Source organism: Sciurus carolinensis, chromosome 17, assembly GCF_902686445.1.
Source record: "Sciurus carolinensis chromosome 17, mSciCar1.2, whole genome shotgun sequence".
In the NCBI taxonomy this organism is placed as follows: Eukaryota; Metazoa; Chordata; class Mammalia; order Rodentia; family Sciuridae; genus Sciurus; species Sciurus carolinensis.
In genome coordinates, this window is record NC_062229.1 from 4173362 (window position 1) to 4244574 (window position 71213).

Consider the following 71213-nt stretch of genomic DNA (forward strand, 5'->3'; position numbering starts at 1 on the left):
GCTAAATTCTGAGACGTAACTACATCATATCAAACCATTCCTAGACCAAGTATTTGCTCCCCGAGTTTGTGAAATGGACCATGATTCTGTGATGGTGACAGATGCTGTACCAAGGCAAGGTGAAATGCCCAGAGTGGAGTTTGGAGAGGAAGGTCCTCAGCAGGGTCTCAGCAGATCATCAGCAGATCTTATCTGCTGGTTTCTGCATTTGTTATCTCTTTGTTTCTTTACTGGCTCATGAATCACTAATCTGAGTCTATATCTCTCTCGGTGGCCTTGCATTCAAATTCTCAAGACAGACAAGCTGAGCTGATCAGTCTGTTGGTACCAGTAGAGACCACTGTTCCAAGAAGGACTTCCCTGCTTTATTGGTTGACATTTGGACCAACTTATGGTGCCATAGCTGTGGTTGGGAGGTGATGTCCAATAGTACCATGGCCGACGAGGTAAGTATAAAGAACTCCTTCCAGTCCACCATGGGAAGTGAACCAGTTAGCTTGGGCTTTGTAACAAATCACCCTCCTGATTTTTACCTTATTTATTTTTTGTTCATGATTTTGTGGGTAGGGATAGACATTTGTTCTGAGGTGAACTGGCTCGGATGGCCTGTGATGGGCTTTCATGTGTCTGTGGCCATTCTGTGGGTTATGGAGTTGAAGGAATTACTTGACATGGCCTCACTCACACATCTGGGGGTTGGCAGACTGGCCACCCGAGGGAAGGGCAGCTGAGGAATGTGCATTGATTCTCTTCCTTGTGGCCTCCTGCAGGAAAGCACCTTTTGCATCCTGTCAGCTCTTGTTTCATTGGTCAGAGCCAATCATGTGGCCAAGCTTAGGTCACGGTGGTGATAACCGTGCTCAGTACAGAATCCAACCCTCTTCAGTAAAGAATCCAACCCGTGCCGTTCAAACGTGACACAGCAAACACTCTGAGAGTTGTATGGAAATGCTGATTGCCAACCGAGGGATTGTTTGAATGTTTTATTGCATCGACTCATTAATTTACATAAAGAAGTGGGAAACAGAGATGAAGATGTTACTGTCAGGAATAACAAGGCCATGTTTCCTTAATGTTCAGGACTAGGAGTAAATCACAAGGGGTGTCTGCCATATTTGTGCTGGAATTTACTAAAATATGAACAAGACCAAAGTTTCCCAACCCCACTCTACAGACTAGTGAAGAAATTTACCCGCCTAATCGATAGGTGTGATTATATTGGGTGGGTTACCTCAAAGACCAAGGACATGTACAAAGTACTGGGGTATTTCCTCAAAATGATAATTTGCAAAAGTGATCATGGGTGTCAGGTGATACAAAGATGCTCTGTCTCCCTCCCTGGCTCTGCCCTTCTATTCTCACATTAAGAATTAAACTAAAGGAACCTCTTCAAAGTTGGATCCATTTCCTTGGAATTGACGGGAACTCACCTCAGTCTAATATCTGGGTTTCCTCATTGAATACCATCACCATTTTCAAATTTATTTCTGAGGTCCTTTGAAATCCATCTGGGAAATGCATTACTTAAATTACTGTGAGGAAGAGAGAACTAATGAGTCTTGCATTATGTAAATGCCCCAGCAAACAACCCAGCCCTTTTACCCAACCACAGGATTCCTTGGGAAACTGCTCAAGATAAGTAGTGGTGTGCTTCCTCTTTTGCTAGCACTGAGAAGTTACCAGAGTGGGTGAGGAGCAAGGACCTTCTGTCTTTGAGGTAAGTAGATCCTGGTGCAGTGACTTCCCATGGAAAATAGATGATGTTCTGCTTGTGATCTTGGCTGGCTCTGGAAGTTTCAAGCAGAACTTCCAACCCATTGCATTAGCTCTTTGAAGTTTCTATGTGGGTGTCTGCCTCACCTTCTCTCTCCCTTCTGCTTGGTCAAGGAATGTGGGTGTTGTTATGCGGGAGTGTGGAGCTACCTGGCATGTTCAAGGTGGATCATGCACTAAGGGGCTTAAGGTGAGCTGAGATGACAGGGCTGCAGGGAGAAGAGTCTAAAGCAAACGTCATTTAGAGCCAAGCTGTTTAGGATTAAAAGCCTCAAGTCTACTGAGGTCAGGTGATGAACCCGCAGCTTTTCACGTACCTCACTCTGTATCAACATATTGATACTGCCGTTTACTGGTGACGAGTCCTGCTTCCCCAGGTGAAGTATAACGCCAGAGAAGCATGCCGAGACAAGCGTAGAGTAGAAAGTAAGCTTTATTAAGGACAAGTAAAAGCAGACTTCTCCCTGGTGGAAGAAGGGGACCCAAAGGCGGAATCCATCAGATGAGCAAATCTTGTTCTTTTTATAGGTTTTATTCTCGCATTCTTTCCCCCTTATCTCTTTCCTGCCTGCCTACGTGATTAGGCCCGGTTTTGCATAAAGTGAGAAGGGATGGGCAGAGGGAGGACCAAGGTGATTCAGGCAGGTAAGGGCCCAGGGGGCATCAATTAGCATCTCCTTGCCTGTAGTCCCTGACAAGGGCAGGTAAACTTGGTTATCAGTGGGCTCTGCAGGTCCTTGACATTCCACTCTCCCAGGGCAGTCTCCAGCTTCCAGAGGCAGATGGCCTTCATGGCCCCCATTTCCTCAATCTGACCCAATCCCCTATTTCTACACTGACCGCCCGTCCCCAATTCTGGCTTCAATATCAGGAAAATGAAATGCCAGGGTCACTTGGAAGGCAGTGCCCTTTATTCATGGACAGAGACATTTACAGGCTAAGGTCTTTCAACCAGCTGGTGAGGTCCCCCTGGAGGGGTGGTTGGGAAGTCAGCCTGGTGGGTCACAACCAGCCCTGCGACGAGTGGAAATAAAAGGATTGTAGTTATAAAGCGTCACAGGCTGCAGGCAGTGAGGCCCATTCTGCTAAACTTGGTTCAGTTCTCTCTGTCTCTATTGTGTAAATGAATCTTCTTTTTTTTGACTGTACGTGGCATTGATCCCAGGGCCTCACACACGCTGGGCTAGCACGCAACTACTGAGCTACGTGTCCAGCCCTGTGAAATGGAATTTTTGCCTGGGATCATGGCCCCAAATCTTTCCAAACTGGCATGGTGAAGGGCCTCAGCTGTTCTGACTTCTATTGTCAGAAAACACTCGCTTTAGTTAGTTAGATAGGTTTAGACGAGGGCTCAGGAAAGAAGTGTCTGCATCTGGACAAGGACCTTTTAGAACCCACAGCACATTTTAGAGTAGTTCTTTCTGAGGAGAAGAGAAGCATGAATCCCGAAGAGTCAAATGGTGAGGGGTGGGGAGGCCCGTGGTGTGCCCAGCCCAACTCTAGGGACAAGACGCAGTATCTGGGGTCCAGTCAGATGCTACTGTCCCATGCAGAGTGCCAGCTGGTGACTCCTGGGCTCTGTGTCGGGGAATAGTGAGTGTGGGTTCCTCCAGCCAGAGCATGGGGTCTAGGCTTCCCCTTGGTCAGCGTCTGGCCCTCAGGGACGCCGTCCTGCTTGAGTGCTGGAGCTCTAGCAGGCCTTGTCTGAGTCTTAGCTTGGGGTCTTCCTAGCAGTGTGACCTTGAAGCAAGGGATGTAGTTTCTTTGAACCTTGATTTCTTCACCTGGCGAGTGGTGAGATAAATTAAGATCTCCATCAGAAGACAGTTGTGAGATTTCAATGACAGAAAACTCGTCTTATTAAATACTTTGTAACTAAGCACTTAATAAGGTGCTTGGCCCACCCTGTGGAGCTCTGGAAATGATTTAAGGAGTGGTACTATAAAGGTTGAGAGAAGTATCTGTAGCAAAATTTGATTTACATGCAAGATTCTAACACAAGATGCTGTTGGCTTGAGCATCAAGAACCAGGGATTCCAGCTGGGCTTGGTGGCATGATCAGGAGACTGAGGTCAGAGGATGGCAAGTTTGAGGCCACCCTGGGCAACTTAGTGAGACTCTGTCTCAAAATAAAGAAATATGTAAGAAGAGGGATGGGGATGTGGCTCAGTGGTAGATAATTTGCTAGCATGCATGAGGTCCTTGGTTCCATCTCTGGTACTGCAAAATAAATAAAAAAGGGATTCTATGGGTGGACCTTCTCAGGCCACTACTTTGTTCTGTGTGGGTTTCATAGGACCCTTGTTAATTCTTAGTTCCACTAACAGTGATCAAGGGATCAGTCTTTAACATGAAAGTTGTGGCTGTAATTGGAGTCAGGGAAGGTGTACGAGAGCTCTACATGACCATCACCATCACCATCACCACCACCATCACCATAATCACCATCACCACCACCATTATCACCACTGTCACCATCACCATAATCACCACCATCACCATAATCACCATCACACCATCCTCATCACCATCACCATAATCACCATCACACCACCATAATCACCATCACCACCACCATGATCACCACTATCATCATAATTACCACCATGATCACCACCATTACCATAATCACCATCTCACCATCCTCATCACCATCACCATAATTACCATCACACCACCATAATCACCATCATACCACCATCACCACCACCATGATCACCACCATCACCATAATCACCACCATCACCACCACCATTACCACTATGATCACCACCATTACCACCACCACCACCATGACCCACTGTATCATATCTGTCACCACCATAGCCATCCTTCCCTCCTTCTCTACCATCATCATTATCACTAATCCCCACCGTTGCCATTAATGCCACATCCACCATCATCACTACTGTCATCATCAGGACCATCACCACCACGGTCTCCATCACCATCACCATTGCCTGTCCTCTTCAGCACTTGCTAGGCAGACAGGAATCGCATGCGATGGAAGGTCGGCTCACTGAATCAGCTGGATGCTATGAACTCCATGCTCTTTCTTAGCTCCATTTCACAGATGAGGAAGCAAAGGCTGGGAGGCTGTTTATTCAGCTTTGTATTGATGTGACCAAAATACCCAACAAGAATCATTTAGAGGAAAAGTTTATTTTGGCTCATGGTTTCAAAGTTTCTGCCCATGGTCCACCAACGTCATTGCTCTGGGCCCAAGGTGAGGCAGGACATCATGGCAGAAGGTGTGGTGGAGCACATGGCAGCCAAGAAGCAGAGAGCTCTGCTCCCCAGGGGCAAGATATCAAACCTCGTGACCTACCTCCTCAGCCACACCCTACCTGCCTACAGTTACTGTCCAGTTAACCCATAGCAGTGGATTAATCCACTGATCAGATCACACTTCTCAAAATCTAATCATCTCATTTCTGAAAACTCTTGCATTGTCTCACACCTGAGCCTTTGGGGCACTGGTCATATCTGAACCTAACGGAGGCAAAGTCACGACTTCAGGACTTCTCAGCTGCAGCTGCAGATTTCCCGTGCGCTGACGTTTGAGGCCATTGAACTGCCTGTGGCCAGCACCCAGTGGGTGATGCTCTGGGAGACAACTGCCCTATAAACAGGAGGGCTGAGATGGATCCGGAGAGTAAAGCAGAATGTACCCATCTGAACAGGAGCCGGAGGAGGAGAGCAGCCGAGGGAAGCCATTTCTAAAGTCATTTTGTCTCCCCCCCCCAAATTGTTATTATTATTTGCTTATTGCTAAGGCAATGCACAAAATTCAGAATTATAGTTAATAAAAGAAATTTGAAATCACTCATGCCATCTCCTGTTAGCAACTGTGGCGTAAGCGTGCTGCCGTTATCCTGCTCTATGCCCCGTGTCTGATCTCAGGTGCTCTCAGCCTGGTCCTGAGAATCTCCTATGGCACCGTTGGAAGGTAACCAGCTGTTTGCACGGACTCATTCAAGTGCTATCCTCTGCTTATGCTTCATCAGGCTGCTTCTTCCCCCTGCTTTGCAAGGCTGCTTTGCTAGGTCTCCGTCAGCGGCTCCATCTGCTTTCACTCGAGGGGATCATCAGGTGTGCGTAGCACTTTATCTTTGCTAATGTGCAAAATGTATCCGTTCACATTATCTCAGGAGGGTGCTTTTTAAATTTTAAAATGATATCCACGAGGCAAACCACAAGCCTTTCCCCACACTTGTTATTGGTGCTCTGCGGTTGTACATAATGGTGGCGTTTGTTGTTACATTTCTGCGCCTGCAACACAACATAACAATACAACCTGGCCAGTCTCCCTCCCCCGTCCTTCCCTCCCCACCCCCAGTCCCTTTCCTCTACTCTGCTGGTCTCCCTTAGATTTTCATGAGTTCTACCCGCAACCTTTCTTTTCCCTTTTCCTCTCCAGCTTCCACATATGAGAGAAAACATAGGGCCCTTGACTTCCTGAGTTTGGCTCATTTCATGTAGCGGATTGTGCTCAAGTTCCATCCATTTTCCTGCAAATGATGTAATTTCATTTTTCTTTATGGCTGAATAAAATGCCACACAATGCCTTTTAAAGTCTTTGAAAGACTCATTGACAGTGAGGTAGAGTGTTTCTGCTTTTCTATCCTTTGGAAGTGAACTTTTGAATATGAAAGATCTTCATTTGGTTCAAGATGCAAAACAAATGGTGAAATGTGTTTCCTAGATCTGCAGCTCTTTCTCAATGGCAATTGTTTTTGTGAATTCTTAGGTTTGTTTCAGGAGTATCTTATGCAAACACAGAAGCATAATATGCATATGCATTCAGTGCATTTGTGTGTATGTATGTGTGATGTTGCATAGTGCATACACGCACATAGACCTCACTGAATACAGAGCGCTAACATTTTTGCAAAATGAGGGAGATATTTTTCCTGTTACATAAATAAATTATTAATACATGTAAACCTATTTCTAATTGTTTACAGCATGCTAGCATTTTCTATATCATCTCTCCTATTTTTCACAAATGTTAGCATGTAAACTGCCTTTTGGTAAACATTTACTTACTTACTTAGCAGTGTATTTCCATGATCATCTCCCCTCCCCCACACTTTCTTGTTCTGGAACTTTCTGAACGTGTACAAATGTAGCAACAATAGCACAGTGAACCCCATGGACCTGTCCCCAGCCCCAGCAATGATCCGCTCCTGGCTGATCTTGTTTCCTCTTTATTCCCACTTGCTCCCCTAAACATTCATTCTACCCAATTAATTTTTAGGTAAATTCTGGTCATGTTTTTATTTCACCTGCAAACATTTCAGCAGATATCTCTGAAAGGTCAGGACTCTTTAAAAATAATCACTTAATCATGCTTACAGCTTCTTTGGAGCATCTGTAGGAATCAACAGATGAGGAAACTGGGGTGAATTACCCTATGAAAATGGACATTCTTTTTCTGAATCTTGTTCATGACTAGCATGTGGTAATGCCCATTAGTGGGTTCAGTGTGATATTTGCATGCATGCAGATGGTGTGCACTGATCAGATCCGGCTTCCTGTTACCTACCTCTCCCCATCTGCACCCCGCCTGACCTACCCCATGTTTGGGTCACCTTTTTCAGCTTCCACATGTGAGAGAACATATGTGGGACTGTCTTTCTGTGTCCGGCGTATTTCACTTAACGTAATATCTTCCCGTTGTGTCCATTTTACTGCAAATGACAGGATTCCACTCCTCGTTAGGGCTGAATGAGATTGTGTTGTGCACGTGGGCCACGCTTCTTTAATCATTCACCCACAGGCTCCATACCTTAGCTGTTGTGAGCAGAGACACAGCCAACCCGGGAGCCAACTGCCTTTTGGGTGTGCTGATGTCATTTCCTGTGGATACAGACTCCTGTGGATCACGTGGTAGATCTATTTTTAATTTTTCGGGGGGAACTGCCACACTGTTCTCCACATGGTTGTACTAATTACATTCCCACCAACAGTCTATGAATTCCTTTTTCTGTACACGCTCACCTGTCTTTCTTTCTTTATTTATTTACTCATTTATTTATAACAGTCATTCTAACTGGGGTGAACTGACAATTGTCATGATATATCCAGACTTAAAACCTTGAAAATCAAGTTTTTGGTTTGGGTTTATTAAAATACTACAACTCATGATTTGTTTCCAAGTCTCTTTAAATCTAGGACCCTTGTCTATCTTACTATTATTATTATTTTTTTTGAAGATGAGAGTGGACCCCACAGGGTGGAGCTGAATGGTCATTGCCACAGCTGGGACGGGGCAGAGCCAGCAATAGGATGTGGGTCAAAGGGCACTAAGTTTCACGAGTTTCAGTTACACAGGGGGAATAAGTTTCAGAGAGGTATCCCACAGCCTGGTGACCACGGTTAGTGATAATACCTGGTGTGTTTCCACCGTTGCTAAAAGTTGGGTTTCAAACGTTCTCATCATCAACAACGGTAAGTAGGTGAGGGGTGGGTCCGTTCCTTGTGTCGATTTAACATGTACAATGTACACATCCATTGAAACATCAAGCGCTCTGTCATTACATTTCTAGCATTAAAAATTAAAAATTAAGTGGCAAATAAATGATCACTATGTACCTAGAAAAGAATCTGGAATTTTCTACAGTATGAAAAATGCTAACTGGAGTTTTGGACTGGGATTTTAAATTTCCGCAGAACATTCCTGGCGTGCATCCATCACTCACCGGTAGGAGACTGGTCTCCTATGACCCACGCTGTGAGCTCAGCGTTGCGGCATTTATCCCCAGAGAGTGAGGAGTTGAAGGGTCATGGTGGGCGCTGGCCACCTGGCTTGGCAACTCCGCGACCCTCAGGAGCTCGTTCTCACGGGATCTCTCATTGCAGGAGTCCTGCCTTGTCCCGGGAGGCCCTCGACGGTGCTCCGGGGGGTCCAGTGCTATGGGAAGCGGGTGGCTGGCCCTGCTCTCAGGTGAGTGCGGCAGAGGGTTCTCGCTCCCCGTGCCTGAAGTCCTAGCTTTGTTTTCTCCTCTAAATTTGTCACTTCTCCAGGTCTGGCTGCACGTGCTTTCACCTCACATTCCAAGTTCCTAGGTGGGATCCCCAGAGTAGGACTGAAAGGGAACCCTTCCAACAAATGGTTCTGGGGTCACTGCAAACCCAGAATAGACCAAGCATCACAAAACTTTGACTGGAAGTTCACATTTTATACAAAAAACAAAACAAAACAAAAAACAAACCCTCAAAATAAGTCCCCGGGATACATGCAAAAGAGAAAGGTAAAATTTTAGGGGGAAAACACCAACAGAAGATCTTCAGGAGGTAGAACCACACAAGGTGTCCTTGGGCTTGACACCAAAATGCATTTTGTGAATGAGAGATGATTGATGAAGCAAGTGTCAACATGCAGAGAAGACCTTGCTTTGCAAAGACACTGCTAAGAGGGTGAGAGACAAGTTGTGAGCTGGGAAATACTTGCGTCCTGTGTAACTAACAAAGATTAGTATCTGGAATATATAAAGAGTTCTCAAGATGCAGTTAAAAATCCAGTTTGAAAGGGGCAAAGTCATGAAAAGACATTTCACAGGGGGCTGGGGAGATAGCTCAGTGGGTAGAGTGCTTGCTTTGCAAGCACAAGGCCCTGGGTTCAATCCAGCACTGCAAAAAAAAAAAAAAAAAGAAAAAAAAAAGAAAAGACATTTCACTGAAAGGTCGTATCGGAGGCAAATGATGCAATTGTGCTTGATATACTTGGCCATTTGGGAGGAGGAAGTTAAAGCTATAACGAGACAAAACTATGTAACCACCAGAATTAGTAAAATAAAAATAGAGACACCACCAAACACTGGAGAACATGTAAAGAAGCAGTCACTCATATGTTGCTGTGGGGATGTCCAGTGGTACAGCCACTCCAGCAAACAGCTTGGCGATTTCTTAAAAAACTCAATGTGCACCCAACAAAGGTACTTATGGGCATTTATACCAGGAACACAAACATTTCTGTTCACAAAAGACTCGTGTATCTCATAGCTAAAACTGGGGACAGTGCAGATGGCTGTTAATGGGTGAGGGGTTAAATAAACCAGCCCATCAATACCACAGGACACCACTCAGCCATTAAAAGGAAAAAACAATTGATGCATATGGCAAAGCAATGCCCAGAGAGCTAAGCTGAATGAAAGACGTCAATCCAAAACCTGACCAGGCGGGAGGGGAAGTCCCACACGGTCAGCTTGCCGTGAGGGGGGCAAAAAGCCCCTTTCTCTGGGCAGTCATTCCTGTTGTGCCTGCCTTGGGAGAGTGACAGTGGACAATCAGGAAGAAATAGCTGGGGACGCTCTGCATTTCTGAGCTTGTCCCCAACTTTGGCGGGAAGATTCTGTCCAGCAACACGGCGCAGGAGTGATTCATCTGTAAGACATCCTTACCCCTTTCAAATCTTCCACAGCAATGTGGTCCCCAGGATTCTTGTGGCGGGTGCTGTACAGATCTCCTCTTGTCCCGGAGAAAGCCATGGTCACGAGGGTGAAGTGACCATGTCCCCTGTCCAACGTCACAGCCCTTGTCCTGTGTGACTACTGAGCGCTAGAGGTGGGACCAGCCCAAAAGGTGCAGATGTGATGTACGCTCAATATAGACAATAGATTCCCAAGGCACAATGCACACAAGACAATGCAACACTTTATTAATAATTTGCTTTTTACTGGTTACATATCGAATGATAGCATCTTGGTTCTACTGAGTTGCGTAGAATATATTATTGAAATTAATTTCACCTGGTGTTCTTTGCTTTTTAAAAATGTGGTGACTAGAAAATTCCAAAGGAGCCATGTGCTTCACAGTGTTGTGTTGGGTGGTGTGGGGTTGGAGGTCTGGAGGGTTAAGGACAGACGGGCTCACAGAACAGAGACAGGAAGTTGGCCTTGGGTGTCATACGGGAGGAGAAGCCAAATACCTGCGAGGTTTTCAGAAATCAGGACACGGCTGCAGCCGATGCACCTCTCCTGCTCGAGTGGTGTGTGGGGTGCTGGCGACCTCGAGGATGGCACGCAGCAGGCGGCAGGATTCATCTCTGCAGGGAGACATAGCCATAAGGTGCCCAAGGAGAGCCGCGGCGACCCCGTCGGAACTGATCCCTCCTCTTTCCATTCCAGTTGTCAGTGTCTTGCTGGCTTCACCAGGATCAGAGGCGCAGACCTCTGGAGGTGAGTTGACTCATGGCCTCAGGCCAGGAGAAAGGAGACTGGGATCTGAAACACGTGTATAGAGGAGACATTGACATTGGCCTTTCATCTTCCCAACTGAACCTCTGTCCACTGAACACTAGCTCTCCCTTCTCTTCCATCACTACACTTTCTGTCTCTATGAATTTGACTACCCATGGAACCTTCTACAGGTAGAATCACACAATATTTGTCTGTTTGTGACTGGCTTATTTTACTGAGCATAATGTCCATGTTGGAGCAGTATTGGAATTTCCTTCTTTTTTATGACAGTAATATTCCATTGTGTGAATATACCACATTTATTTGTTTATTCATCCACCGTGGAAAGTTGGGTTGCTTGTACCTTTTGTCTATTGTGAACAACTCTGCTGTGAACATGGATGCACAAGTCTCTTTGATGCTTTGCTTTCAGTTCTTGCTGGATCATATGGTAATTCTAATTTTCAGTTTTTAGGGGAACTGCCCTAGTCATTCCATGCAGGCTACGCCATTTTGCGTTTCTACCAGCAGTGCACAAGTCTTCCAATTTCTCCATATCCTTGTTGACACCTGTTTTTTTTTTTTTTTTTTTTTTTTAATTTTACTCTGATGACCTTTCCCTCAGTGCCAGTCTCTACACTAGAATACTCAGATGTTTTGGGCTGATGCAATGAATAGATTGACACTTGTTTTTACTTTTTTAAAATAATCACAAAGCTGGGTGTTTTTTATGGAATACAAGTGCTGGCTATTGACAGCTGGCAGCACTGGCGTTGGTGGCAGAAGTGGGATGTGGGCGCGCACAGTGAGCTTCTCCACTCAGCAGTGGGATGGACGTGAGAAAGGTTCCCAAAAGCACATGCTTCTGACCACAGCCTCTGGTCCATCGTAGGTGGCCAGTGAGTGCTTCCTGGATGAATGAATGAGCAAATGGATAACTCACTTCTGTGGTCTCTACAGATTCCTGCCCTCCATGCCCTGAAACTGCCATCTGCTACAACAGCACCCACTGTATTTGTAGAAATGGGTTCAAGTACACGTGGTGGATGAAAATCTTCCATACATCTTACCTCAAGTGTGACGGTAAGTGGTCACGAGGTTTTACTTCCCTCACTCTTTAGCAATAACTGTTCTGCTCCACGTCCAAAAGCTGGAGTTCTTCAGAAGACTAATGGGGGAGGTATGACTGTTTTCCAGGTGGGCTTGTCCCTGAGGCCTTTGGATAGAGAGAGCAAGTGTCAGTCATTGGGCCAGGGCAGCTTCTATCTGGGTCTCCCTGGGCTTCAGCGGCCTCAGCTCTGGTTCATCAGCAGCACCCAGCACACACAGCACCTAAGCCAGGACCACCCTCACCTGAAGCCTTTTCCAGCAGTGTGCTTGCTCTGCCTGACTCTGGTTCCTTGCTGCTGGATGCATGTTTTAAGTAGATCTGACAAACTGACACTGCATTAAAAGCCCACCCATCCTTCCTCCAGTGATTTGACATACTACCTTCACTGTACTCTAAAGCTCCGTATGCCCCTGGGTCTACCTCTGACCTGGTCTATCCCAGTGGTCATTTTTATTTATTTGTATACTAGTACCTCATTGTTTGGTCGAGGTTTTATGGCACGTTTTGGTGGGTAAGTCTGGTCTCCACCTCACAGTCTTTCTGGTTACCCTTGCATGACAGAATCAACTCATCTCACTCTATACAATGCTTGTAGATTTTTAATTAGGGCTATGTTGGAATTAAAAATTAATTTATTGAGAACTGTTATCTTTATAATGTGGATTCATCCTTTTAAAGAACAAGAGATGTTGTTGGGTGTTTATAAATGACATTGGGCAATAGTGATCCCTTGGGCAAGGAAAAAATGGTTGGTTCTGTGAGAATAAAAGAAGTATTTTCTTTGATTCACAGATGTTGATGAGTGTAGGATCAAGTTGGCAAAGTGCAAGGAAATGCACTGTAGTAAAAAGATCGCGTATTACCTCTGTGTCTGTGTGGTACAACGCTCATTGTTAAAATGGTTCTCTGATATGGATCATGCAGAATGTCACGGTGAGAATTTTCAAATGCTTTCCACCATGGGAAGGGGGAGAGAGAGAGAGAGAGAGAGAGAGAGAGAGAGAGAGAGAGAGAGAGAGACAGAGAGAGAGGGGGGGGGGGAGAGTGTGTACGTGCACATACACGTGCCAATACACGTGCCATGTGCTCCTGTAACAGCTCAGGTCAGGGAAAGAACACAGAGGCCTCTCTTAACTCATCTGCATCCCTTTGTTGACTGTGATGGTCTTTCACAAGGAGATGTCTCCAAGCCCAGGGCACCAATCAACCATCTTTGTATGGACACTATAAATTTATGTCTCCCATATGGGTCTCTTTCCCAGGCTTCCAAAAAGACATCTCCAGTTGTCTTCTGAGCTTCACCATTTCTTTACGTCTCACTGATCTCAAATTCGATTCCTTTTTCTATCTATCTGTCTATACGCTACATCTTCTTGTGAGTTCCCATTAGTACCTCTGATCCCAGTCAATGCTAAGGTTTGCCCCAACAAGGAGAAATCTACCTCTCAGTGCCTACAACATTTTTATATGTTCAGTCCTAATATAATTCCAGGTCTTGAGCTCTGCTGACTGGCTTTCAGTGGTGGCTCCTCTACTTACCAGCTGACCTTTGGTTGGTGATTTGACCAAAACATCTAATCTGTAAATGGGAATAGGAACAGGATCTACTGTGTTAGTTGTGTGTTGAGGTGTAACAAGTTACTCCCAAATGCAGTCAGTTAAAACCATACAGAAATGTGTTACTTCATGGTTTCTGTAGGTCAGGAGCCTAACATGGTTTAGCTGGGTCCTCTGCATCTGGGTTTCTCACAACAGTGATGAAGATGTTATTCGGGTCATGGTCTCATCCAAAGACTTGACTGGGGCAGGGTATGCTCCTAAGTCACTCACAGTTGCTGGCAGAATTCAGTTTCTTGAAAGACATTGATGAAGATCTCAGCTGCTCACTGATGGTTTGTGGAAGGTAGCCCCCACTTCTTAGAGATATGGGTTTTTCTAGTATTCTTTCTTATAGAAGCGCCTGAGACCAGTCAGAAAGAGAACTTGAATGAGACAGAGTCTGAGTCTCTTATAACCTGATCTCAGAAGGCACATCCTATATTTGTTCATCAGAACGAGTCTCTGGATCCAGTCCACAGTCAAGGGGAAGAAGTTAGACAGGGGTGATAGAGATGGGGGTCATTGGGAGCAGTTTCAGGAATGTGAAGAGGGTCCTTCCAGAATTCATTTCTACCTGGGACCTGTAAATGTGACTTAAGGTAAACAGGGCCTGTGGAGGTGTAATCTCATCAAGATGAGGTTATACTAGATCAGCGTGGGCCCCGAATCCAACATAACTGGTGTTCCTATGAAAAGAGGAAAATCTGACACACACACAAACACCAGGAGATGACCCCGTGGCGATGGAGGCAGAGACTGGATTTACAACACCACAGTCAGGGATGCCAGTTTGCTGGCCACCACCAGAAACTGGGCAGGGCCAGGCAGGACTCTCTTCCCTGAGCCTTCAGACGAGCACAGCTTTGTCGATACCCTGACCCTTGGACTTCTGACCTCAGAACTGAGAGGGTACGGTCTGTGGTACTACGTTCCACACAGCAGCCCTAGCAAATCAGTACCCCCACCTGCCCTTTCTGGTTTTAATACATGTAAAATACTTAGCAGTCCTAGGCACTCAGGAAGGCTCAATGAAGTTCAGCTACTACCATACTTAGGCCTGTTCTAGAAACTTCTGTTCCCTTAGATAAGATAGTGTATGTAAAGGAGCCGTCTGTACTGTAATGTGTAGACAGTGGCTTCTGCTATTATTTGACACTGATTCCTTTGGGAAGCCTTTCCTCACACCCCAAGGTACTGGGGCCTCTGTTGTATGCACCCACCACCTCACCCTACTGCATAAGAGCAGCGATTGCAACAACTTCTTTGCTTACTTGTGATCATGTCCTTAATGACGTTCCTGCAGCCTGCAGATTCCACAAGAGGGCACCCTGGGTCTCTTTGACACCCCATCCTTACCCTTCAGCCTTAGGTCCGGTTTTAAGTAGCTGCTCCCTAAAGCTTGTTGACTGAATTATCAAACCAGAAGCTCCATCCTAGTTCCCTTTTTAAAAATTCGATGGTAGAATACATTGTGGACTTAGATGAATGTCAGGAGTAAGTGCCATTTGAGGCTGACTAGAAGAAGGGATGTGGGCCAGGATGCTAACTCCTGTGTCCCATCTAAAGGCTCCTTTTTCTTTCCCAGGGAACTTGGATGAGGACAAACGCTCATGGGGCAACGTTTGGGTGAGTGGGGTGAAGTCTGGGTTCAGGTCTGTCTTAGCATGTTGTCCTGCTTGACCCTGCGGAGGGTCCCCATGGCTCTCAGGATGGAAGAGATCTCACGGGGGCAACACTGCCTTCTGTCCCAGGGGCCTCTGGGACATCTGGAGGTGCTCTTCCTTGTCACAGTGTGGGGAGGTGGCTCCTGGCATCTAGTTGATGGGAACCTAGATAGCAGGGCACCCAGGGGAGCCAAGATCTGTGTAGGCCCAGAAGTCCTGAAAGACGGAGAAACCCTGCCTTGGTTCACGATGCCTCAGCTGCCCTCCAAGGCCCGTGTCACACATGGAGAGCGTCCCACCCACCTCCTGGCAGACCAGCAAATGTGGTCGCCTTCTGGACTCGCCCAACCAGATGTAGCATACTGCTGATTTCTTAAGTTTTGGCGAGCGTCTGATGAGCTTTATTTCTTTAAAAGGAAGATCTGAGGAAAAATACAAGCCAAAAGGATTTTGCAAAAAAAGCAACCCAACTACTTCAGCGTGTGGAAATGTTTATACTGAACAAGAGTTTTGAGTCTCCAAGCAAGGGTGAAGACACCAGGTTAGATTTAGGTAAGGAATACGAGGGCTACTCTCAGGGGCTTTGGGACCAGGCATAGTGAGTGACTCTGTCAGCCTCCAGAGTGACGGCTGTCCTCAGGAGCAGGGTGCTTCTTCCAGAACATAAGTCTGAGGGATGAGGGAATGAATTGGCTCTCTGCCTGTCTCCAGCCTTCCTTGCATGAAAGGGAAAACATGCATAAAAGGGGAACCCTGCCCCCCAAAGCGGGTGCTTCTCCAGGCTTCTGAGCACGAGAGATGAGCTCAGCAAGGTCACTTACTTGCCGTTTCCAGTCTATGAAGCCAAGAGGTGCAGGGAGAAGACTCTGCTGGAAGCTGGGAACAACACCATGGGCCTCAACTGCACTGGTATCTTCAGGGACAGCACAGGAGGTACTGGGGCTGAGGTGCACTCTCCAGACCCCGATTCTGGGCCTGGCCGATGGGTGGGGGGCTCACGAAGCTCTCGGGTGGCGGGGATCTGCATGGTGGATGAGAAGCTCTCCCTGAGCACCACAGGCAGCCCGGGGAGGGAGTCGCTGGCCTGAGGTCAGGACGGGCCAGGGGGCGCGCTTCCTTGAAAGGCCCCCGTGGAGCCACGTGTGATTCTGTGGGGCTGTCTGACAAGCTAGCTCCTGGCCGGGGTGCCTGGTTGTTGCCTCAACCACTGTTTCTTTTGAAAAGTGTTTTATGAACACACTGGGTGACATGGACGCCTCGTTTATCTCTGTCCCACAGGTTGACCACAGTGCTCTGTAAAAGGACCAGATAGCAGATGCTTTAGGCTTTTAGGGCCAGGAGACCTTTCTCATGACTACTGGGCTCCATCATGGCAGTGCAGAAACAGCCATAGATCCGTCAGTGAAGGGACGGAATTGTGCCAACAAGTCTTCATCTGCAAAAGCAGGTGGCAGGCTGAACTTGACCCTCAGGCATTTGCCACACGCCTCCTGACCCCTCACCATGGGTCAGGCAAAGCGCCTGTGTAATGGCAGAGCTTCCTAGTTGTTCTCGGCTTACTGTGCATCTCTCCCACTGCGACGCCGGCTCTCTGGTGGCAGGACTTTGTTCTGCTCGCCTCTGTATCATAATGCCTGGATACGGTAGAGGCTTAACAGGAATCTGGCGAGCCAGCGGATGAAGGGTGAATACAAAACCCTTCAAAGAGAGAGACCTGGTTACCTGCTCATGTACTCGGGAAAGTTTCCTGCCACCTTAGTCTCCGCTCCTCTCTGTGAGCTGGAGGGAGGGGAGGCAAGAGGAGAAAATGAGTGGTTTTGAACAGTGGAAGTGAACGAGGGTGTAGGAGGAAGTGACTTTGGCCCCAGGTGGGGTGGCCCACGAACATCTGCAGCTGAGGAGGCTCGGTCACGCTGCGGAGCATCCTGAACACATCAGATTAAACTGTCTGTTCATGAACAGGGAGACAGAAGAGGAGAGAGGGAGGCAGGACCAGAGAGGGATGGGACGACAGGGAAGGAGAGTGAGGGGGCCATCTAGTGGAAGGAGTCACCCCCCACGCCCTTCCATCGAGTTAGATGTCCCAGAGGGAACTTGGGCGATGGGGCTGAGGCTTCCTTTTCCCACTTTCCCTTCTGAGCACAAGCACCATGCCTCATGACTCTGCTTGTGTGTGTGTGTGTGTGCCTGTGTGTGTACCAGGGATTAAACTAAGGGCACTAAACACTAAGCCACATCTCCAGCCCATTTTTTAAAATTTTTTCTTTAGAGACCAGGTCTCCCTAAGTTGCTCAGGGCCTCACTAAATTACTGAGGCTGCCTTTGAACTCTCGATCCTCTTGCCTCAGCCTCCCGAGTGGCTGGGATTACAGTTGTGCACCATTGCACCTGATGTGACTCTGTGTTTGCTGCCTAAGAGCTCGAGTGTCTTTCTGACCCATCGATGGGCTTGTTTCACACACAAGCCTGTGAAAACATTGTGTGGGCATTATGTGTTATGCATGCCAAACTCTGCCCCCACACCCCTTGGAGGGCACTGCACGTTCAGTGTAAGGAATCTCCCAGGGCAGGTCTATTGCACATGTACAGCAGACGTCAGGGCTCGGGTCCTGACTCCATCTGACTCCCTGACGCCACTTCTCTTCTGTTTTCTCAGACAAGAACACAGTGGCTCTGATCACTTACTGGTCCCTTGGGAATTTCCTGAACGGCTCCTTCTTCAGTGACCAGAGGGGGAAGCTGGGAGTGGGACTGGACTCCCGTGTCATCAGCGGCACTGTTGGTTTGAAAGACAAGGTCTCCCTGTCTGAACCCGTGTTCCTGACTTTCCAACACACTCAGGTGAGCAGAACCTGAAAGATGGGTGCTGGGGAGGACGTGGAGGAAAGGGAGCCCGTGGGCAGTACTGGTGGGAAGGTGCAGCAGAACAGCATTGTGGGGCAGGACGGGGAACATGGGAGATGAAACATACAACCACGACGGGGTCCAGTGGTCCACCGCTGGTCCATCCACAGAGGGATCAGCTCAGCACCGAGGGACCTCTGCACCCCATGTTCACGGCGGCACTGTTCCCCACAGACAAGACGTAGAAACGAGGAGCGTATGAGTGAATATGCACATCACATGGTGCAGTGCTGTGCAGCCTCAGGAAGGAGGAAGGAAGCGGCAGGCACTGGAGGCAGCGTGCCTTAACCCGGAGCACAGTGTGTTACATAAAATACGGCAGACGCAGGAGGATAGACGCGGCATGATCTCACTGACGTCCGGGATCTAGAAAAAGTCAAATTCACAGGAACTGAGAGTGGGATGGTGGTCACCGGGGAACGGGGTGGAAAGGGGGATGAGTTGGTCCAAGAGAATGAACTTGAAGTTACAGGGTGAGCAAGGGCTGGCGTTCTCGTGCCTCATCTGGAGAAACAGAGTGTGGAAACTACAGCTGATGGCCAGGTGCTGTACAGCCGGAATTCCCCAAGAGAGCGGCTCTCCGGCTCTCGCCACAGCACGGACACGTGAGGGCACGGAGATGCTGATAGCTCCGCTGTGGCGATCCCTTCACGGGGTACATGGATAGCAAAGCACCTTAAATGTACACGATGCTTACTTGTCAATCACGTCTCAGTAAAGCTGGAAGAGAAGAGAAGTGCCCAGGCCCCTGGAGAGGTCCGCTGCAGGAAGCCAGGAAGCTAGGGAGGCCCTGGGGCGTGAGCCTTCCTGAGCAGTGGGCGCTGAGGCAGGGAGAGGAAGGGTCACCTGCTGGAGAGGGAGATGGTGCAGAGCAGGAAGGAGTGTGAAGGAGACTCCCCCTCTCTGTCCTCTCCCAGGATCTCTCAGCAGTGCCCCGGGGGAAGCAGTTCTTAAGGGTCAATACCTGGGACACTGAGACCCACAGAAGGGGAGGATAAACGTAGAATAACCCTGAAGGTGTTTTTCTAATTGACTTTCCGACTTATGGATGAAACTACAAGGCCGAATGACACCAGAAAGAGACCCACGTTCTTCCTCTTCTCTTTCCAGCCTGTCGGGGAGACAGCCAAGCGTCTCTGTGTCTACTGGGAAGGGTCGAAGGACGGGGGCAGCTGGTCGACCGAGGGCTGCTTCCATGTGAGCAGCAACGATTCCCACACCACGTGCCAGTGTTCCCACCTGTCCAGCTTTGCTGTCCTCATGGCTCTGACCCCCAAGGTACCAAGGTTCCAAGTTTCCTTGAGTGGAAGCTCTGGGCTCACCTGCAGAGCTTAGATAAAGGTTCTAAAGTAAGGAGTCGAGCGGCTTCCACGAGAGGTGATTCTGAGAAGCACCAGGAGAGGCCGGGGAGAGGACAGAGGGCAATGCAGAGATCACCAGGCCAGTTGTCACCGTGGGTCACCAGTGCTTATTCCCTCTGGGAACCCAGGAGTCAGTGTGCGACACACACCTCGGAGTCATCCGAGTGATGAGGGAGCTGGGGTATTTGTCCACCTGCTGTCTGCGGTGATGTGTTTTCAGCTGTGTCCGGGGCTCTCCGTCCTCGGCACTTCTGTAAGCATGGGTGGAGTGAGTGCAAGCCGACGAGGAAAGCCCTGGGCCATTGGGAAGCTGGTGTGGTGGTCTCTCCAGTGTGAGGTCCCGGGGAATCTGGGATTGAAAACACCTATTACCCTGCAAAAGAGAGTCACGACCAAACCTACCGGTCACACCAGAAGGCAGGCAAATAACTGTCACCAAAGACACAACACAGCTCTCTGGGCTTCCCAACCAAGTCTAGGACGACTCAGGCTGAAAGAAACTTACTTTGCTTCTTCCCCTGGGGCTTTTTAGCTCCCACAGGACAAGCACTGTGCCGTGTGCCTCGCATGCTGTGCTGTGTGCCGTTTGTTCGGTTGAGTGCCGTCTGAGTGCCAGGCTTGTTCCGGTGAGCATTGAGGGTGCAGCACAGAACAAGGCCGGCACCGTGCCCAGCCCGCGCCCTGGAGCCTGCTGCCCAGCGCTGGGCTGTTGGTGAGACCACCAGCCATGTGGGTGACCTGGGTGGTGTGACTGCAGAACCAGACCCATGGTGCCATTCATGCCACCTGTTTCTTTTTATGTTTGATTTTGGCTACTAGGAAATGGACAGTGACGCACAGGTTTCCTGTGTTGGACGCCTCGGTGGGGCAGTGCCCATCGGGTGGCTTCGCTTCTCTGTCCGTCCTGTGTGGCAAATGCCCTAACGCTCCCTGTTCTGCAGCTGCAACGCCACGTCTTAGGTTGACCGCTTGTTTCAGGGGCTGGACTAGGAAGCCCATCTGACAGTCAGGAAAGTGACAGCAGAGTTGGAGGCTCTAACCTGGCCTCTTGCGTGGCCCGCAGGAGGACCCGGTGCTGACTCTGATCACCCACGTGGGCCTGGGGCTCTCCCTGATCTGCCTATTCCTGGCAGCTCTCACCTTCCTCCTGTGCCGGTCCATCCAGAACACCAGTACCAGGCTCCACCTGCAGCTCTCCCTCTGCCTCTTCCTGGCCCACTTCCTCTTCCTCACCGGCATCAACAGAACTGAGCCTGAGGTAGGTGATTTAATCAAATGGCCTCCTGGTCGGAGTCAAACCTAGTGTCTGAGCCTAGGAAAAGTGAGTCACAAGCAGCAGTGGTGCTGGGGAGAAGCAAGTGTTCCTCTCATCTCTCCTCCTGTGTCACTCGGAGACCATCCTTCTGAGAGCCCGGGGAGTAAGGGGGAGTCCAGCTGATGGTGTTAGATAGCGGGACATCACCTGCTGTAACTGAACTCCAAGTGTCAGAGACTTAGCACAGTAATTTTTAAAATTTTTGATTCATTGTACACAAATGGGGTGCAACTGTCGTTTCTCTGTACATGAAGTAGAGTTGCACCATTTGCATGATCATACATGTACATGTACATAGGGTAATGATGTTTGTCTCATTCTATTACTTTTCCTTCCCCCCAGCCCTTCCCCACCCCTCATTTTCCTCTATACAATCCATCCTTCCTCCATTCTTGCCTCCCCACCACCCCCTGTTATGTATTGTCATCCACTTATTGAAGAAATCATTCGGCTTTTGGTTTTTTGGGATTGGCTTATTTCATTTAGCTTGATATTCTCCAGTTAGAAGGGCATCTAGGTTGGTTCCACGATCTAGCTCTTGTGAATTGAGCTGCTATACACATTGATGTAGTTGCATCACAGTAGTATGCTGATTTTAAGTCTTTTGGGTATAGGGGATAGCTGGGTCAAATGGAGGTTCTATTGCACACTTTCTAAGGAATCTCCATACTGCTTTCCAGGTGGCTGCACCAATTTGCAACCCCACCAGCAATGTATGAGTGTACCTTTTTCCCCACATCCTTATCAACACCTGTTGTTGCTTGTATTCTTGATAATAGACATTCTAATTGGGGCGAGATAAAATCTTAGGCAGTTTTGATTTGCATTTCTCTTATTACTAGAGATGTTGAACATTTTTTTCATATATTTGTTGATTGCTTGTAGATCTGTGAAGTGTCTGCTTATTTTCTTAGGTTATTTATTGATTAGGTTATTTGTATTCTTGGTGTAAAGTGTATTGAGTTCTTTATGGATTCTGGAGATTAGCGCTCTATCTGAAGTGCATGTGGCAAAGATTTTCTCCCACTCTGTAGGCTCTCTCTTTACATTGTTGATTGTTTCCTTTGCTGAGAAAAAGCTTTGTAGTTTGAATCTATCCCAATTATTGATTCCTGCTTTTATTTCTTGTGCTTTAGGAGTCATGTTAAGGAAATCTGGTTCTAAGCTGAGATGATGAAGATTTGAACCTGCTTTTTGTTCTATTAGGTGCAGGGTCTCTGGTCTGATTCCAAGGTCCTTGATCCATTTTGAGTTGAGTTTTGTGCAGGGTGAGAGATAGGGGTTTAGTTTCATTTTGCTGCATATGGATTTCCAGTTTTCCCAGCACCATTTGTTGGACAGGCTATCTTTTCTCCATTGTATGTTTTTGGCACCTTTGTCTAATGTGAGGTAACTGTATTTTGTGTGTTTGTCTCTGTGTCCTCTATTCTGTTCCATTGGTCTATCTGTCTATTTTTGTGCCAATACCATGCCATTTTTGTTACAATTTGCTCTGTAGTATAGTTGAAGGTCTGGTATTGTGATACCACCTGCTTCACTTTTCCTGCTAAGGATTACTTTAGCTATTCTGGGTCTACTATTCTTCCAAATGAATTTCATGATTGCTTTCTCTATTTCTATGAGGTATGTCATTGGGATTTTAATTGGAATTGCATTGAATTTGTATAGCACTTTCGGTAGTATGGTCATTTTGACAATATTAATTCTGCCTGTCCAAGCACATAGGAAATCTTTCCAACTTCTAAGATTTTTCTTTAATTTCTTACTTCAGTGTTCTGTAGTTCTCATCGTAGAGTCTTTCACCTCTTTTGTTAGATTGATTCCCAAGTATTTTTTTTTTTGAGGCTATTGTGAATGGTATAGTTTTCCTAATTTCTCATTCAGAGAATTCATGACTTATGAATAAAAATGCATTAGAGTTATGAGTATTGATTTTATATCCAGTACTTTACTGAATTCATTCATGAGTTCTAGAAGTTTTCTGGTGGAATTGTTGGATCCTCTAAATATATAATCATGTCTTCAGCAAATAGTGATAATTTGAGTTCTTCTTTTCCTATTCATATTCCTTTAATTTCCTTGGTCTGTCTAATTGCTCTGACTAGAGTTTCAAGGATGATGTTGAATAGAAGTGGTGAAAGAGGGCATTCCTGCCTTGTTCCAATTCTTAGGGGGAATTAGCACACAGTATTAGTTAATCTTTCCCCATCTATCAGTAGAGGGTGAGTAGACAGATTGCAGGATGTCTGTCCACCCTCAGGATGAAGGAGGCTATTATTCGTCCATTCAATTTCTAAGGTCATCCTGTAGTCTCCTATTTTAGCCAATGGGGAAGGGAAAAAGGCATAACAGAGTCCAAGGGGGAGGTTAATAAGGACCACACCAGGAAGTGCTGCACATCACTTCCTCTCATATTCTATTGGCTGGAGCCCAGTCATATGGTACCACAAAGGTGCAAAGCATGCAGTCAAGGGAAGCTACTTCCTAGAGACAAATCTGTGCTCTAGAATGAGGGGTGGGGAGCAGCTGAAACACTGATGGACAGTGGCTGTGCCTCTCTGATCTCAACTACTCATCCGACTTGCTGCATGACCTTGTTGAAGTGACTTTCCCATTTTATTTATTTAAAGTTATTTAAAATTGACAAAGTGGTAGTGACATTTATTGTGCACAACATGTTGTTTTGAAACCTACATTATGGAAAGGTTATGTTAGAGTTTGAATGATTTCACCCCGGTTTCCTTTTTGGAAACTGAACCCCAATGCCACAGTGTTAAGGGGGCCTTCCAACACAGCAGAATGACTGTGGTTGACGACGACTGATTGAATATTTCAAAACTGGTAATAGGATTTCGAGCATTTCCAGCACACGAAATGACAAATGTCTGAGGTGATGGAAATGCCAGTCACCCCGATCTGCTCATTATGCATTGTGTACATGTATTGAAATGCCACATTGTGCCCATAACTGTACAATCACCATGTGTCAATTCAAAATAGATAAAATAATAATAATAATGATAAATTTAATAAGAGGGGGCATTGCCCCGTCCATGGACTAATGCTGTTACCACAGAGTGGCTCCTGGTGAAAGGACAAGTTGGTCCCCTCTTGCTCTCTTTGCCCTTCTGCCGTGGGCAATGCAGCAGAAAGCCCTCACCAGACCTGGGCCCTTGGTCCTTCCAGAGCCTCCAGCCAGTTTCTGTTCGCTGTGGTCATCACTGGGGTCTGCCATGGCCGCGTGGAATGGGCTGAGGCTGAGCTGAGCAGGGGGACAGGCGCCGCCCTGCTGCTCTGTTCTGGATGTGGGGCTGCTTCTGGGTCATCTCCAAGCTGTGGCAGGTGGCTGTTCTCGCAACCACTGTGTTGCCAGCAGCTCTGCTCTGACTTCCCTTTCTGAACTTCCCCTCTGCAGCGGGACCTAGGCGTAGGGCCAGCAGGGACCCAGCAGTAGGAACATGCAGAAGGCCAGTGCTGGCCTTCTTCCACCATGCTCCCTGGCACCCCGGTCACCATCAGGAAGGACCAGAACTACAGGCTCTAGGCTCCTTTTAACTCACAAAGTCTGTGGTCCCCCAACCGGAAGGTTTCAAAGCACCACTTATTTTCCTGGGAAGACTAATGCGGCAGTTACGAAGGTACATTGGTGAAGTGGTGGGCATGTCAGTGAACTGAATCCTTCCACGACGCATACACACGGCAGCGCGTCCTGTTACATAGCCCAAGTACACGTGCTTAGTCGTTTACCACTTAAAAATCAACTTTAAACAAGAAAGAATAATTAGCTTCTGGAGACAGTTTGGGTTCAAATACAGCTTTATTTTTTCCAGCGGTGTGACCTTGGACAAGATTTGAGGGCTGGGGAGATAGCTCAGTTGGTAAAGTGCTTGCCTTACAAGCACAGGGCCCTGGGTTCAATCCCCAGCACCGCAAAAAAAAAAAAAAAAAAAAAAAAAAGATTTGAGCTTCTCTGGGCCTCAATTTCCTTATTTGAATAAAGGGAGAATTTGGAAAACGATAGCCTTCAGGCAAATCCGGCCTACCCCCTGTTCAGTGATGCTGCTTCTGTTTACACCCAGACACCAGATGCACTTGTTTGCATGTTGTAGAGATGAGCCTGAAAAGCCTAGAAGGTTCTCCGTGTGGACCTTTAGAAAAGAAGCTGTCAGAGGGTATTTCACAGTGACACGCATTCAGCCCCAGGTGGTGTGATCAGAGCTCACCTGTGGTGCTAGCTATGACTCTGATAAGTTGTCAAAAGACTGTATCCCAAAGGTCTAAAACCGATATTCCAGGGGAGATGGAGCTAACCCAGTCACCTGGAGGATGCTGGGCTTGCGTCGTGCTCTGCCGTGCTACCTCTGCCTTGCTGCACAGTCACCCGCCTCGTAATGAATCTACTCATTCACCGATGTTTGTAGGACCCCGTGTGCCAGGCACCTTGTGGAGCCCGCGTGTGAGGAGGGAGCACAGCCTGGCAGGTGTGAGTCAGGCTGGAGGACCACCACGGTGCGGGGTGATGTGGGGGCCTCAGCACTCTGCCCCTGTGGGTTTCGAGGAAGCCACCAGTGGGGACAAGGTGACTCAGTGGCAATCAGGTGGATGAGTTCTCCAGGTGTGGAAGACATTGAGGAAGACGGACAGCTTTTCCCAGTGTCCTTTGCAGTGAGGTTGGGGCATGTGACTTAATGCCACTGATGGAAATAAGATATTAAGACCCTGTTCTTTTTTTTTTCCCCCTTTGGGATTGAACCCAGGTCTGTAGTACCAATAAGCTGCATCCCCGGCCCTTTTTTATTTTAAATTTTGAGACAGGGTCTTGCTAAAGGGCTGAAGCTAGTCTTAAACTTGTGATCCTCCTGCCTCAGCTGCTGGGATTACAGGTTTGTGCCACTATGCCCTGTGAGTACCCTGCTCTTTAAAAGCACATTCTGTAGTGTAAAAGGGAGGGTGGAAGAGAAGAGAGAGAGAGAGAGAGAGAGAGAGAGAGAGAGAGAGAGAGAGAGAGAGAAAGAAGAAGAAGAAGAAGAAGAAGAAGAAGAAGAAGAAGAAGAAGAAGAAGAAGAAGAGGAGGAGGAGGAGGAGGAGGAGGAGGAGGAGGAGGAGGAGGAGGAGGAGGAGGAGGAGGAGGGAGGAGGGAGGTGGAGGGAGGGAGAGGAGGAGGAGGAGGAGAAGGAGGAGGAGGGGGAGGAGGGAGCAGGGCTATTGATTTAGTACTGCCGGTGCAACCTGAGCAAGCTACTCCCTTTTAAGAGCTGGAGGTGAGAGCCTGAGGGTTCTTCCGGGCTGGGCGTGGCCTGTGAAGTGCGGGTCTGAGCTCCCACCTGTCAGTCAGGAAGCCTCCTGCACGTGTACCATCAGCCGGAGACTCTGACACACTTCGTGGAGGGTACCTGCGTGATGGCTCTCAAGGGTGAACGGGCTCACTGTCAAGGACAGGAAGAAAGGCGTCCAGGTAGAAGAAACCACGGACTGGAAGGACCTGAGGCGCAGCGAGCACGGGTTTGGGGCGTGTGCCTGGGCTCCTCTCTCCAGCCCTGCTCACCCATTGTGGCTTCCTTACCAACTCTGGCCTCCCTCTCCACGTGGCCTTCCAGGTTGAACCTGCCCGTCCAGGTTGAACTGGCGTCCAAGTGAACCTCTGGGGGGAATGTCGGGGAGTCGATGGAGCTGGTTCTGGAGTCAGAAAGGTGACGATCAGGCTTCGTCTTCCTGGCGGCGAACCTCTGTAGAGGGCCTTCTGCTCGCTCAGCCTCCCGCTCTGTGCCCTGCCGTCCCTGGCGGCCCGGCTTCACCCGCCACTGCAGCACCACGGCGGCTGAACGAGGCGGCCCACAGGCCTGGGGTGCCAGGACCCTGAGCGACACAAACAGATGGCCGGCTGGAGCTGGCTCAGAGCCAGAGGCCAGGCCTCCGGGGTCCTGCGGCAGGCGATAGACCAGGTCTGTGACGACCCCGGGGAAGGCGAGGGAAGCTGGGTGAGAGGGAACTAGCAGCCAAGGACACGGAGGGGCGTGGCTGGTGCGTAGGAGTTGATGAGTGGGAACCGGCCTGGGGGAAGGGAGTCAGGCTGGAGAAACCTGAAGTGGCATTGGTAGGACTCGGCCGCAGGTGGGTGTGGCAGTGGCCTGTTGGGGAGAAAGCAGAAATAGCGGTGTCTGAGGCTTTTGGTTTGGGAGACTGGTTAGGTGGCTGGTGATGTCATTAGCTAGCAGAAGGACTGAGGGCAGAGAAGACCCTGCTGCGGGCAGACGGAGTGTGTTACTGCACAGCAGGGTGACCGCGACTAGCACAGCGTGCATTTAAAATAACAGGAGAGGCGTTCAGCACCCACAGACAGGTGCACGGGCAGGGCGGGGGCCGAGCTGATTACCCAGACATGGCGGCTCTTCACCACCACACACGTAGGCATGGATCCCACAGACGCACAGTCATCACGTGCAGCCAAAACTGAAGCAAAATTAGGATGACCAGCGCCAGCTTGCACTTGGTGGGGAGGTGTGCTGGGCAGACGCAGGAATCGAGGCACACAGGCACAACAGAATATTCATGGACAAGCAGCTTTAGGAGAATTCCTGAGCAGAAGGTGCCCTGGGAGCCAAATGACAGGAAGTGTCAATCATGGTTGCTGAACTCTTCCCAGAGGTCAAGGGGAGAGGCTGCTGGACTTGGTAATTAGGAGGTTGTGGTAGTTAAGTTTTCCAGGAAAATGGACATTGTAGAATGTGCATAGGAGAGTAGAGAGGGAGGATCTGGTTTAAGGAATGAACTCATGGGATTATGGAGGCTGTCAAATCCACAGGGTGGGTCAGGAGGCTGGAGACCCACACAAGAGGACCTCGCAGTCCTGGTCTGAAGGCTGCCTGTTGGCAGATTCCCTCAAGGCTTGAGGAACCTCAGACTTTGTTCTACCTGTGCTGTCCACTGATAGGACAAGGCCCACCCACACTGTGGGGGCCAATCTGCCCTTCTCATAGCCCACCAATTTAAATGGTAATCCCATCTGAAAACATTCACAGAGGCATCTAGAACAGTGTTTGGCCATACGTTTGGGCAGTGTGGCTCAGCCAAATTGACACATGAAATTAAACAAAGGTGAAAAAAGAAGTCATTAAATCAGAAAAAACATTGAGTCTCTCTTTAAGCAGAGAGTTGTCAGGAAACTGAAATAAAATGCTTTGGTTCTCTGCTGTGTCTTCCATTTTTCTCCTTACCATGCTCACCATGGTTTCCCTTGCCTTTTTGAACATATATGATTGTCATTCAAGCAGAAAAGGAAATGCTTCTGTCCTAGGTGCTGTGATTTGGGTAAGTGTCCCCCCAAGGCTGTATGTGTATGTGATTCATGTATACATATAAATTAGTTTAGTAAAGTGCTTTCAAAGGTGTGGTATGTTTCTAGACAAAAAGTAGACACATGTTTTGAAATTTCTCAGTATCTATTTTTATGAATGTTGATGGCATGTGATCCCAGTGTCCCCATCTGTGGAAGGTGACATAAGTTTGCCCTAAAAATTCATTTACTTGTACTGAGACTGTCCCCGTGAAGGGTGCATGCTGGCTCTGCATGGATCACTAACATTCCATGGTAAAGATCCTGCAGTGGGAATTTGATTGTAAGTTGTTTATTTGGAACTGATCTAGGCTACATTAACCTGGGCGGGGGTGGCAATGAGCAGGAGATGGACAGAAAACCAACAATGGGCTGGTTTCCATTGTGGCCACTGGAGGTTAATTCCAGGGAGGACCTCCAGGGGGCAGCGTAGGGTGCATGTTTTCCTTCCCCAGCCCAGAGTGCCAGGGCACTGGAGTCTATTGGCAAACTCTCCTCCATTATGTGGCTGAGGGCTTCTCCCAGGGCATTTGTTTCTTGGTATTTCTGGCCTGCTGTGTGCATTCAGATAGCAAATTTCAATGACCCTTAGAAGTTCCCAGGCAACGAATTACACAGGTGTTGAAACTGAGATTCCCTGCCGGCATCCAGGGAATGGTAAGTGCCGAGGACAACCGGATGCAGCCTGCCAGTGGCCACACCCAGCTCTCCTCTTCCTTGCAGCTGCTGTGCTCCATCATTGCAGGGGTACTGCACTACCTCTACTTGGCCTCCTTCATCTGGATGCTCCTGGAAGGGCTACACCTCTTCCTCACCGTCAGGAACCTCAAAGTGGCCAACTACACCAGCGCAGGAAGATTCAAGAGGAGGTTCATGTACCCCGTGGGCTACGGCATCCCAGCTGTGATTGTCGCTGTGTCTGCAATAGTTGGACACAGAAATTATGGCACCTACACTCAGTAAGCATGATTTGTGGTGGAAATGGTATTTGCAGTCCATGCATGCTTTGAAACCAAATGGTGAATTGCCAGTTCTTCTTTAAACTCCGGTGCTATTTTGTTTTGGAACTTCCTAGAATGATGATTGTCAGCATCTTTGGGGTTGGATCCCATTGATAATTGTGGTGAAAATGAGGCTCCATTCTCCAGACGGATTTATAGGCATACGAACATTGAATACAACTTCTGGATATGTAGGGACGGGTAAAGCAAATCCATGGCTCCACATTAAGAACCTGAGGGCTACACAGTCTTTAGGATTTTGAAAGCTAAGTAGAATGGGTTGAGATTAATTTCCAAACCACAAAGAATAACAACTGTCACAATTGTCAAAGGCCGGTGACGGATTAGAGATCACGCTTCCTGTACGCGTAGCGCATGTCATTCTTACCATGACCGTATCTGAACTTGGCAGTTTGCTATCTCAGGCACAGGCATCTGACTTACTGCTCTTCATACTCTTTCCTAAGGTCAGAGTTACAAAGGGAGGAAGCCAGAATTCCCAGGCAGCGCTCTTGGCAGCCACGCTTCGCTGCCTCACTGGAGAAGTTTGCAAAGCTCTGTGCAGAACAATTTCTTGGGGAAGCTGACATTCTGGTGGTGGTGCTTGGGTTAGGAAGTGGTTGTGTGTGCACCAACACATCATGTACAATGTTGTCCCTCTTAAATACAAGGAGATGCCCTTCCTCTAGCTTGAACACTGTACCCTGATCCAGGAGACTCAATGGTAGGGAAGAGCAGAAGCTGATGAACTTTTCCCTCAAGGGACTGATGGTAACTATTTTTGGCTCTGCAGGTTGTGTGGTTACTATGGCAACCACTCAGCATTGCTTTTCTACTGTGAAAGCAACAATTGACAATAAGCAAATGAATGAGGGCAGCTGGTTTCAATTAAACAAGTGGTAGTTTAGATTTGGTCAGTGACCTGTAGTTTGCAACCCTTGTGCTAGAACTTAGGTGTGGAAGCTTTTCTGCTCCCTGTTAGCTGAGGCTTGTTATTTTCACCAGATTCATACTTCCAGGTCTCCTTCTAGAATAAATTATACTACCTTTACCATCATTAGTCATGATGGAACACACAGTGGTTGAGGACAGAGCACTTCGTACATGGAACGTTCAGTTAGTGTTGATTGCTTTTACGGCTATAGTTAAATTATTGTGTTTTACTCTTTCTAATTATGACAGTCATTATTGTCATAGTAACTACATTGAGTGAACCTGAGCTCTTTGCCAGGAGCTGCCTCCAAAAGCTTCACACGCATGATCACATTTCATCTTTCCTACAAGTTCAGTGTGAGAAAACTACAAAAGTCTAGTGAGAGAAATCAAAGAAGATTGAAATAAATGGAGAGGATATTCCATGTTCATGGACGAGAAGGTTCGATACTGTCATGACATCAGTGCTTCCCACATTAGTCTGTAGATCTGACACATTCCCAAACAAACACCCACAAAATTATTTTTGGATAATGATGAAGTGATTCTAGTTTACGTGGAAGAGGAAGAAGGTCCAGAATATCCTGTGCGGTATTCAAGAAAGGCAAAATTGGAGACCTGACTTCATGCCTTCATGTAAAGACACGTGAGTCACCTAGTCTCCTGTGCTTTGGTTGGTTACACTTTACACTTAGGGTAACCAAGACTTGGTGCACACAGCTCGTGTCAGATGAGGTCAGTGTCTAAAGCCTGTCCAGTGGCTCCTTGTGCTACTCGGATCTTGCTCCAGGAGACTGCATGCAAACACCTTCCCCTCTGGAGGAAGCCCAGCTAATGCTTGTCTTTTGCTCCACAGCTGCTGGCTCAGGCTTGATAAACAATTCATCTGGAGCTTCATGGGGCCAGTGGCCATCATTATCTTGGTAGGTGATAGTTGTTATGGGTGTGCTGGCCCTGGGTTGACCTATCATAGAGAGTGTTTCTTATCTGTTAAAGAGGAAATGAGACAAAGATAGGAAAATACAGCTCAATGGGACCAAACTCTGTTTCTGAAAATATTGTTCATGGTTCATCATTTCCCCTAGTGCAATGGTTGTTCTTTGAATCATGTAGCCTTTTGCTGGAACTTCTTTAAAAAGCCCTTCATTCATTCATTCGACAAAATTCAGGGAGTGCTTACTCTACACAGAGCAACCCAGTCTCCTGTTTTCTCCGATGACACCTGTTGCCTGGTGTGGGTGTTGCTAGCAGCATCCCACTTTCAGAGTGTCCTGCTGGACAATAAGTGATGGAGCCACCAAGCAAGCCAAGTGCTCCTGGACTGTACTCTGTGCCACACACCATGGACCTGAGTGTGTCCCTGCTGACCTTACGAAGCTGGTGTCTTTTGGGAACAGATTCTCAGATCCAACTCAAGTTGGGTTGTTTGAAATGGTATTGAAAGAAAATTCCAAGTCATTTTTTCCCCATGCTGTTTCCACAGATAAACTTGGTGTTCTACTTCCAAATTCTGTGGATTTTGAGAAGCAAACTTTCCTCCCTCAATAAAGAAGTTTCCACCATTCAGGATACCAGGTAAGAAGACACTGGAATCTGTAATAGCCACAGATTTGTCCTTCAGGACCACCCTGCCTGGGAAAGAGCAAGTCCATTCAAAAACATGACATGGGGCTGGACATGTAGCCCAGTGGTAGTGTGCCAGCCTAGCACACAGAGGCCCTGGGTTCCATCCGAGACAAAACAGACAGACATTCTTCTACCTGACAAGAGGGGCATCTTACAGAAGTATGAGCTGGGCTGTGGCTGTGGTTCAGTGGTAGAGGCTTGTCCAGCACAAGTAAATGTCTAGTTTCAAGCCCAGAATCACCACCCCCTAATAGAAGTAAATACCGTGAAAACACAATGATTTGCAGGTAACTTGATCCATTGCTTTAGTTCTGTATTCAAGAAACATTCATTGAATGTCTCCTCAGTATAGCATTCTTCATATTGAATTGATAGAGTATCAACATGATCCTTTTCCTATCCTCTGAGAGTCACTCACTTCTGGAATCCACTATCCTTGATTGTAGAAACTCTGTTCTCAGTGGTGCCATATAAATTCTTAAGCATAATAATGGTAGATACTGGCCTTGGCCAAAAATCTCTAGCCTGTGAGGTGGACATTACTCCTCCCACTGACATCAGTTAGTTGACAGCTAACTGTTCAACTTCTCCAAGAGTGGTCGTGATGTGGGTAGCACTTGCAGGAATATCGGTCCAACCTCTGGCCTTGGCTTTGGTCTCATCCACTTATCAGACCAACTTACCATCATTTGTCCTCAGTTTCCTTAGCCCTGGAGGGTCAGCCTCCCTCTTCTTGATGCTTTCCCACTCCCTATGTATATGTGCAAGAGAAGGTTGGGAGAAAACATTGTTCTTAGCAGAGGTGTTTGAGAACATGGATCCTGCCTGACCCTCAGGTGGTGCAGGCAATATGTCAGTCACTAACTGCAGGTTGTTTTCAGGTTAAATAAGGCACTGTGCTAACCAACTCACAGTGCCAGTTAAGCTGCAGTTAATATTGCTTTATTCCCCAGGGTCATGACATTCAAAGCCATTGCTCAGCTGTTTGTCCTGGGCTGTTCCTGGGGCCTTGGTTTTTTCATGGTTGAAGAAGTAGGGCAGACAGTCGGATCAGTCATTGCCTACTTGTTCACCATCATCAACGTCCTGCAGGGGGTTTTGCTCTTCGTGGTTCACTGCCTCTTTAATTGCCAGGTAAGACTGAGTGTTTGCCTTCCCAGCCTAGCCCTGTCGTCTTATTGAATGGCTGCACATGTTCTTGCCTTTCCTTGGCCGTTTGTATTTGTCCTTAGATGTTGCCTTCTATTTGAGAAGGGGGTTTAGGGTCTCTGTGGGCCTGCTGTGTCCTTGGTTTCACCCACTGAGCATCCTGACATATCTCTTAAGAACATGTGTCAGTCAGGGTAAGGTAGATTGAGCTGTACTAACAAATAGTCCTCTCCTAACAATCCCCCCAGTTTCAGTGGCTTACAATGATAAAGGTGTATTTCTTGCTTATGCTGCATGGATATGGCTTGATCTACGTGGTCTTCACTCAGGGATTCAGGCTATAGTATGGCTCCCTACCTAAAATATTGTTGGTCTCACAGCAGAGGGAAAAGATCACAGCTTACCCCGCTTAATACTTCTGCTTAGCTGTGACACACATCAGTTCTGCTACCATTTCATTTCTCAAAGGAAACTGTACGGCCAACCTCGAGTTCACCAGGGAGGGAATGAATAATCCTCCTGTAATAAGGAGGGACACTGGAATATTTGGTAAATCTACCACCAACTCAGAGAGACTTCACCACTTATCCCAGGTCTACTCCTGGGTAGGTCACTGTGTAACCTTGGGCAGTATGCCTGCTCTCTGTGAGCCATGATTTTCTCATCTGCAGATTAGGATGCATACTCTTAACTGTTGAGGATCACCATCATCACCGTCGCCACCGTCACTATCATCAGCACCATCATCACCATCACCATCATCACCACCAGCACCATCACCATCACCACCATAACCATGATCACCATCACTATCCCATTATCCCTATCATCACCACCAGCACCATCATCACTGTCACCATCACCATCACCATTACCATCATCACCACCAGCACCATCACCATCACCATAACCATGATCACCATCACCATCCCCATTATCCCCATCATCACCACTAGCACCATCACCATCACCACCATAACCATGATCACCATCACCATCCCCATTATCCCCATCATCACCACTAGCACCATCACCATCACCACCATAACCATGATCACCATCACCATCCCCATTATCCCTATCATCATTCCCATCATCCTCATCATCCCCATTGCCATCCCCATTATCCCCATCATCACTATCCCCATCATCCCCATCACCATCGTCCCCATCATCACCACCAGCACCATCACCATCACCATAACCATGATCACCATCACCATCCCCATTATTCCCATCATCATTCCCATCATCCCCACCATCACCACCATCACCATCATCTCCATCATCTTCATCATCCCCATCATCACCATCACCATCATTACTATCACCATCCCCACCATCATCACCATCCCCATCAACCCACCATCATCACCATCCCCACCATCATCACCATCCCCACCATCCCCATCATCCCCACCATCATCACCATCCCCACCATCCCCATCATCCCCACCATCATCACCATCCCCACCATCCCCATCATCCCCACCATCATCACCATCACCATCACCATCATCACTGTCACCATCACCATCATCCCCATCATCACCATCACCATCATTACTATCACCATCCCCATCGTCCCCATCATCATCACCATCCCCATCATCATCACCATCCCCATCCCCATCACCATCCCCATCCCCATCACCATCCCCATCACCATCATCACTGTCATCATCATCACCATCCTCATCCCCATCATCCCCATCACCCCCATCATCCCCATCATCACCATCACCATCATTACCATCCCCATCCCCATCATCCCCATCATCCCTATCATCACCATCACCATCATTACCATCCCCATCATCATCCCCATCCCCATCATCCCCATCATCATCACCATCCCCATCATCCCCATCACCATCACCATCCCCATCATTCCCATCCCCATCACCACCGTCACCATCATCACCATCCTCATCTCCATCATCCCCATCATCCCCATCATCACTATCCCCATCATCACCATCACCATCATCACTATCCCCATCATCCCCATCACTATCACCATCACCATCACCACCATTATCCCCTTAATTTCCTTCATTTTCACCCTCAATATCCTCCTCACCACCACTGTAATCACCCTCTTATCACCTCATCACCATCATACATCCAGTTCACATGGTGTCTGACAACATAACTTTATAATGAAGGGAGTTGAATTTCACTGCGATGAGTCAACAGGAGCAGGGCAGACATCACACGGAAAGCCAGCGAGGGAGTGGCCCAGAGTCAGGCTTGGCCTCTGGATCTTCAGGTTCCCATTTTAGAGCTCTTTCTCCTGGGCCACGCTCTGTCTGTAACACAAGCTTCTGTATTTCTCAAACTTCTAGGTGCGAATGGAATACAAGAAGTGGTTTAGACGGGTGCGGAGGGGTGTTGAAACTGAAAGTACGGAGATGTCTCGCTCCACTACCCACACCAGAATGGTAAGCCCAGTATAAATATTTGTGAGAAGATAAAAAAATGGGGACACCGTGTGAAACAGAAGGGAAGGCAGTGAAGCAGAGGAAGGAGAAGGAGGGGGCGGGCTGGGAGCGGGAAGGGCTGCAGGATGAAGCCGACATGTATGGATACATGTATGGATAAATGTACACGTATGGATAGATCACAGCGAGTCCCAGGCTTATGTGCAAGTCTACTGCACCAATTGAACCCAGCCAGTGGGCAGGAGGAAGACCATTAGAGCAGAGCAAGGGGCTGGGGATGGGGAGGGAGGGCAAGGGAAGAGCCGGGGTCAACTCTGTTAGAGTGTGCCAAAGCTCTCAGGTGTCAGGATGTCCTCGGGGAGCTTTGGACCTTGCAGAACTCCTAGCTGGTCTCTAGGCAAGCTAGACGTTTTGGTTAATTTCTGATGTGATAGTTTCTCCTTCCCTCCTTGTGACCTCCCCCACCCTCTGCCATGCAGGAGGAACCAGGAAAGTCCTCGGAACTGGTTCACTGAAGAGACACCCTGTCCTGACTGCAGCTGATTCAGCTCCTCCCTGCTTCTCAGCTGGAGACCGAGAACTGGCTTGTGTGTCCACGGTGCCCCGTGTGGCCGCACACTGATCAGACTCATGCCACCCTTTCTCCCTAACCATGAAAAGTCTGGACTTGGCTATTTTGGCTTTTATTTCCATAGAAAGAATAGGGTATGCACCTTGGGCATAACCTGGGGGGCTTGCACCCGTATTCACAGGGCAATTAAGTGCAATGAAGTGTTAGAAAGATGCTTTTCACGGAGGGGGACCATCGGTGGATTCTCTTCCTCCAGCTGTTGCCTCCTTGCCTGGGATGCCGGGCCTGAGGCCCCGCTCTGGCCTCTCTGCAGGTGTTGAGGGTCTTGTACCAGCACCCCAGGTCCACATAGCCTAAACAAAAACCACAGAAATGGGACTGATTTCCTGCAGGGCAGAAGCAGCCACCACCCTTGTCTAGGGACACATTTTCAGGAGAAATCCTGGGCAAGTAAGTTACTGCCATTATCCCCACCTTTCTTCACTGGGGGATCTTTGAACTTGCATGTATACCTGAGTTAAAGATCGTCCTGTCTAGTGTCATTTTTCACATGACTTAGCAAGTGTACCCAAATATACACATCACCATCATCTGACTTTATCTGAGGACATTGTGTGAAATCATTTTAAATTACAATGACTGTCCATGTTAAAATAACAGGCAAGAGTCACCGCAATTTATTTGAGGAAATTTTAAATAACCTGAAATTTGGTGATTTGATGTGTGTTTTTGGGTCATGGACAAAGAATTGTGGGCTTTATTGTTTAGTGAGCTCAAACGTCATCTGCTCGTGGAAACAATGCAACCAGGCTGTGACCTTCTCCCCCTGCTGGCTTTGCAATTATGTGGTTCCCTTGGAAGTGTTAAAATTAAAGGACATTCACTTTTCTTTTGAAATGTGTGCATGCAGGGCAGCTTTATATACCATGCGATGTCAAGCTTGCATGAAGTGTGATGACAGGAATGGTGTGAATGTAACTGTGCACAACCACAGAAATGAAAAGTTGTACCCAAGTGTGTACCATGAATCAAAATGCAGTAGGTAAGACATAAAAAATAATAAAAAAGTAAACGTAGTTAAACAACAACAACAAAAACAAAAAAGGAGAAATAGACCAAAAAAAAAAAAAAACAAACTTACCTGAATAAAACTTTCAAAATATGCAAACTTCTTGGGCAGGTGGTGGGTGCTGGTGCTTGGTCCCACTGGCTGCCGCTGCTCTCTGGTCAAAGTTGGAAATGGACAATGAAAGCAGACCAGCTGTTGGGCGCTGGCCTCTGTATTGGACATCTTTCTCCTCCTCTCCAAGGCTGCCTTCTTTCCTCCCTGCCTCTCCCATCCCTGGTCTTCTCTTCGAGAGCCTGCTTGGCTTTTCCTTTCTAACCCTCTTCCTTATTCAGACTCCCAGTGGACTCCGCCTCCGCTCTGCTTACAGCCTGACTTGCCTCTCGCGTGCCATGTGCTGTGTCACTCACGTGTGAGTGCCGGTCAGGACGCCCTGGATTACAAACCTCTTGGAGGCAAAAATGAAATTGATGGTATACACACTTATGGTTTGAAAGGAGACTTTCCCACAATGCATAAAGTAAAAAGAGAACTCTCTGTCCTCTACCTGACCAGAGATACCTCCCCAGGACCCATTTGTTGTTCTCCAGAATTTTTGGTACCTGTATATTAATGAATATGATTTATGCATTTGTTTTAAAAAGATAAATGTGATCTAAGAATACATGCTGTTCTGCAACTTGCTTTTCTTCAATTAATAATATGCCCTGGGGCTGGGGTTGTGGCTCAGTGGTAGAGCGCTTGCCTAGCAAGTGTGAGGCACTGGGTTTGATTCTCAGTACCACAAGTAAATAAAATAAGGGTTCACTGACAACTAAAAAATATTAAAAATAATAATAATATGCCATGAACTGCTTTCCATCCATGTCAGTCCATATAAGAATGCCTCTTTTCTTATGGTGTTTCTTGCTTTATTTAATTAATTCATCAGTAAAATATATGTAGACTGGAAAAAAAATGAAAAAGATGGTAAATTAACTGATCTTTGTCTTCTTCTAATCATTATTTCCAAAGCTCTGTAGTACCAATAGTTCAGGCTGGATAATTGCTTATTACTTCCAAATAAGTAATATTCAACTGCCAGAAGACAGTTCTCAGTAGTCATGACAACCAAAACTCTCTTTAGACATTGCCCTGGGGAACAAAGCTGCCCCCAAAGAGCCCTGGCCTGGGGATCAGCTCCCAGCCAACGACACAGTGGCTGTGGGGTTAACTACAGACTTAGGAGGTGGCTTCGAACTGGAAAGCTGGGGAAGAACAGCCTTCCAACAGCATCTGACAGCAGGAGCAGACCTAGGTCTGTATTTTGGGGGATTAAGACTGTATGATATTAACGTATGTCCCTAGCACGCAATCTTGTCATTTAATTTTGAAGAACTAGGTAATAACTGAATCCTGCCTTGAGTTTTCTTTGAACTGTACTGAAACCAGGTATCCTGAAATGTTAGAAGAGGCAAAAAGTTTAAAAAGTCCAAGTTGTGGAATCCGCCTGGCTGCCTCCCAGCTGATGACCGTGGACGTGAGCACAAGGGGTTTGGCCACAAAGAACAGGGAGACAGGACACTGGCAGGAAGACGGATGGAGCTGGAGGACATGATGTTAAGCAAAAGGAACTCAGCTCAGAAGGACAGTGTCACAGTGTCTCTGGTGCGGGATTCAGGGGCAAATGCAACCTGAATGCAGAACAGGGCTGCCAGGGAAGGGACTGGAGACCAGGGCAGGAGAGTGTGACAGGAGGCGGATACCAGCAGAGCACCTTGTGGGCAGGTGTGGCCAGTCCACAGCAAAACCCATTGTGTGGTCAAGGAGGAGTGCTAGTGGTTATCATTTTAACAATCCAGAGGAAACAGGAGCTCTGCAAATATGTGAACAGAGGCCTTGTGAGCTAAATACTGTTTTTGGTGGCTGAATACTTAATAAAGCAGTGTATTTTCACATTCTCCATACTCTGTGTTTCCTTTAGTTCACTGCATGCAGCAGGATGCCTCGATCAATAGTCGTGCAATAAATATTCATTCTGTGATGGGTGGAAGTGAGTTTGTACAAATCAGTGGCTCTTATTCTACGTCCGACTTGAATGCAGGTCCTCAGGGCCTGGGAGTGAACACCGGATGAGCTCAGGTGCTCAATGTTGGGCTCATGTTTTTTGGTAGGAGGCTCTTGATGGAAATTTCATTTTGAATAGCTACAAAGAACGGATTTGGTGTCATCATGTGACTTCTTTTTCCCTATTCTGGAAAGGTGAATCAAGCATGATAAAATCAATTACATTTTGAACCTTTATGCCTCAACATAATATACATTTTTAAGGAAAAATTTATTTTAAAAACATTTTATTGGTTCATTGTGATTATGCACAATAGTGAGACTCACTGTGGCACATTCACGCATGCACACGGCATGGTCTGGTAGGGTTCCTCCCCATCTCCCTCCCCTGAGGCCCCTCTTCTACTCTCCTGGTCCCTTCTCTTTTCATGACATCCACTTTTTCCCTTTCTTCTCTCTCATTTCCATGTATGAGAGGAAACATGACCCTTGACCTTCTGAGTCTGGACTATTTCACTTAACGTGAAGCTCTCCAGTTCCATCCATCTTGCTGCAAATGACATCACTTTGTCCTTGGTTTTGGCTGAGTCAAACTCCACTGTGCCTACACGCCACGCTTTCTTAATCCGCTAGTCTGTTGATGGACACCGAGGCTGGTGCCTTGACGGGGCAATTGTGAGCTGCCCGGCTATAAGATGGGATGCTTGCATCACTAAGTGCCAAGAGAACTGGTGAGTCTCCAGGAAGACCTGGGAGGGACGCCTGCTGGTGAAGCTTGTGGCCACCTTTACACACCTGCAAGCTCAGCATGGCCAGGAAGGAGATGGCCTCTAAGGGGAGACTCTGCACGTAGCTGGAATGAGCGACTCTTCCAGAAACTGCGGGTGTCCACGGCAACTCCCGAGGGAGTTCTCTGAGGTCATCAGGCGTGACTGGCTGGGAGGGATGGTGTGTGTGGGGGACCGAGTGTCCTGTGGGAACTGCGCACCCCCCAGTGGAAGAAACCATTAACCAAAACCCACTTCCTCTTTGACCCGGGCTGGTGTGTTTGCCAGCTTCCTGGTGGTAAGTGTGGCCACCCCATGGAGCGCTAGCCCAGGGACCAGAGCCACGTGCGAAGCTCCCAGGTGGGATCATAAAACCCTCTGCTGTGCTGCTGCAGGCTGTTTCCTCCTTCCAGCTCTTGGAGATGGAGATGGCCTTAAAAGATTTGGGGGGCATATATTGGTGTCCCCAAACTACTACCCAGAGTCCCAAAACTACTGGGTTGAGGGAAATTACCCATATAGATCAAGAACAACCTCCTTGGACTTTTACATGGAACAAAAATAAATCTGTTGTATTTAAGCCATTGCATATTTTGGGCCAGCAGCTAGTGTCCTGGTGACAGCGTTCTTACCAAGTCTTACCAAGCTCCGGACTGGAGATCCTGGGCCAGCAAAACTCTCCCCTGGGGCTCCAGAATCAGGCCTGAGAAAGGCGATCTTTAACAAACCCTCTGTGAGTGTGAGCAGCAACTAAACAGCCTGACCCAAGGGAGAAGGCAGATGTGGAGCTGGCAGTGTATTAAGTATCAGGAAAGAGAAGTGCTCTGTGCTGTGGGAGCATGAGTGGGGTGCCCTAGCTGGACCCTAGCCTTCCCTGAAGGTTCCCTGAAAGAAAAGTCGGGTAGTATCTGAGATCCAGATCTACAGGGTCAGGCATAGCAGGAATCCAGTCCCACTTATAAAACTTACTGTGAGACCTTCACAAGTGGCTCCAACACTCTGAACTTTAGTTTCCTCATCCACAAAACAGGAATAATAATTCTTCATTCTTCCTTCAAACCCACCCTTTCCTCTTCTCCACTCCAAAGGTGGCCCTGGAGGTGGGCTGGAAGTTCAGTGGGTTTCTGATTGGAAAACATGGCCATGAGCTATAAAGTGATTTAACTATCGCACACAATGAGAAGTCCAAAAGTGGGTGATCCTGTGCCAGATCAAAGGTGGTCTACAGCCATTAGCCATCTTTGCCAACCTCAGTGTCTGAGAGACAGCTGGAGAATCTTCCAGCATCTTTTCTGTGTTCTGGGGTAGAGGAAAGTTCTGGTGCAGTGGGCTTTTTGATTGGTGGCTCTCCACCTGCTCTTGCTTCCCCAGCCTCATGCCAATCAACACAGCCCCCAGCTAGGGTGACTGACTGTCCCCAGTTCCCTGCATCATGTCCATAGCCCAGTCATGCCAGGGCAGTGGGACCGGCTGTCAAGAGGCCAAAGTCAGTACCCAAGGTGGCCTTCAAGGCACCAGGCTTTGAGAGACGTCATTGAGAATGACTGGCGGTGACAGCCTCCCCACCCCTCGCTGCTTTGAAAGCTGGCCTCCTCTCCGTCGTGGGGATTTGCCTGGCAGCAGCCGGCTGGTGAGTGGTGTGTGTCCTTTCCACAGGGCCCTCGGTTCTGCTCCAGCCGCTGCTGCGAGCGGGCTTCTCTGTTAGACGCAGGAGCAGGGCATCGTCGGCGTCAGCTCAGTCTGCTGGTGTGAGCCGCATCCCAGGGAGCAGCAGCCCTGGCCCACGTGCAGAAAGCAACTTTCTGCAGACGACATTCGCCTGTCCTGGTTCCTGAGTGCTTGAGAGCGAGCCAGTGTCCTTCAGGGTGATACCTACCCACCCAGCCCAGCCCGGGCTGCTCCCCTCTTCCCTCAGCTCAGCCAGGCTTTGGGGAGTGGAATGGTGGCACTCAGAGACATGTTGTTCTATTGCCCTCCTTTTCTTTAAGGACGATCCAGCCTGGGACAGGAGAGATTCTCCGATGTGGGAAACTGGGATGGCTGGCTTACCCTAACTCACCTGATGCCCCAGGAAGAACAGAGGCTGGTGGCAGGCTGTCCCTGATGAGGCTTGGGCTAGAGCCCAGCTGACATCCGACAGGGAGAGTGCTGATTGCCGTTGCACCAGGAAGCGAAGCCCTCAGTGGCTCAGGAAGGGGAGAAGTCTGATATTCACATGTGTGCTTGCAACAGGTGGGGCTGGGCAGGGTTGGCGTTAGGAAACCCATTTCAAAGTCACTTCTGAGTGCCTTCAAGACGATGCGAAGTGGGGAAGGCAACCACCTGCCGAACAAATCTCATTCTAGGGCTGAAGTGTCCCTTGCTCCCACTCACCTCTGAGTGCACAGGTTGGTATTGCCAATCTCTGAGTCTCACTCTGGGGCTTCGCTTTGGTTTATTTTTTAATGTTTTATCAAGCACATGGGGCCGGCATTGTGGCTGCTGGTTTGGTCACAGCATCTCAAAGTTAGCAATGTTCTATCTACTTGCCCGATCTTTACCTCTGGGCACTGTGTGCAATGAGGGGGCCAGAATGCTCTGCAAGGGGACAATGAGCTGGTGACATCCTGCAGAGCTGCGTGTTCATTACAATGCATTAGTCAGACATGGGGCCCAACTGTGGAAATTCTGCCCCCTGGAAACCCCGAGGCTGTTAACAAAACAGTGAATAAGATTGTAGTTTCCTTCCTGTCAGAGCTGTGGTTAAGAGAGCTGCGTTTTCCCTGTGTGGTGAGTCTTAAACAGCATTTTTGTTTTGTTTTGTTTTTGGTTCCAAGAAACTTACATTTTCTTCCACTAGAGTGGCAGATGGTTCCAAGAAACTTACATTTTCTTCCACTAGAGTGGCAGATCTGGATTTCTAAGTGCGTGTTCAAATAGGCATATTCAATACTTTTGCCATTTCACTTTATTGCTAGATACAATGTTTATTTTCTCTGGAAACAGGAATAACATTTAAAGCAGGGTCCTCAATGGGGAGGTGGTTTTGTTCCCCAGGGGGACACTTGACGGTGGTCTTCTAGTGCTTTCTATTTTGGCGGTAAAAGTTGGCCATATTTATACGAATGTTGGCCCTTTATGGTTTTGCCCGCAGATAAATTTCACCTTTAGTTTGATAATCCTAGGGATTTTGTGAAAAGAAGGGCTTGGATGGTTGAAAGGCTCTAACATGAGTTGTATTTATAGGAATTTATCCCACATGGGATCTGCAATATGGATTTTCCAGGTGTCCAAGGATCTGTGCATGTGTATGGAGGACAGTGGGGTGGTGGGCCACGGGGATGGAGAGGATGGCCGTGTTAGCTGCCTTTCCCTTGTGGTCATAAGTACCTAGATAAATGAGTGCACAGAGGAAAGGTTTAAGAGACCTGTGGTTCTGGAGTCTTGGTCTGTGGTTCCGCTGGCCCTGTGTCTTTTGGGGCTGTGATGAGGTTCCCGTCATGGCAGGAACAGGTGGTGGAGCATCCTGCTCACTTCACGGTGGCCAGGAAGTGGAGGGAGAGGAAGGGGACAGGGTCCCGATGCCCCTCCATGGCACGCCCCAGGACCTAAAGTCCCCCACAGGCCCCTGGAGGCTCCACCAGCTCCGGGAGCTCCCAGGCTGGCAGCCATGGGCCTTGGGAGACACTCATCTATACCACAGAAGCTACCAAGCACCCGCATCACTCGCCAGGAGCTGATGGAGACCAGCAGGTAGAAGGGTGCCTCTCCTTCCACAGCAGGCGACGGTCAGTGTGGCTGCCAGGTTTACACAAACGTTTCTCCTCTTTTCTTTGGATTCTTTTAGATCCAGAGCTAGTGAACTTGTGTCCACTGTCTGTTTTTCTACATCCCTTGCAATCAGAGTGGTTTGGATGTTTGATTTTAGTTTTTGAGGTGGGATCTTGCTGTTTCCCTGGCTGGTCTCCAATCTGCCTTGGCCTCCTGGGTAGCTGGGGTGATGGGTACCCATCATCATGCCCACCTGATGGCTTTTATTCACTGTCATTTTCATGCACGTGTTTGGAGGTGTGGTCTGATGCCTTTGTGCACCTATGGTGAGTGATGGTTAATTCAGAGGAGCAACATTCCCTTAGGTGTGACGAAGTTGGTTAAGATGTAATGACTGTCCGTTCTTGAGTGTGCTGTTTCCACCCACGTCCGTGCTGTGCTGACCGGGTCAGGGTCATTAACATTCTGTCTCATCATTGCTCTGTGTTTGGAGCCTGCAGGCTCCACTCTTCCAGTCATTCAAAAAATACATGACAGCTTATTGTGAACTGTGGTTTCCTCACAGTGCCGCAGGACACGGACCTCGTGGCAGAAAACAACTTCACAAGAAAAATATTTAACAACGTGTGCAGGTCCTCAAATTTCAGTGCCCACGGGAAGCACACAGGGCCACCTGTCACCTCTGGCTGCTTCCTCCTGTAGCTGTGGGGCTGAGCAGTGGCAACTGAGAACACACTTCACAAGCTGAAAATATTCACCATCTGCTCCTTCACAGAAAAAGCTACTAGGCTGTGCTTCAAGCTGCAAGTTACTGGTCTTCTACAAATGCGGATTTACATGCAGCCACAGGAGCCGTCCTTTGCAGAGGGCCAAGTTCATTAGGAACCAGATAAGGACCAACCTTAAAGTCCTGTGCGTTTGAAACACTGAAAGTGAGACGGAAGGTAGCATGGCGGGTGCAGGTGAGAGAGTGGGGAGAGGAGAAAGCTCTGGAGATAGTGGCGTGAAGGCCACACCACCTGCCAATGTGCTGACACCAACGAGCCAGGCCCTTAAAAAGGGCTAAGATGGCTGATTTTCACTACATGTATCTCACCCTAATTTGAAAAAGTGATGATACAATTCCACTCGTTGTGAAAATTCACGCTGGAGGAGCACGTTCAGGAGCAAACACACGTTCATTTGTCACTGGGGTTTCCACGTCCCCACGGGTAGTGACTGCTTTCTTAAACAGCTGTGTCCTCTTTACGGACCCTGGCCAAGAGTTCACGGGTGATTGCAGCTCCCCGCGTCTATTCCAGCTTGAAAACAGTTCACCTGTCATTGCAAAGAAAGGCCTGTGAATCCTGCAAGAGGGACAAACGGACACCCAGGAGGGAAGAGGGTGGTGCTTCGCTGTCTGGCTGACGTTTCCAGCCCTTGCCCATCTTCTCCAGGTGGGCTGCTCCTGGTGGCTGGGTCTCTTCCCTGTTGCCCGTGAAATGGGACCCTTCGGGTTGGTCACTGCCCGTGCTTTTCCCGTCACCAAGCCATCCACCCCCTTCTCTCGTTTCTGTCTTTCCCTGACTGTCCACACGGTTCCAGTCTGCACTCCACTTTTGCAACCTCTTAGCGTGGGACTCTGCAGTGTGGGTCGGATGGTGGTCTCCCCATTGGTTCTCTCAACCATGAGCAAAGCACTGGACAAAAAATGAGATTGACATTGGTGGCACAGGTCTCTTTTCTCCATACTTGAGCATTTTCGTGATTACTGTGTGGCAGGCTTTGAGAGAACCTAGGTGCTTCTGGAGAGGCCACGGAATCTGAAGGAAGGTACGATATTCAAAGGTTCCAGGGACTAGGACGCACATGACTTTGGGGGTCATTCTGCTGACCACAAGGCATAGTGAATTTCCCTCGTGTAAAGCAAGGTATTTCTCGAATGACTCGCCATCCAACATGGAGAAGACCTCCAGTAAGCAATGGATAAGGTTCATGTGGCACTTTTGTTTACATATTCCAACAGTTATTTGGAGAGGGCCACTAAGTTATTGGGTTACTTTGGGAGATTGACTAGTAATTAATATGCAAACACTGGTTTGTCTTGAAATTTTTAACCCCATTCAGAAAAACTTTGTAGTAATTCATTCTCCTCCAAACCCCTAAATTAGAAGACTTACATGCTCATGGGGGTGTGGGGGCGTCCAGAATTCCATCCAGTGCTTGACAAAGATCCTCTGGAGGATGATTTCAAAGGCTCATCCTAAAAGGAATTGCCGGATGTTTTGCTCCGGAGCATGGTGTTTTTTCTGCTGTGTTTTTCTGATAATATATTACTCATTGCAGTCTGAACGGATTGCTTAAGGGGACGAGGGGAATACAACAAAAATTCCAGAAAATATTACCTACAATCTGAAAAACAATGGGTCTTTACCACTAACAAAGTCAAAAATAATTTTGCAACCGTGCAATGAGTCCTTGAAAGCCTCTGGAGAAAATAGTTATAAATCTGCCTTTGTCTCCAACAGGCTGGTTAAATTTTAATGATGGTTTTGTTTATGTGTGGTGATGAGGTAAGAGACTAAGGTTGCACAACATTCTTTCCTTCCTACAAAGAATATGTCACTCCTATAATAAACGTTGGTACACAATAACCATTGGGACCACTGCCCTCCTGTAACTCTTAACTCAGCAATTTAGATATTAACCAGAAGGACCTAGTAGAGATGGTCACATGAGATTACTTGTCTATCGCTTTAACTGCGAGAATAATAAGAATAGTCTTAGGTCATATAGAGTTTAGATATTAAGGAAAGAAACATTGTATTAGCTCATTGACGTAGTTAGATATTCTTAAAACAATTGTGATTAGGTAAGGATGATCTGTAGGGTTGTTGTTTTCTGCCTATGCTTTGGAAACTTCTTTAATATTAACCACAAGACTGCCATTATAGCCTGAAGAAAAATGTATATAAACCCAGCCTTCCCCAGAATAAAGTGGGATTGATTGCACCAGAACTAGAGTCTGTGTCTTTCATTCTCCATCCATCGCCGACGCTGTCTCCCCGCGCCCCGTTTACCAGTGTGGAACCCATGGACTCCTGCTAGGGCTAGACCCTGGCATGGGGGCACATATTTTTTAATGTCAAGAATTTTGGTTCATGACATCTTTAACAACCCAAATACGTGTATCTTTGCATTTCTTATGTCAAAGCCCTCACTTGCATTTAGCCAGACTCATTTTCCTGAAGCTATTATTTTCATCAAAAATCTGAGAAAAGAGTACATTGAAAAAATTTCAAGTATGTACTCCTCTCTTGACAATATAAAGAGTTGAAAACACAGGTATCATCTTGCAAAAGACACGTTAGCGTGTTTATGTCAGCAACTTGACCAAACTGGGTACAGATTATTACTCAGAGGTGTTCTGCCACTGGTGCCCCTGTCACTGCTGTCCTCATAATTTTACAAGACGTCTATGGGCTTCTCAATTTTTGTAGCCTCCTGCTGTAATCGAGTGCTTTTCACCTTCCCTTGTTCCTGACATACTTGCTCCCACATACCAAGGACTTGACTGAGTTCTGTTATTATTGCCTCTCTAGTTTCTTGGGGACTGAGCATATCCAGCTAGTTGAACTCATTCTTAAGATACATATGCTAATGTTTTAGTCAGTTTTCTGTTACTATAGTGAAATACCTGAAGCTGGGTACTTATAATAAGAAAAGAGGTTTACTTATCTAACAGTTTTGAAGTGTGAAAGTCCTACTGCATTGCACTGGCTCTGGCCAGGTCCCCTTGGCTGCATCACCTCATGGTGGACGCCATCTCAGTGGTGGGAATGCATGGGAGAGGCAGAGACCACATGGTGGAACAGGAGGTCAAGGTGAAGGGAGGGCCAGTGATGAACTCCCACTAAGCCCCACCTCTTGAGGTCCCACCATCCCATCACTGCCACACTGAGAACCAACCCCCCAAGACATGAACCATAGGGAGAAGAACCAAAACAAAACCAGAGCAGGAGATGTCTACTGCATTTATAGTACTTACCATACTACTGAAATTAATCTTTAGTATTGACTGTTTTAGTAAACTTTAAACTAAAAGTCATCAGTTTCATTCAAGAGAGATTTTATTTTATCCAAACTTCTCTTCCCAAGTCCATTAAAATCAAAATACAGTAAGTGAGACCATTTTAAGAACATTTCTACTTCCTCTGTTGTCAATTTCTCAATGACTTCTTTTGCTTTCAGAATAAAGTTCACAAGCCTCAAGTGATCTGTACAGTCTGTGCCCTGCTTACCTCTTTTCATACCCTCTCTCTCCTCTGAAGGTTCCAGCCACTCTGCCTTCCTCAGTGAATACTTCAAAGCTGAGGATGTTCTGTAGATGATACTCTTATTTCTACCTCTTCACCCTGGCTCCTCCTGCTCCTAGGTCAAGTTTTCTAACCTCATCCATTAGGTGGCTGGTGTAATTCTTGGATCATCAGGTGATTCCTTTCCCCCTTAGCTTCAAGAACCACCTTGGAGAGAACAGAAGGAGATTTCTACTACTGCACCCTACCTTTCCTTCAGTGCCCACCTGCAATCAAATTGTGTGTCCAGAGATTTCTCAAAGATGAACCCTGGGTTACTATGTTCATACATGTATTTAGAGTAGAAAAGAAGTTTCCCTCCATCCCCTATACACAGGCTGGGGTCCAAGCAATCAACAAAGAATGTCAGGTGAACAGGAGAAAAGGTGCACTTTTGTAATGGCCTTAATGCTTTTATGCACATGGGGATGTCACAGAAAGCAAGTGGAATCGTGAAGAAATCGTTAGACTTAGGGTAAAAGGTAAGAAAGGGTAAGAAATCATGGAGAAATGCCTGGCACATGGACCTGAGGTCTAGTTCCCAGAAGTGGTTGGTTGGCCATGGAGGCCCACATACTAACCGAGCAAAGGGATAAGGAAGACGGGCTTCTAGGGGAAGAGTAGACTGAAGTCCAGGGGCAGCCTGGTGACAGCTGGCCTTTTTTCAGCGAAGTTGGAACAGTTATCACCTGTGGCTCCCAGGGCCTTGGCTGCTGTGATTGGCTGCCACTCAGCCAATTGCTACAAAGCAATACCCGCTAGGTTAGGCTGAATACTAAGCCAGGTTGCAGTTCATCGTGTAAGGACTATGTACAGTGGCCTCCTCGGGCCAAAGTTAAGACTTAACAAAAGTGTGGTTTCTGTGTGAACAATACCTGAGTTAAATGAATGTAACATATTGAGAGGTCCAGAAACAAGGTGATAGTCATACAGGAATTTGGTGTATTTAAAAGGAACATTTCAATTTTCCCAAAGTGAAAGAAGACTATAAATACTCCTGAATCATTGGATAAACGTGGCTAGATGAAGGAAAGGGTTCTTTATGGATATCCATGAAGCAATGTATAAAAAATCCAAGTGGAAGACAATGTGAAGGTGAATAGTACACACACGATTAAGCAGGGAGAGAATTAATTGTAGATGTAATTAGAGGAAATAAAGAAATGCTGTTAGATTCAAAATAGAAAAGTTGATGGCTGTAGTTCATTAGTGACTGCAGCATTAGAAGGAAGAGTCTCTTGTCTTTGAAGGAAACCCCACATTGTAACTTAGAATCTGACTCTTAGATTGGTGTGGCATTTTCTTCAGGCCCCTTGTTAACTGTAGGAAACACGAGTTAAAACTCGAGAAGGCTTATTACTCTCACAATGAGTTTTATCTCTGAACCCACGTAGGGAGCAACTATGTGGCTTTAATAAAATAACATAGCACTTGGGGGCAAAGATGCAGCCCAGGAGCCCAGCGCTGGAGGCCAGGATGGAGAAGACCTCCACGGCCACCATGACCCTGCCCTTGGTGCTGTGGTGCACAGGGAGGAAGGTGAGCCAGACACTGCAGAACACCAGCATGCTGAAGGTCAGGAACTTGGCTTCATTGAAGGTGTCAGGTAGTTTCCTGGCCAGGAAGGCCACCGTGAAGGTCCCCATGGCCAGGGAGCCCAGGTACCCCAGGCCACAGTAGAAGGCAGTGACTGAGCCCTTGTTGCAGGTGATGATGATGTGGCCATGTTCAGAGTGTGTGTCTGAGTCCACAAAGGGAGGAGAGGTGCCCAGCCAGACTCCACAGAGAGTCAGCTGGATCAGGGAGCAGCTGGGAATGATGTAGTTAGGTGCCCCTGACACCAGCAACCGCCTCATCCTTCTCCCTGGGGCAGTGACCTTGAAGGCCAGGATCACAGTGAGAGTTTTGGCCAAGACGGTGGAAACTGCAACAGTGAACACCAGCTCAAATGCTATTGGTTGGAGGGTGCAGGTGGCTGTGTTGGGACGGCCAATGAAGAGCAGGGAGCAGAGGAAACAGAAGGTGAGGGAGATGAGCAGGATGTAGCTGAGAGTCCGGTTGTTTGCCTTGACTATGGGAGTGTGTTGGTGCCTCAGGAAGACCCCAAGTACAGCAGCTGTGAGTGCAGAGAGGCAGAGAGCCGTGCAGGCCAGTGCCATGCCCAGGGGATCTTGATAAGCCAGGAAGGTCACAGTTCTTTGGAGACAGTGATTTCTCTCTGTGTTGGCATACTGGTGATCTGGACACTTCACACACTGGTCCATGTCTGGGGAGGAATGCAAAATATCCTTAGTCTAGGCTCAGTGTTCCTCTTGTACCTCAGCCCTCTCTCAGGCAACTCATTGGACTGTTAACCAAGCTGTCCTCTGTGGTTGCTTAGTCACCAAGTAAAGAATGCTCTAGAGGGAATAACTGAATTTATACTGTTCACCTTCTTTATGGTGCTAGAAACCAAGCCATTATTTCTTATCCTAGTTTAATGGTATGTTTTTATGCAGTTAGTAATATTCTTATTTCTCTTTTTGCAGAAACTAGTGTACTGATTGCATTGCATTTACCTAATTTGATCATGATCTTTATGGAAAACATCTTGATTTGGAATAACACAAGTGAATTTATTTCAAGAAGGAAAAGTGGCCTGAAAAATTCCTTTCTTGTAGTGGTATTCTCAGAAATGGGTCCTAAATTTAGTTATTCTCATGAAATGAATCGAGTTTTCCAGTGTGTGCTGTTTTCTGAAGAACTGAGTAAATGAGCATCATTACATTCTGAAGGTCTGAACTACTTCACCTGTGGAGCGGTTGGTCATCACATAAATTGTGGGGAAGGATTCCACTGGGATTCACCTTTGCTAGTGCAGACAGAGCCTGTGGAGTTTGACATTCTCCCCCAAATACAGAAGGAACAGCGGGTCACCTTCCCTAGGTCTCACTTGTCCCTGCACAGCAGCCCAGTGGCTCTCCTTGAATGGCTGCCATTGCCTGTGAACTTGCTCATCAAGAACCAGGGTGAGCAGGGAAGGAAACCTACTCACTGAGGACCTTTTCAGAACTGGGTCGTGCAGCACAGACGTACTACTTCTTAAACCAAACGCAAGTGTTCTGAGCACCTGCTCTGCCTCCAGAACAGTGATGGGTGCAGGGCACGGAGGGTGCCCAGGACCCACGGCTGGCATGCCGTGTAACCGCAGTGTCAGAGAAGAGGTGTTGGCAATGAGGAGCACAGTGGGTTAGATTCCACGGGGGGCGTGGGGCGCCTGCAAGGGATCTAGAACACGGAGAGAAAAAGGAGGTGCAGGCCTGCAGAGTGCGCTGTTTCAGGGGAAATGTCATCAGAGCAGCAGTGAGATTGTTGACTGGAGCAAGCCAGTGCTTGGTCTTTGTAATTCTTTCCCAGATCCTTCCCATTTCCTGCGTGGTTTGGGCCATGTTCAGGAGAGTCAGGGGCTTTCTCCCTAAGACATGCACTCACCTGTCTGGTTGGAAATCTCATCCTCTGGGCAGGGGGTGCAGTCGAAGCAACAGGCAGGCTTTCCCTCCTGGGGGGACTTCCTGAGTCCAGGATCACAGCTCTCACTGCAGACTGAGTGGGGAGTCTAGGAAAATCAGATGGTGCTGGTAACTGCTCAGACCTTTCCCTGATACTTCAGCATGTGCACTGTTTTAGAGAATTGGACCATTAAATAACACAATTTCCAGATCCATAAATCAAATTAGTTGATGCTGCTGCTATGGTTTGGATGTCCCTCAAAGGTTCATGTGTTGAATTGAAGGCTTGGTCCCTGCTGCTTGTGGTACCGGGAGGTGGTGGGACCTTTAAGAGTTGGGGCCTAATGGGAGGAAGTTAGGTTCTTGGGGATGCCCTTGAAGGGGCTATTGTGACCCCGGCCCCAGCCTTTCTCTTTTTGTGTCCTCCTTGTCACTAGGTGAGTGATTTCCTCTGTCATCCTCTTCTGACATGATGTGCTACCTAAAAAAATAGAACCCAAAAATTGAACCTCCAAAACCAAGTCAAAATAAACCGTCATTCTGCATAAGTTAATTCTGTCAGGTACTTTGTTTTAGTGATGGAAAACTGACTAACAAAAATATCATGTCTCTCTTATAATATGAAAAACACGAAGACTTAGAAACACATTGATAAATGAACAAGTTCTTTTCTTATTGGAGTCAGTTAATAAGGGAAAATTCCTTAAATTGGTTAAATGTACACTGGGGCCTAACCGGGAAGAATCAAGGGCAGAAAATACAGGTGGAGATTGTTAATTCTCATTTAACTCAGAGCGTTGGAATTGGGCCCAACCCACCTTCCTAATCCCTGTGGCCCACTCTATCATGTCTTCTGATAAGGACAACTGTTGGCCACATGGAGCAGATGGGGAAAACTTCCCAACTTTCACCTTATGCCCAAGACCTTCTGGAAAGTTCCAGAAATTGAGGATGTCATACTCTGCTTCCAATTTCTTTTTCTCATCCAAAATCACTTGGTCTCCAGCAGGGATTGCAAACCGGATGTTCCTCAGGAAGGGCTGCAGCTAAAACAGAGGCATTGTCCTGTGATGAAGTGGGTCCCGTAGTAAAGTCAGAAAACCTGAGTTAGGAGAAGCCCCTCGTCATCTTTAATTCCTGCTTCACAAAGTGTCTTTGACACAGGCATCAATGAGGTGGAACAAACGGAAACCTCTAAAGAACTAAACTACCCTGCCTTCCTCCAACCTCCCATCCACGTACAGCTGACTAATGAGTGGGCACAGGGCTCTGCACACTTCAACTGCCTGGTAAAAGTTAGCCATACCCATTTCTTTTTCTGGAGGTACCCAGAGCACCAGGTTTCAAAACGAGGTTATTAGTAACTAACATGGAATTAAATGAGATTATTTATGTAAAGTATTTATAGTGCAAAGCAGCACCAAGGCACTTAAAGAACTAGCTCTCTTCTTGATTAAGAAATCATGGCAGAAATCTGGATTTTTTTATCCTGTTGAAAACATCAGCTCAGGAGGATGTTGGGGTCATTTATAACACAAACTCAATGTGACTTAAATCATGTTTCCTCTTTGCTGCTGTCTCTTGTTCTTCAAGACCTCTTTTACACAGGTCTGGATTTATCTCCTAGATGGTTCAACAAGTGCAGTTTCTCCTGCATTGTGGAGCAAGATTTGTAAACTACTCAGGATCCTTTAAAAATCACCTCAGTGGTGGTGTGTGCCAGGCAGTGGAAGAGACGTTACCTGCCAGGCGGAAAACACATCTTCCCCGTTTCCCCTTGTCGGCATTTCTGCATGCTGAAGAAGCATCTCCTGCAGGCTGTGGGCCACGGCATACACAGCAGTGTAAACACTGTAACTCTCTTCAGTCATGACCGTGTCAAAAAGATGCCCAGGTAACCATTCCAAGGAGGCATTCAGTGGACAGTTCTCCAGTGTTCTGCAGTCCAACTCAGAGAATGAGCAATCAAAAGAGAAATACCACAGCCTAGCAAGGTAAAAGTCTTTTGGATATTTGGAAGGGTTAACTATGCTGATAAAATTTGTGAACCCAGAAAAGTCCCCATGATGGTGTGAGAAAATGAGAGTCCCGTGCAATGAGTCTAACATGAAATGTCTCCCATCAATGGTAACATCCCATTGTGAGTTTGTGACCAAGACTTTCCATGTCATTAAAGTTTGCCGTATATTAAACATTAAGCTTCTAAGAAAGTCACTGTCACCATAAATGATTATTACGTTAGCTGACGATGTCATGAACTGGTGATGATTTAACCAGGCTTTTGGGAAGTAGGACATGGCACCAACTGGGATCATTTCCACAAAGGCTGCACAGACTCCGTTCCTGCCCATCTCCCCTCTCAAGTCTGAGAGAAATTGAATGCCTTTCTCATCTTCTGAGGTCACCAGCCCCACCCAGTTCCAGCTGAAATGAACCATCAAGGACACCATGCCAAGGGCCAGAGATGTGTCCTTGGGAGCCATCTGATAGAGAGAAGGAAACTGGCCAGGGTCACTCAGGATGGGTTCAAAAGGCCCAAAGGTGAGCTGAGGGGGAGAACATGGAAGCCACATGAGGAAGAGGACTGGCACCAGGCACCCTCTCAGAACTGAGGTGCAGGAGGAGGAGCTGGGGGTGTAACAGTGGGTTTTCTCACCCCGTCTTTAAGATCATCTCCCACTCCCTGAAAGTTTTCTAGGAAATTACTGACCAGTCTTAGAGTTCCAACCTCTCCCCGCTTTTTTTCCTGGTCTGACCTCTCTCTCTTTTCTATTCCAAACAAAGGAATCATGGACAGCCCACCCTCTCTGAGGACTCAACTTGGAGACTGCACACTTTGAGAGATGCACAGATCCCTGCCTCTTCAGGCCCCTGAGGATGGCTCGTGGCCCCGCTTCCCATGCACCCTCAACTGTGGGAACTTGTAGAGCTGCAGCAGTGTCCCCATCTGGGCAGAGGTTGCCCACGATATTCCTGTGAGCACTGCCACCGACTTGCGGTCTCTCCTGCAGGTGTAATTAGGGACTTTCTTGTCTGTTCCCGACAGCCAAAGGAAGGCGCTCTCCAGTGTGTTCCATTCGCTAAACAGGACGTTGTAGAGATCAAACCCCAGAGACACGTTGGGCAGCAGGTGCACATTCCTGTTGATCTCCTCGATGGCAAACACCAAGGCCAGCACCAGCTGGTAGTTCCTTGGCTTAAACCTGTGTGGAGGACACAGGCATTATGAGGGGGGACTTCAAGTCCAGGGCCATGGCCTGTGGATTTTCTCCACAAAGCTAGTGTGTTAAGACCTTCCCCCAAGTGGGATGGGATCAGAACGTGGGCCTTGTGTAGGTCATTAGGATTAGGTGAGGTCGTGATGGTGGCTCCCTCATGAAGGTGACTCCTTCAGCGTCCTTATGAGAAACAGAGGGAGCTTGCTTCATCTCTCTGCCTTGTGTGGTTATGCCAAAAACACGCTGTCCATGAGTCAGGAAACAGGACATCGCCAGATACCACATCTTCCAGTGTCTTGCTCTTGGTCTTCCTAGCTTCCAGAACCAGAAGTGACATATTTGTAATTGAAGTCACCCCATGGATAGTGTATGGCTATATGGTACCTGAAGCTGACTAGGATGCTGCCTTTGTGAAAGGTGGACACCCGGTCAGCTCAGCCTTTGTGTGGCCACGGTTGCCTCTTCTAGGCAAGAGTCCACAGCAGGCAAATAACATGAGGCGCTGGGTGGCCCTTACTAACTGCACTCACACGGAGGCTGGTCAGCACACAGGTGAATGAGAGTGTGTTATGGGTCTCACCAAGGTGATGTAAGTCCTTCTCTGATTCAGGCACTGAAATGCTTGGATGAATCCACCGTGAAGTGCTCACTGGAACATCATGTTATCATTGTCATGTTGGAGGGAGTCACAGGGAGAGGGGCAACTCCAACCTGAGTTTATGGGGCGAGAATCGAGCCAGGACACCTGTGGGTTGGGGACAGGAAGGCAGAAGGCTGGCCGTGAGCTAACCTGAGCCTCTGTGCCATCAGACTGGGGGATCCCCTCCCAGCCAAACCAGGGCACCCAGAGCAGCACCGAGCCACAGGGAGACACAGGAAGACTGGACGTGGGAGAAGGGTGAGGTCAGTAGTACCTCCAGGCTGACGGCCCAAGCACTGTGAGAAGCTTAGGGTCCTCTTCCTTTTAAAAATGATAATAATGTCGATATGAATAACTGCCACTTGTAGCAGTGCCTCGTCAGATACCCTCATTCTCCACATCTCTCCTCCACAGGGGTCCACAAATATTCACCTAAGCACAGCCCCTTGTATTTCTGTTGCCTGAGGTCTGAAATTCCAGATTGACTACAAAAGAAGTCTCAGGTGTTTCCAAATGTCTCAGGTGCAGGTGGTTGATTACTGCACTTGGGAAGACTTCATATCTCTGACGGTTTGATATATTTGACTTCATGGAAGTGCTATAGGCCAGGCTATATGGGCAATGGCTAAACAGACTCCATTTAACCCTGAGACTCTAGTCATGCAGGAAGTGCTTCTCCCATGGGAACACCCCGCCTCTGTACCCATCAACAGTCGCTTAGCATGACATGTTAGGCAACACAAAAATGGCAATTCTTGTATCATGAAAAATTGTTCTCTTTTTGATTCCTATTTTCCTAAACAATGTGCCATGTCAACAGTGATCGTCTAGATGTTAGTAACCATTCTGTAATTTGTACCTAAGTAAGGTCATTTTGTCCCACTTCCTCTTCTGCTAATGATTTTAGATCTCATGATGTTAACTTGTAATTTTAAACCATAGCAACAGACACTTATGATTGATGTACTGACATGATATAAAAACCCCTACAACCCTTGGGTCAGTGCTGTTCTCCCAACAGTTGTTTTGGGCATTGTGTGAACGGTCAGCCAGCTGGCTAATAAAGACTCTCAGATTTGGACTTCTCAGTGGTCTGTTCTTAAAATTGCACCCCATAACACTTCTTTGATTTTGGGATCAGGTTTCTATACACATCCAATAAATCAATATTATAATTTGTTTTTCAAAAGGCTTATTATTACATGTGTGTTCTTTTGTGAGAATCTTGAAATCCCTCCCTATCTGTGCAATTCCCTGTCTGTACTTCTCCTCCTGTCTCCTTCTCTTCTTCCTCTGCTTTTCCTCTTTCTCCTCCTCCCCTTTTCTGATTCAGTTTCAGGTTCCTTGCTCTCTTCTCCTTTTTCCCCTTCTATCTCATGCTGCTATATCAAAGTGATATATAAGTTCAGAAGTACTGTGTGTGATGGGTTTAAGCATTTATGTGATTATGAATGGACCACCTAATTCTTTTCTTTTTTTAGTTCCCTATAGTTTTGCACATCTGTGGGCTCTTTTGACATACTCATGAGTGCATTTAATGTAATTTGCTTCATTTCCATCCCTGGTGCTGTCCCCTTCCCTTCTCTCTTCCCATGAAACCCTAGCTCTACCTATTTGTCTCCCTTCTGTTAATTTATTTTCAAAATTGGGACCACCTGATTCTTCAGTGACACATCTTTATCCAGTTTATCTGATGTCATCAGAGCTACCCTGGATTTACTTTGTTTGGCGTGTGCCCCTTCCCTCTTTGGGTCTTCTGCCACTTAAAAAAATTTTTTTTTGTTTTAATTCAACACAGTAATTTTACATTCATGGGGTGCAGTGTGGCATTTCGATGCATGTAGACAATGTGCAATGATCAGATCCTCAAAATTGATGCTTACATCAGCTCACTCATCCATCATTTCTTTGTCCTGTCACCTCGTCCCTGATAGCAATCTTCTCTCCTGGCCCTCCGACACCTGTCACTTGCTCTGGTATCCACCGTTATCTTCTCTACCTAGATCAATGTTTTAGCTTTCACATGTGAGTTAGAACACATGGTATTTGTCTTTATGAGCCTGAGATTTTTCAGTGAACCTCATGTCCCCCAGTTAAATCCACATTGTCACTAACAACAGCATCATATTCTTTTCTTAAGGTTGATTAATATTCCATTATTTACATTTTTATTTTTTGGTTAATCTGTTGATGGACATCCAGGTGGCAGCCTAGGTGTGATGCATCCAGGGCAGCAGGACCCTGAACACAGCCAGGTCAACGTAATAAGACGGTGTGTCCTACAGTGCAGTGGGTGAGCGGAGTTCACAACACCCATTATGTGTTTCCTGAATTCCTAAATGGAAGGAGCTGAAAGTTTCCAGGCAGAAAGTCATGCTAAGGAGGTGGAAACTTTAATTGCCCCAATTTACCTGTGTGTGTGTGTTTTTAAATATCATGGTAAGTCACTCACAAATATGTCCAATTAATACAGGTAAATCAAAGTTAAACAATTCAAATTGAAAAGGTTAAATACCCTGATCTTAACCCTGCATGCTGTGTGAATGCATAGAGCTATTAGAGTATATCCCCAAAATCTGAACCATTAAAATAGTAATAGATTTAAAAGTTGCCAGAAGAGTTTATTTTTTTCATGATAGTGGCACAATTAACTTTAGTGTCTCCTGGCAATTTGAGAACCTGAGAACATCAGTGAAAATCATCCAGAATGATAAAGAGAGAACGTGGCTTTTCAGAAACCATGACTACTGGGGAGAATGCTCTGTGTTTGCATCTTCCCGTGTGAACTCACGGGGTGGGACTCACCTCTGCCCACCTGCACGTGCTCACACCGTAGCCATGGGCTTTGGCCACCAGAGCTACAGTGGTCTAAACAGGTGACGGTGGCACCAGAACATGTGGGCACATCAGCAGGACCGAGCAGAAAATGGAGCCCTGTCAGGGTGTGCTTCTGAACGCTCCCAGTGCTGTGGTTTGTGTTGAAAATGAGGAATGCAGAGTGAGCCCTTCACTGGCTCAGTTACAGCTGGTGGAAGTTAACCATTGCACAAGACAGAGCCCACCAATTACTCATTTTGGAACCAAAATAAATTCCAGAAGTTCTAAGTTATTTCTGAAGACAAATAAGTTAATAGAATTGACTTGTCCTTTTTTAAAAAAAAAATTATAGATTTTGGATTCTTGGTAAAACGAAACACCAAGACAGATGATCAGATTTTACTCCACCTAAAAGCTCACGGTCCTTTCCATCTGAAAGATGATGTACCCAAAATATTTTAAACAAACAACAACCTGGCAAAATATTTTTAGAATATCTGACAACTAGATGTTCCTGTTCCCCAACATATAAAATGTCCTTAAAAGTGAAAAGGTGTGTAATAATATAGCAAAATATAAAATGCAAGGTATCAAAGTATATTCTTTTGATGATGCATAAACATTTTATCAGTCTAACTATTAACGTGCACGTGTAATCCATGACAAAGAATTTTCACACATGGGATTGGGGTGTAGTTTTAGGTATGTGTGGAGGAAGCAGGACTCCCAGCCTGGCACATGAAAGCACCCATCAGTGAGATTCTGCAGGGTGGTTTCACTGTCAGCAGGAAAAGACTAGAGTATGCAGAACCTCGACCCAGACATGGCACTTCTAAGACTCCATTTGCATTAATCAGTGAGCAAAACTCTGTTAACAATATCCTATTATCTATCAAGGGTCTATTTACTATCTGCCTAATTATACCAACGTAAAAAGAGAAACCTATTCAAACACTAGAAACATAGCAAAATTCACATAGGGCAAAATTATGGGAACCTCACATTCTACGAAATTATGTAGGTATAAGAATCATGATGAGGATATTTGTGCCTGCAGAAACATTTATGATGCTTTTCAATGTAAGGAAAATAAATGACAGGGATCGAGATGACATAATCCCCCTTTAGAGTGCGTTTATATTTGCATATGACTCTGAAGGGTATGATCAGGTTCATGATATAACTATTAAATTTAAGAGATGCATAAACTTCATGTGCCCCATGTTTCACTGAAAAAAAGTTAAAATAATGTTTTGCTAAAGTGTTGTACAAAGATAAACATAATAATCTTTTAGAGTAGCACATTTTCCTGACCCTGGAGTTATTTCATCTTTACTCTTGGTTTTAGGAGAAACTTAAATATTCTCCTGGGCCCCTAATGTCCTGTGCCCAGTGGGTCAGTCAGCGGGGCATGAAGGTCATGTGATGGCAGGGAGCCTCCTTCAGGCACAGATGGGGCTTCCAGGCTCAGGTCTGAGACAGCCACTTGCCCAGACTCACTGAGCTGGTGAGAGTGGAGAGCAGGGGACAGGGCAAGGTGGCCTGGCTTCCTCTCCTGTGGAGAGAGACCACGTCTCCCTCCAGACCCCAGGAGCCTGCCACTGCTCCCACATAAGGCACCACCTTGTCTCCTCTCACAGAGATTTGCTCCCCAAGTAAACTTGCTTCTTCCACAAACTCTTTTCAACTATTCCTCAGATTTTGGACTTGGGTGGTTTCCTTTGCAATGTCCATTTCAGAACAGGTCTGCTAGATGTCCTTACGACCTGATGACATCTGGAATATGAGCAGTTCCTCATCTTCCGCTGGTCTGAGGTGAGTCTGAAACCCTGACCTGCCTTTAGGAAAACCACTGCTAGTTCTGTTTGGGCAGAATCCCATGGCACCTGCGTTTCCTCCTGGTCACTCTCTGCCTCTGATTCCCATTCCAGTCCTTGACTCTAGAGTCCCATTTGCACCTGGTGTCTTCTGAAGTGAGCTCAGTCTTTCTCCCCAACACAGACCCCCACTGCAGTGGCCCCTGTGTCTATGGCAATGCTTCCATGTGGTGGAAGATTCCTTACTATGTTTAAAAAGCACCCTATATAATGTTTCTTTAAAGGGTCCCAGAGATCCAGTCTAGACTTCCCTGACAACTGTCCCCAAATCTGGCAGACTTGACAAGAGCTGAGAAACAATCAGCAGCAGCAACCTTCAGAGTCAAAGTGTGTCCATAAACACGTCAATACCAGTATGCAAACACACCTTGGGAACTTACAGAAGGAAAAAACCAGGTGAACATGGGGAAAGCATTGTAGAATAAATGGAAAAGAAATGAAGACAGAACAAGCAGACCAACATCCAGACAGGAGAATAGGAGACAGGTACAGACATCTTCCAAAGTGGGAAAGAGGCCCCACTTCCTGACCTGCTGTGGCTGCTCCCAGCATGGGCAGCTACCACAGGCAATGCTTGAATGCTTGTTACCCTGGCATCTGACAGGGGTGCAGCAATCGCTGATCAGTGGCTCCCCATTCTCGGTAGCATGAGCAGCCTGGTAGAGTTCCCTGAAATTCCGCCTTATCCATATTAGTTAGAACTTCTGCTGCTGACCTGACATGGATACTATTCAAAACCCAAGGGTGAGCATATTACAAATGAAACAGACTCAAATTGGAAGAAAGGGAAATCTCACAGATGACTCAGTTCTTATTCTTGGCCTGGCCTGCCACTCTGGGCGGCATAGAGCATGCCTGGAAAGCAGAAGACTTGGAGTTTTTCTGAAAGCATAGTTGGATGTCTGCAGGAAGAAGTCTGTACGTGCATCTGGGTGTAAAAATGGTGACTTCCCTGAAAGGACATTAAGAGTTCTTCATGTATTCAAGAATTGTATCAAACCCTTGACTGGGTTGGGAGAAAATTTTGCTGTAGCCTCTTAGTCCAGAACTCATGCCAGGGGCTTGGACCATTTCTAAGGAGCATTGCCTGAGTTTATGCAATGAGAGACCAGGCTGGAGGAGGGACAGATGGTGGAGTAAGGTGGAGGGCTTACAGCTCTGAAAGGGGAATGTAAATAGGAATAAACCCAGAACACCCTGCTCCCCATTGAAAGAAGAAAGAGTCAAGAGAAAGACACAAGTATAAGGAGGGACAGACAGGTCTGGGTGGGAGGGGAGGGCTGGGTGGAGGTGCTGATGTGGACCTCTACAGGTGCCCGGGTGTCATTCAGTCTCAGATCCCAGCAGCCGTTGAAGAAATGAGGAAAGCACTTACTGTGTGTGTATGACGTGCTTGCTGGGACCACTGCTTCTGCTCTCTAAGAGCAAAGTGTACAGGGGGAAGAAGCCAGCAACCACCACATCTCCATCCTCGTACACACTGGAGTTCATTCTATGAAAGCAGTCAGACTTGTTAAAGGAGCACGCCGGGAGGGGTGCCTGCAGGAGTAAGAGGACAAAGATCAAAGGGACCATTGTAGACATGCCTGCGACGCCCAGGTCTGGGTGCAGGTGGAAGCTGAGGTGCCAGGCAGGTGTATGCTTATGTCACGTGTTTGTGAATGTGCTGTTGTTCAGCCTGGCCTCCTCCAGCCCCCTGGGTGAGCCTGGAACACCTTCTGCCTGGGGCTCTGCATCTGAGGTCTTGCATCCAGGTGAAAAACACAAGTGGGAAAATAAGTTTGAGGATCATCCTCTCCAGCCCCAGGTGCCATGATTTCATCCAGGACCACAGAGGGCAAAGCCCCAGGGATGAACTTCCCTTGAGCAGATTTGGTTCCAAACCTGTGTCAAGAAACTGTTTGCATTTTGGATGATGGAAATGAACTGCATCAGAGAATGTCATGTCAGGTGCAAGGTGAAAGGCTCAGAAGGGCCTGTGCCCATCGGGACCCAGATAGCATCCTGGGGACAGCCATCCCTCCAAATTCCAAGATAGAGAGATTCAGCCTTACACACCCAGCCACAGGACTTTCCTTGAGTGATCCATGCAGTTCTGCATACCAATCCCACAGGCAGAAGCCCCTACAAGTGTGAAGTTCTCATGGTCTGAGAGAGCCAAAAATCATGCTGAATTCAGAAATTCCAACTCAGTACCAATGCAGCATGTGCCTTCTGAACCTTGACCTTCCTGATTACTGAAATCTTCTGTTTTCAGAATGCTGAATCTGTGGATCAATACACTGTCCTATCCTCCTCTACACCCACAGCATTGGATTCCCCCATCACTTCTGCTTTTCTGAGGATGTGGGACTGTGTGAGAAATCCTTCTCTCCCCATGCCCTAAAATATGAGGCAATTGCTGAAAAGCACCTCTTTATTTCCTACCTTCCAAAATACCGAGGCAAAGGTCACTTGGGAAAACCCCTATTGGCCCTGGAGCACAGGGGCTTTCTCAGCAACAACACTCTCTGAATGACATGCAGCAGTGGGTGCCAGAGCCCACAGGATGGACAACAGCAGTGTGACCACCATGTAAGTTCTGGGTGGCTACTGGCCCTTCAGCTGAGCCAGGTAACACATGAGAGCAGACATGGATGAGAGGGGCGTCGTGGCTGGGGGGAAAGTGAGGCACGCGGGGACTGTCCGCGCTTTCTTCCCAAAAACTAACACTGCTCTGAAAATAAAGACTACTATTTTAGAGAAAGACACACTTTCTAATCAAGTAGCCACAGGTCACATCACGACTGAGCATTTGAAATACACCTAGTCTTATGGCATTTGCTGTAAGTGGATGGAATTGGAGAACAGCATGCAAAGCAAATAAGCCAGTCTCAGAAAACCAAGGGTCAAATGTCTTCTCTCATATGAAGAAGCTAGACCAAAATAAGGGGGGAAAGGGGAAAGATCAGTGGAGCAGAGGAAGGAGGAAAGATGGGAAAAGGGAGGAACCATGGAATGAAACTGAGCAAGTTATGCTCTGTACATACATGGATGTACTACAGCGAATTTCACTTTTATGTGTGTATATATAAAGCATGAATTTAAAACAATGATAAATGAACAGAAGGAAGACCCAAAGAGTAGAGGAAGGGTAGCAGGGAATGGGAGGAGGGGGAAGAACAGGGAAGCACACTGGGGAATGAATTCAAGCAAATTATATCCATAGCATTGGAAGATTATGTGATAATCCATTGGAAGATATGTGATTATGTCAAGATTAACCCCAGTATTGTGTATGACTATAATGTATCAATAAAAGCACAAAAGGAAATAGTCTAAAGAGAAGAATCATGAGCATCAAAATGAAGTTCAAAGATATTTTTATGGAAAAATTGAAAGTTTAGCACTTCAATTACAATTTTTATAACTGAATGTTATGAATCTAAAATTTTGGATATATTAGTTTACATAATCATAAAGATTAGATGTAGTTTCTCTTGTGCTGGGGTAGCTCATACATGGGGTAAGGCCATGGTGTCAAGACCCAGACTCTGGGAGTTGAGTGGAAGCAGACTTGTGGCGAGCAGCCTGCAAACACGTTTATTGCGGGAACAGCTATACGTTTTACAGGTTTCTTGCCAAATCACAATGTGCCACGGGGGATTAGACAACCAGGTTCCTATATGGGTTCCCTTGGTAACACTGAGTCAATTTGGGGCAGTTGTGTACTTTCCTAGGTAGTCAGAGCAGAATGCTCCTCCCTGCACGTTTACACACCTGAGACGTTCACTGCTGCCAGCCAAGAACTAGGATTTCTCCCAACATTTCCCCCATTTTTATTAATTCAGACAAGGGATTCCTTCAGGAGGATTTGATTGACCCTTGTGATTCTTTTGTTGAAAATGGACCACAAACATTTAAGAACTGCAAGTATTATAAGGAAGAGTATACACGCTAATCCTAATGTTACAGTAGAATTTAGCATATTAAGCAGATTCTATTTAAAGGTAATAACACAGATCTGTCCTGGGAGGGAGAAGGGAGCCATGGCTGATGTTCTAAAGTCCTAAGAAGTGAGTGCACCCTACATCTTTTATAGGTTAATTCTCTTTTGTTCTCCAGTTCTCTCTCCACTTATCTCTCCTTCCTGCCTATGTGACTAGGCCTGGCTTTGCAGGTGAGATGCATAAAGTGAGAAGCAAATGGGCAGGGGAAGGGCCAAAGTGATTCAGCCAGGTAAGGGCCCAGGGGGCATTAATTAGAAGCTGCTTGTCTGCAGTCCTTGAAAAGGGCAGGTAAATCTGGTAATCAATGGGCTCTGCAGATCCTTGACATTCCATTCTCCCAGGGGAAGTCTCCAACGTTCAGAGGCAGATGGCTTTCATGGCCTCCATTTCCTCCATTTGACCTGATCCCCTATTTTTACACTAACTGCCTATCCCCAACTCTGGCTTCATTCCCCCCTTTTGCTTTAGGAACTCTTTACTGCTGTAAGGAAAAGGGGTGATGACCACTCTGGCTGCTTTAAAGTGGAAGGGGGCAGCATGGGGCAAGCAGTTTGGAGTTCCCTTTTAGAAATCAGGTCAATTGAGGGGTCCAGGTAGATGTCTAGTTGGGGAAGAGCAGATTGTAAAGTCATCTGGGGGTGGTTGCTTCTATGAGAGAGAAACAAAAAGATGTGAGTACTGATATAAGATTAATACAATATAAAGTTGCAGCATGTGGAACATGTCAGTGAATATCATGAAGATGACAGAAATCAATAATCTATCACCATGTGGTGGAAGAATTGAGAAGTTGTTCCCATAACAAGGCCTAATAAAGGCTGGAGAGGACAAGGCCTTCATAAGGGAACCTTAACATTGTCCAAGTTATCAGGAATGTAAAAACCACATTTAACTCTTAATGTCATTGATGTCCCCAGAAAATATAGCAAAGCTACTTAATGTCATCTGATTTTGTAAAATATCCTTTTATTGGTATAACCTGTGTTTAGTAGAGATTTCTATATTTCAGTTACTTAGGGCTAGACAATCATACTAGCAAACATAAATTAAACCAATCTTTGTAGCTTAGGAAGGTCTGTAGACCTTAAACTGACTAAAAATTCCTGACTCTGGCAGTTTCTCTTGATAGTTATCAGGCACATATGCCTAAGAATCTCTCTTTTGTAGTTTCCAGTCTTTATTCTAGGGGGCAAACACAAGTGTATTTCTTAAATTACATTTAACTGTTATTTCTTTTAAATGCCCAAGAATGGCTATGTTTTGGTTTTAACTGTTTTTCTAGATGTTTAAGATCAAGCTGGTCAAATTGACTTGTTCATGTCTTGTTAAGAGTCAGCTGAGTTCCCACAGGGGTCCCTCGTGGGGAACTTGAGAGCAGCTTCTTAGCTCCTTTAGTGCCATTTTCTAGGTAGGGTCTCCTTGATGAGATGGCTTCCCTTGGAAGTATCAGGGATGTCTCCCTTTTCCAATGACCCTCCTCTGCAGCAGGTGCACTGATTGGCTTTTCATCCACCAGTGGTCTCAGCAATCTCCCTGATCAGGAGGTCATGTGACCCAGAGTTGCAAAGCTCCTTAGAGAAGTCCTCTTGTTCCCTGGATTCAGGCTGACTCTGAGGGTAAGAGCCAAATACTGTTCTCTGTATTTAATCTCAGTTTCTAAATTTGATCTTAACCATTCAGTAAGCCAGTCTCACCAGTCATAAAGTAAGAGTACTGGGCTTTAACTTTTATGTCTATAACTTTACAGTTATTTACCCTTTTCTTTAAGTGGAGTCTGTATTAGTACTGGAAGTTAAAACTATATACTATGTTGTTCTGTACGAGATGGCGTATTATCACAAGTTACCTAGGTTGTGTGTTCTTGAAGCAGTACCTCTGCAAAACTAACAGGTAACAGTTTTACAAAATGAAATTAGCAATAGTAAAAATATATTCATCTTGTATAATAGCTATCTTGAATTTTGGCTGGCTATATTATATCCCCTGTTTGAGATCATAGTAATCCCAAAACAAGAACCAATCCTTTGACTTTAACTTTAAAGAAGCAGAAGTCTGGCTTATTTTGGAGCCACTCTAACATGCAGTAAGGTGGGAGGCAGAGCCTTATCTCAGGTAAGGTGTGGCTCCTCATCTAATTCTGATGCTGATGTTTGACTTCCTTAGATATCATTTTAAGTTTACATATATTGTTTACTGAGTCTATATGAACATTAGTCAACACAATTTAACATTATATCCAAAACATGAATCAAAGAAAGGCTGAGAGAGCTCTTAACTTTCCTTTTATGTGGCAAAGTGGCAAAATGTTTTTTATGTTTCACGATATTAACCTTTAGACAAATCAGACTCTCACTAACTTTTAGAAATATATTTACATTTAAAAATTTTTATCTCACTGTAAAAGTAACAAATTTTACATATAACCCACTGCTAACAGGTCCTGTAATAGAGCATTAAATGATAGAAACAAATTCCCAATAAAATTTACTCTTTATAAATTTAAAATTAAAATTATAGACAAGTTTAATTTGGAGAATAGCAGCTTGATAAATTTCCTTCTTTAAAGATTTGTATACCTGAAAGAAATGAACACATTTAATATACAAATAATGATCATTTCAATTACCTTGATACCTTTATATGAACCAAATTTAGTTTTTAAAGAAAACTTTAGACTCTATAACACAGTACAATACTCTAACAGTTGTTGTTTAACCATAATTGTATAAACCCCAATTTTTAAGACTAATTGTTCTAAAAAAGGAAGCATAACAGACATAATGTTAAGAGTAAATTAGTGTTTCTAAGAAATCCTTGTCATTTTAGCATATGGATTAAACTTTGGTTTATATCAGTACATTAGTATTTGACCTTAGAAAAAACTTAAATAGCTTTAACTTATTGTCTCACATACATATAACCAATGTAGTTACACACAAACTTGTTGAAATTTGCCCTTTACTTACACACAGACTGTTAGCATTTACTTAGACCCTCATGTGTACCACATAAACATTTTCTTACCCAGAAACATTTTGTTTTACACTAAATATATTTCCATATTTAGAACCTTTTATTTTATCTTTCCTATCTGTTAACCCCTGTTGGTAACATCTTGAAACAACTCTTATGAAACTTCTGAATTTAGATAAATTATTCCATTTTAACAAGATTAAATATTTTGTTGCTTATAGTACTCTAATTGAAACACAGTTGAAAAATTTGGAGCCCTTTTTATATAGAATTGTACCTGTTAGGACTCAACTCTTAGTTACCTTGTTTTTAGTGATGACATAAAGCAATTTTAAACCCTTTTTATTCACCAATCTACGAAAACACCAATAACATTTAAATATGTTAGCCCTTGGAATTTAAGGAGTTAAGAGTACTCGATGTTATTTAATAATTAGCATTTTAACTTTGCAAATTAATCAGATGTCCCTAACAAACACATTTGAGTAATCTTATATATGTTGTCTAATTTATTTATTGTACTGTAAAAATAAGATATCAGACAACTGTATTGAACAGTATCTGCCAGTTCTTTCCTGTTGAAGAAAAGTCCTAGAAACAATTGACATATGACATTTTATAAACATCAACATTTTATCAGTTTGACTGCCTACAGACTTGTGAGTTAATTTTAAAGACATTTTACTTTTATTAGTTTACCTAATCTAAATAAAAACTTTTAAAATCATGTGAATTAAAATTTTAACTTTTAACTTTTGATACCATGAATGTGATTTTTTTTTTATTGTAAACAAATGGGATACATGTTGTTTCTCTGTTTGTACATGGCATAAAGGCATACCATTTGTGTAATCATAAATTTACATAGGGTAATGTTGTTTGATTCATTCTGTTATTTTTTCCCTTCCCCTAACACTCCCACCCCTCTTTTCCCTCTATACAGTACTTCTTTCCTCCATTATTACCCCCCTCCCTAACCCTAACACTAACCCCTCCCACCCCCCATTATGTGTCATCATCCACTTATTGGCGATATCATTCTTCCTTTGGTTTTTTGAGATTGGCTTATCTCACTTAGCATGATATTCTCCAGTTTCATCCATTTGCCTGCAAATGCCATTATTTTATCATTCTTTATGGCTGAGTAATATTCCATTATATATATATATACCACAGTTTCTTTATCCATTCATCAATTGAAGGACATCTAGGTTGGTTCCACAATCTGGCTATTGTGAGCTGAGAAGCTATGAACATTGATGTGGCTGTATCTCTGTAATATGCTGATTTTAAGTCCTTTGGGTATAGGCCAAGGAGTGGGATAGTTGGGTCAAGTTTTCTAAGGAGTCTCCACACTGCTTTCCAGAGTGGCTGCACTAGTTTGCAGCCCCACCAGCAATGTATGAGTGTACCTTTCTCCCCACATCCTCCCCAACACCTGTTTTTGCTTGTATTCTTGATAATCGCCATTCTAATTGGGGTGAGATGGAATCTTAGGGTGGTTTTGATTTGCATTTCTCTTATTACTAGAGATGTTGAACATTTTTCCATATGTTTGTTGATTGCTTGTACATCTTCTTCTGTGAAGTGTCTATTCATTTCCTTAGCCCATTTGACGATTGGATTATTTGCATTCTTGGTGTAGAGTTTTTTGAGTTCTTTATAGATTCTGGAGATTATTGCTCTATCTGAAGTATGATTGGCAAAGATTTTCTCCCACTCTGTAGGCTCTTTCTTCACATTGCTGATAGTTTCCTTTGCTGAGAGAAAGCTTTTTAGTTTGAATCTATCCCAGTTATTGATTCTTGCTTTTATTTCTTGTGTTATGGGAGTCCTGTTGAGGAAGTCTGGTCCTAAGCCGACATGTTGAAGCTCTGGACCTACTTTTTCTTCTATAAGATGCAAGGTCTCTGGTCTGATTCCGAGGTCCTTAATCCATTTTGAGTTTAGTTTCGTGCATGGTGAGAGATATGGGTTTAGTTTCATTCTGTTGCATATGGATTTCCAATTCTCCCAGCACCATTTGTTGAAGAGGCTATCTTTTCTCCATTGCATATTTTTGGCCCCTTTGTCCAGTATGAGAAAATTGTATTTATTTGGGTTTGTGTCCGTGTTCTCTATTCTGTACCATTGATCCACCTTTCTATTTTGGTACCAATACCATGCCGTTTTTGTTACTTTTGCTTTGTAGTAGATTTGAAGATCTGGTATTGCAATACCCCCTGCTTCACTCTTTCTGCCAAGGATTGCTTTAGCTATTCTGAGTTTTTTATTCTTCCAGATGAATTTCATAATTGCTTGCTCTATTTCTGCAAGGTACATCATTGGGATTTTAATTGGAATTGCATTGAATTTGTACAGCACTTTTGGTAGTATGGCCATTTTGAAAATATTAATTCTTCCTATCCAAGAACATGGGAGATCTTTCTGAGGTTTTCTTTAATTTCTTTCTTTAGTGTTCTGTAGTTCTCATTGTAGAGGTCTTTCACCTCTTTTGTGAGATTGATTCCCAAGTATTTTATTTTTTTTGAGGCTATTGTGAATGGGGTAGTTTTCCTAATTTCTCTTTCTGAAGATTCATCGCTTATGTATAAAAAGGCCTTAGATTAGTGTGCATTGATCTTATATCCTGCTAGTTTACTAAATTCACTTATGAGATCTAAAAGTTTTCTGGTGGAATTTCCTGGTTCCTCTAAATATATAATCATATCATCAGCAAATAGGGATAGTTTGAGTTCTTCTTTTCCTATTCGTATCCCTTTAATTTCTTTGGTCTATCTAATTGCTCTGGCTAGAGTTTCAAGGACGATATTGAAAAGAAGTGGTGAAAGAGGGCATCCCTGCCTTGTTCCAGTTTTTAGGGGGAATGCTTTCAGTTTTTCACCATTTAGAATGATATTAGCCATGGGCTTAGCATAGATGGCCTTTACAATGTTAAGGAATGTTCCCACTATCCCTATTTTTTCTATTGTTTTGAGCATGAAGGGGTGTTGTATTTTATCAAATGCTTTTTCTGCATCTATTGAAATAATCATGTGATTCTTGACTTTAAGTCTATTGATATGGTGAATGACATTTATTGATTTCCTGATGTTGAACCAACCTTGCATCCCTGGGATGAAACCCACTTGATCATGGTGCACTATCTTTTTAATATGTTTTTGTATGCAATTTGCTAAAATTTTGTTGAGAATTTTTGCGTCGATGTTCATTAAGGATATTGGTATGAAATTTTCTTTCCTCGATGTGTCTCTGTCTGGTTTAGGTATCAGGGTAATATTGGCTTCATAGAATGAGTTTGGGAGGGTTCCCTCCTCTTCTATTTTATGGAATACTTTGAGAAGTATTGGAATGAGCTCTTCTTTAAAGGTTTTGTAGAACTCGGCTGAGAAGCCATCTGGTCCTGGACTTTTCTTTGTGGGTAGGTTTTTGATGACTTCTTCTATTTCATTACTTGAAATTGGTCCATATAAATTGTGTATGTCCTCTTCGTTCAGTTTAGGCAATTCATATGTCTCTAGAAACCTGTTGTTGTCTTTGAAATTTTCTATTTTGTTGGAGTATAGATTTTCAAAATAGCTTCTAATTATGTTTTGTATTTCAGTCGTGTCTGTTGTGATATTTCCTTGTTCATTCTGAATTTTAGTGATTTGGGTTTTCTCTCATCTTCTCTTTGTTAGTGTGGCTAAAGGTTTATCAATTTTGTTTATTTTTTCGAAGAACCAACTATTTATTTTGTCAATTTTTTGTATTGTTTCTTTTGTTTCAATTTCGTTGATTTCAGCTCTGAGTTTAACTATTTCCTGTGGTCTACTACTTTTGGTGTTGATCTGTTCTTCTTTTTCTAGGACTTTGAGCTGTAGTGTTAGGTCATTTATTTTTTGAGTTTTACTTCTTTTATTAAATGCGCTCCATGAAATAAATCTTCCTCTAAGTACTGATTTCATAGTGTCCCAGAGATTTTGATATGATGTTTCTTTGTTCTCGTTTACCTCTAAGAATTTTTTAATTTCCTTCCTAATACCTTCTGTTATCCATTGATCCTATAGTAGCATATTGTTTAATCTCCAGGTGTTGGAGTAGTTTCTGTTTTTTACTCTTTCATTAATTTGTAACTTCAATCCATTATGATCTGATAGAATACAATGTAGTGTCTCTATCTTCTTGTATTTGCTGACATTAGCTTTGTGGCATAATATATGGTCTATTTTAGAGAAGGATCCATGTGCTGCTGAGAAGAAAGTGTATTCGCTCTTGGTTGGATGGTATATTCTATAAATGT

At 45.9% G+C, this 71213-nt stretch overlaps 2 protein-coding genes across 5 annotated transcripts; one reads left to right on the top strand and one right to left on the bottom strand.

Annotated features, from left to right (window-relative positions):
• The first annotated feature begins 313 nt into the window (after positions 1 to 313).
• Positions 314 to 38967, top strand: LOC124969287 (adhesion G protein-coupled receptor E4-like). 4 transcript variants are annotated; one of them, XM_047532167.1, is made up of 18 exons: positions 314 to 446; positions 1667 to 1717; positions 8638 to 8722; positions 10905 to 10955; positions 11916 to 12038; positions 12859 to 12999; positions 15251 to 15291; positions 15746 to 15881; positions 16164 to 16262; positions 17986 to 18170; positions 19344 to 19511; positions 20658 to 20852; positions 28966 to 29201; positions 31033 to 31099; positions 31660 to 31751; positions 32756 to 32936; positions 35300 to 35395; positions 35875 to 38967. In XM_047532167.1, the coding sequence occupies exons 3-18, from the start codon at positions 8692 to 8694 to the stop codon at positions 35908 to 35910; spliced, it is 1878 nt and encodes a 625-aa protein (XP_047388123.1). In that variant the 5' UTR covers positions 314 to 446; positions 1667 to 1717; positions 8638 to 8691; the 3' UTR covers positions 35911 to 38967. The 4 variants fall into 4 exon arrangements, with proteins under 4 accessions (XP_047388123.1, XP_047388122.1, XP_047388125.1 ...); XM_047532166.1 differs by lacking the exon at positions 1667 to 1717 and having other exon boundaries at positions 337 to 446; XM_047532169.1 differs by lacking the exons at positions 1667 to 1717; positions 20658 to 20852 and having other exon boundaries at positions 337 to 446.
• A 10278-nt stretch (positions 38968 to 49245) lies between these two features.
• On the bottom strand, positions 49246 to 61544 carry LOC124968974 (vomeronasal type-2 receptor 116-like). The gene is made up of 6 exons (XM_047531806.1): positions 61345 to 61544; positions 54323 to 54620; positions 53160 to 53963; positions 52236 to 52463; positions 51401 to 51524; positions 49246 to 50195 (listed from the first exon to the last, which is right to left on the bottom strand). The coding sequence occupies exons 1-6, from the start codon at positions 61542 to 61544 to the stop codon at positions 49246 to 49248; spliced, it is 2604 nt and encodes an 867-aa protein (XP_047387762.1).
• Between the last annotated feature and the right edge of the window lie 9669 nt (positions 61545 to 71213).

Bases quoted from the DNA above. Each gene is read 5' to 3' on its own strand.
- LOC124969287 (XM_047532166.1), top strand. From the start codon at position 420: ATGTCCAATAGTACCATGGCCGACGAG. The intron at 13,000-15,250 runs GTGAGAATTTTC...TTTCTTTCCCAG, and splicing joins GGATCATGCAGAATGTCACG to GGAACTTGGATGAGGACAAA. The intron at 32,937-35,299 runs GTAAGACTGAGT...TCAAACTTCTAG, and splicing joins ACTGCCTCTTTAATTGCCAG to GTGCGAATGGAATACAAGAA.
- LOC124968974 (XM_047531806.1), bottom strand. From the start codon at position 61,544: ATGGTCCCTTTGATCTTTGTCCTCTTACTCCTGCAGGCACCCCTCCCG. The intron at 54,621-61,344 runs GTAAGTGCTTTC...TCCTCCACACAG, and splicing joins AAGCACGTCATACACACACA to GTTTAAGCCAAGGAACTACC. The intron at 51,525-52,235 runs GTGGGTTGGGCC...TGATTTTCCTAG, and splicing joins GGGCCACAGGGATTAGGAAG to ACTCCCCACTCAGTCTGCAG.